This window comes from Miscanthus floridulus, chromosome 17 (assembly GCF_019320115.1).
Source record: "Miscanthus floridulus cultivar M001 chromosome 17, ASM1932011v1, whole genome shotgun sequence".
Taxonomy (NCBI): Eukaryota; Viridiplantae; Streptophyta; class Magnoliopsida; order Poales; family Poaceae; genus Miscanthus; species Miscanthus floridulus.
The window spans coordinates 79486649-79558737 of NC_089596.1; the positions used below are offsets into that span (position 1 = coordinate 79486649).

Sequence of the window (72089 nt, forward strand, 5' to 3'; positions counted from 1 at the left end):
GGCAGACTTAGTGTACATGAAAGGCTTGGTAAACACGCTGGATATTTTCCAAGGAATCAAGAGGAGCTTAAGGAGATGGCAAACGCAAGAGTTCCCGATGAAGAAATATTCAACAGGGACCCTAATATACGCCGTGTAGAATCAACTGGGACTTGTTATCAGCCGGTTTAGAAAACCAAGTTTCCTCGATGGTGCCCAGAGGGTCTGACAAAGACACAAAAAAGGAGGATGCAACGTGAGTATCAGGAGAATTTATACCGAGAGGAAAATTCCTCTAATGAGAGGTCCAGTCATCAGCAGTGGTAGGTAAAACACAAAATAAGGGTCCATCGGCAGATGTGAAAGCTCTAGTTTGGTTTTGGTTAATTGATGAAACCCTAAGTGCTAACCTAGTTTATCAAAGTGGTTATGAGATAGGTAGCACTACTCCAAGTGATGAAGCAATGACGAAGATCATGACAATGGTGATGGCATGGTGATGGTCAAATGCAACTTGGAAAAGAAGAAAGAGAAAAACAAAAGGCTCAAGGCAAAGGTATAAAATGTAGGAGCCATTTTGTTTTAGTGATCAAGACACTTAGTGAGTGTGATCACATTTAGGATAGATAGCCGTACTATTAAGAGGGGTGAAACTCGTATCGGAATGCGGTTATCAAAGTGCCACTAGATGCTTAAACTCATTGCATATGCATTTAGGATCTAGTGGAGTGCTAACACCCTTGAAAATATTTGTGAAAATATGCTAACATATGTGCGCAAGGTGTTTGCAGGGTTGAGATGGGTTTGGGTCCCGCTCTCCCTCCCGCCGAGCTTGCGAGGCGGGATTCGGCGCTTTTGGAAAAATGAAATGTCTATTTTCTATTGCGCCGGATGCAAAATTCTTGGTGGTTGGCACACTTGAGAAAGGGTGAAGAAGTTAGAGTTGAAATGGAGTTGGTCGAAATGATGCTGGCGTCGGTCTACTGACCGGACGCTGGGTCACTCAGCGACCGGACGCTGAAGGGCTGCGTCCGGTCGAGCTGTCAGACGACACAGTCGCTGGGGTTGAGCACCGGACGCTGGTCTGCGTCCGGTCAAGGTGGACCGGACGCGTCCGGTCGAAAAAACATGCCTCGGGGAGCTTACTGGAAACGACCGGACGCTGGGGCTTCAGCGTCCGGTCAGTTTTGACCGGAGCGTCCGGTCAGCTTTGTAGCCGTTGAAATCTGACGAACAGCGTTTGAAGCTGGTGACGCGCGGCGTCCATCGGGCGACCGGACGCTGAGGGCCAGCGTCCGGTCAGTATGACCGGAGCGTCCGGTCAGAGCGCGTATTGCCCAGTGAAGGGGTATAACGGCTCTATTTGATGGGGGCTCTATTTATAGCCCCATGGCCGGCTCAAGGGACAACTCTTGCACATTTTCATTGACATAGCAACCTTGTGAGCTTAGCCAAAGTCCCCCCACTCATCTCCATCATTGATCCATCATCATTGTGAGATTGGGAGAGAATCCAAGTGCATTGCTTGAGTGATTGCATCTAGAGGCACTTGGTATTCGTGTTGCGCTGCGGATTTCGCTTGTTTCTCTTGGTGGTTGCCACCGCCTAGACGGTTGGAGCAGCGGTGGAGGATCGGCACGAGTTGGTGATTGTTCGTGGCCATCTCCGGTGATTGTAAGGGGAGTTGTACCTTCCCCGGCGGAGTGCCGAAAGGTAACTCTAGTAAATTGCTCGTGTCATTGAGTTACCTCACTTGTGGGTCGGTTCTTGCGGTGTCAAATCGTGTGGACGAGGTTTGTGAAACACCTCTTAGCCGCCGAACCACCAAGTGTTGGTCGACACAACGGGGACGTAGCGTGTTGGCAAGCACGTGAACCTCGGGAGAAAATCGATTGTCTCTCTTCTTTGACATTCTCCCGGTGATTGGCTATATATTCATCTTGTGATTGGTTCATCCCCTACACGTCGGTATAATCACTCTACTCACTCATTTACATTCTTGCAAACTAGTTGATACAAGCTCTTTAGTGTAATTAGAATTGAGAGCTTGCTTTATTATTTACATTCATCTAGTTGAGCTCTTTAGAGTAGCAAGGTTGAGAGCTCTTAGTGAGTAATTACATAGCAAGTTTGTGTGCCTAAGTATTCATTGCAACTAGAATTGTTGGATAGGTGGCTTGCAACCCTTGTAGAGCTAGAGCAAGTTTGCATTACGCTATTTGTCATACTAATCAAATTGCTCTAGTTGATTTGTAGATTTTTAAATAGGCTATTCACCCCCCCTCTAGCCATATTAGGACCTTTCAAGATGTTAATATGGTATTCATGTTGCCGATAGAGTTTTTGGCACTATCTGATAATGAGAAAGAAGTTGTTCTCTCTGATCAAGTAGCTCAGTTGACACTAGATCCAATGATGGCTGTTTTTAAGAAACCTACCGATGACGAGAGACAGCATCTTAAGGCTTTGTTTGTGAAAGACAGAGTTGATGGGCAGCATGTATCTAAGATACTTATCGACGGAGGGGCTGCGATTAATATTATGCCTTATGTGATGTATCAGAAACTTGGTAAGGGAGATCAAGACTTGACCAAAACTGATATGATGCTGAAGGATTTTGAAGGTAATGTGTCACCGGCTAAAGGGGCAGTATGCGTTGAATTGACCATCGGCAGCAAAACCTTACCGACGATGTTCTTTGTCATTAATGGCAAGGGTGCATATAATCTGCTTCTAGGGAGGGATTGGATTCATGATAATTGTTGTGTTCCTGCTACAATGCATCAATGCCTTATACAGTGGATTGGGGATAAGATTGAGTTTGTCCCTGGTGATTCTTCTTATATCATCGCATTGGCAGAATCAGATACTTATAAGCGAACTAAATGCATATCAGGAGAAGTTTGGGAAAAAGAGTTTCTTAGAGTTGCTGATTATGAAATTCCACCAATCCAAGCAGTCGGTTCTGAAGAAGAGTTTTAATGGATAGGTTTGCCGATGATGAAAAATTAGGTCAAGGGTTCACATCGGTAGATGATTTAGTAGAAGTAGATATTGGTGATGGCGATAGGCCAAGACCTACTTTTATTAGTGCTAAGTTAGATTCCAAGTGTAAGCAGTAAATAACTGATTTGTTAAAAGAGTATAAAGATTATTTTGCTTGGGATTATACTGAGATGCCTGGATTAGACCGATCGATAGTTGAACATCGGTTACCTATCAAATCTGGATTTCGGCCACATCAGCAGCCAGCGCGCCGATGCAACCCTAATATACTTCCTGACATTAAGGCTGAAATAACTAAATTAATTGAGGCAAAGTTTATTCAACAGTGTCGATATGCAGAGTGGATCTCTAATGTGGTTCCTGTTTATAAGAAAAATGGAAAACTTCATGTTTGTATTGATTTTAGGAATCTTAACAAAGCCACACCGATGGATGGCTATCCAATGCCGATTACTGATTTGTTGATTGATGCTGCAGTCGGACATCAAATTATCAGCTTCATAGATGGTAATGCAGGTTACAATCAAATATTCATGGCTAAAGAAGATATTCTCAAGACTGTTTTCAGATGTCCAGGTCATGTAGGGTTGTTTGAGTGGATAGTCATGACATTTGGTTTGAAAAATGCCGGCGCTACTTATCAAAGAGCTATGAACTTTATTTTTCATGAATACATCGACACATTAGTGGAGATCTACATTGATGATGTAGTGATTAAGTCTGGAGATATCACAAAACATCTAGCCGATCTACGAAAGATACTGGAGTGCACAAGGAAGCATGGATTGAAGATGAATCCTAATAAATATGCATTTGGTGTATCGGCGGGTCAATTCTTGGGTTTTATGGTGCATCAGCGGGGCATCAAAATTAGTAGGAAGTCTATTGATGTAATTAACAAGGTGGTTGCTCCTGCCAATAAAACTGAATTACAATCTTTGATCGGTAAGATTAATTTTATTAGAAGATTCATATCTAATCTGTCGTGTAAGATCAAGGCTTTCAGTCCATTACTTAAATTGAAAGCCGATCAGGAATTTGTATGGGGAGCTGAGCAACAGTTAGCCCTAGATGAAATTAAGAAATATTTAACAAATCCTCCAGTGCTAGTTCCACCTCAACACGAGAAACCTTTTAGGTTGTATTTGTCAACTGATGATACCGTTATCGATTCAGCTCTTATTCAAGAATTTGAAGGGAAAGAACGTGTTATTTATTATTTGAGCAAAAGATTAGTGGATGCTGAGACAAGGTATTCGGCCATCGAAAAATTATGTCTGTGTTTATACTTTTCTTGTGTCAAATTAAGATATTATTTGTTATCTGCTGAATGTACGGTCATATGCAAAGACGACGTAGTCAAGTATATGCTATCGATGCCGATATTAAGTGGTAGAATCAGCAAGTGGATGTTAGCATTATCAGAATTTGAACTACGTTACGAATCGACTAAGGCAGTTAAGGGGCAAGTTATGGCTAATTTTGTCACTCAGCATTGTAATACAGTGGACTCTCTGGAGGTTCCTCCTTGGACACTTTTCTTCGATGGGTCCACATGTGGTGAAGGAGCAGGTATCGGCATTGTGTTGATTTCACCTCAAGGAAGGAAGTATGAGTTTTCATTGCCGATTGTTGCTACATCGACAAACAATCAGGCTGAATACCAAGCCTTGATAAAAGGGTTAGAATTGCTGAAGGAGATACGTGCCGATGCTATTGAAATCTTTGGTGATTCTATGCTAGTTATAAATCAATTGGCCGGGATTTATGAATGCCGAAGTGAAGTTTTAATTTCGTATTATGAAAGATATTTGCAATTGTTGAAAGGGTTTAGAGATTTTCGTCTTGAACATATTTCTCGACTGCATAATGAAGAGGCTAATCGACTAGCTCAGCATGCTTTAGGGTATCAGCCTATTCAGGAAGTGCTAACATCGGCAGTCGATACCGATGACTGGAAAAAGGAGATTGTCGATTATTTAAAGGATCCATATAAAAAGGTTGAAAGACGTATAAGGTTCCAAGCTACCAAGTATGTGCTCCTCGATGATGAATTATATTATCGAACTATAGATGGAGTTTTACTCAGATGTGATAGCAGTGATGAATCGAAAAGCTTGATGGGTGAAATTCATGAAGGAGTGTGTGGAGCGCATCAATCGGCTTTCAAGATGAAGTGGATGATCAGAAGGAATGGATACTATTGGCCAACTATTCTTGAAGATTGTTTTAAATATTTTAAAGGATGTCAGGGGTGTCAAAAGTTTGGTAATATTCAAAGAGCGTCTGCATCGGCTATGAACCCTATAATTAAACCTTGGCCCTTCCGGGGATGAGCTATCGATCTCATCGGTCAAATTTATTCACCATCGAGCATAGGACATAAATTTATTCTGGTTGCTACCAATTATTTCATAAAATGGGTTGAGGCAATTCCTTTAAAAAAGGTGACATCGGCTAATATGATCGATTTTGTGAAAGAGCATATTATTTACCGATTTAGTATTCCTCAAACTATCACTACCGATCAGGGTACTTGTTTACATCGGGAGAATTTGATGAGTTTGCTATAGGTATGGGAATTAAAGTTTTAAATTCTTCTCTATATTATGCTCAAGCTAATGGTCAGGCTGAGGCTTCTAACAAAGGGATCATCAAACTCATTAAAAATTAAAAAAAATCCTAAGAGGTGGCATACAGTATTAAATGAAGCCTTGTGGTCATATCGGATGTCATGTCATGGTGCAACCAAAGTAACGCCCTATCAGTTAGTATATGGACACGACGCAGTATTGCCTTGGGAAATTAAAACTGGCTCTAGGCGAATACGTTCTCAAAATCAGCTGACAGCCGATGATTATGATACTCTTATGAAGGATGAGTTGGAAGATGTGGCGGGTCATCGGTTAAGGGCTTTAGTTAGCATCGAAGAAAATAAGAAAAGAGTAGCCAGATGGTATGACAAAAAGGTGAAAGTAAAGGAGTTTGCTGATGGAGATCTGGTCTGGAAATTGATTTTATCGATTGGGACTAAAAGTTCAAAGTTTGGAAAGTGGTCTCCTAATTGGGAAGGTCCATATCGGATAAATTAGTCTGTTCCTGGTAACGCATATATTCTAGAAACCCTCGAAGGGGTTGTGTTTCCCAGAGCATTAAATGGAAAATATTTAAAGAAATATTACTCTAGTATCTGGATAGATGCATAAAAGTATAAGTGCCGATAACAGTCCTATCGGCTAGAATTATACAAGGATGTTAATGTCTCATAAAGTGCCGATGCAATAGACAAGGGTTACAAGTTTAACAAGGATTGGATAGCCAATATCGCACACAGGCGAATCTGATCGGCTTCCTTCATTTCTTTGATGTCTTCATCGACAGCACCCTCCACAGGCTTGAGTTTTTTCTTCATGGCCAAGGCTTTGCGAGCCTGGATGTCTCTTTCTTGCTGAAGGGCCTTGATGGCATTGGGTAGCTAGCTTTCTTCTTGTTGGGCATGAATTAAGGCTGCCTCGACTTCTTTCAATTCAGCCAATAGAGCCATCCTCTTTGCCGATAAATCTAAGATTTTCTGCTTAAGTTCAGCGCCTGAAGTCTGCAAGTTGCCGATGCCCTTGTGCTTCTCATCGGCAATCTGTTTTAGTTGCCGATGCCCTTGTGCTTCTCATCTGCAAGTTGCCGATGCCCTTGTGCTTCTTTGAGTTACCGAATCAATATCAAAACCAATTTTTACTCCTATTTGCATCTACTTACTTTTCGGCGACTTCATCAATTTATATATTTTTCCTTTTTACAAGTTCTCATTGATTCGGTGAGTTGCATCGCTTCAGTGCGACCTTTGACGATTCTCGAGTTCCGCGTGAGTACCTCTTGGCCGTGACTTCCGGGCGTATCGCTGTTGTCAGGACCAAAGTGCTCGTATCTTCATCCTTGTCGATTAACAGGTCAAATCGACTGGCACGCTTTGGATATCGATTCGGGTATTAGCCCTTTGTGTTTGCAGATCCACTTTTGCATCAACAAAAGTATAGTAGCAGAAGAAGCGGTGTTGTCGGCAAGCGCGCCCCTGCTGATGTCCCTCGCCGGCTTACTCCGGCGGCGGCGACGACGACGACGGCAAGTGCTGTCGGCGCCCTCCATGGCCCCATGCGCGGCCCCATCCAAGCTCGGTGGACCACCGTGTGGTGCTTGGGAGGTCGGAGGGTCACCACGAGCAGAGTGTCGTGGTAGGTTGGCACCCGTCGTCGCTGACTTCACAGGCCTGTGCCGCTTGCAGTCCCTGATGAAAGGTCCTAATGGCTAAAGGGGGGTGAATAGCCAAATAAAAAAATTCTACAACAACACTTAACCAAAAGGTTAGACAATTATGAGGTAAAGCAAGTATTGCGCTAGCCTACTCAAAATGCAAGCCACCTACCACAATTCTAGTTTAGATAGTGTCAATTCACATAAGAGCAATGACACTACCCTATATTAGTGTGCTCTCAAAGGCTAACTAAAGAGCCACACCAATCAAGCATGCAAGCTCTCACAACTAGCTACACTAAAGAGCTTGTCAACTAGTTTGCGGTAAAGTAAAGAGAATGATCAAGAGGGTTATACCGCCGTGTAGATGAATGAACCAATCAATCACGAAGATGAATAAAAATGATGACCAATCACCTCGGAATCAATGATGAACACAATGATTTTTACCGAGGTTCACTTGCTTACCGACAAGCTAGTCCTCGTTGTGGCGATTCACTCACTTAGAGGTTCACGTGCTAATTGGCTTCACACGCCAAACCCTCAATAGGGTGCCGCACAACCAACACAAGATGAGGATCACACAAGCCACGAGCAATCCACTAGAGTACCTTTTGGTGCTCCGTCGAGGAAAGGTCAAGAACCCCTCACAATCACCATGATCGGAGCCGGAGACAATCACCACCTCCGCTCGACGATCCTCGCTGCTCCAAGTCGTCTAGGTGGCGGCAACCACTAAGAGTAACAAGCGAAATCCACAGCGAAACATGAACACCAACTGTCTCTAGATGCAATCACTCAAGCAATGCACTTGGATCACTCCCAATCTCACTAAGATGATGAATCAATGATGTAGATGAGTGGGAGGACTTTGGCTAGGCTCATAAGGTTGCTATGTCAATGAAAATGGCCAAAGATATGAGCCACAGCCGGCCATGGGGCTTAAATAGAACCCCCCACGAAATAGAGCCGTTGTACCCCTTTACTAGATACTCTGTGCTCTGACCGGACCCTAGACCTAGCGTTCGGTCCACAGATGGACGCCACGCGTCATCAGCTTCAAACGCTGTTCATCAGATTCCAACGGTTATGACGCTGACTGGACGCTCCGGTAAAAATGACTGGACGCTGGAACCTCAGCGTCCGGTCGAGTACAGTAAGGGTCGAAACCTGGTTTTCCTCGACCGGACGCGTCCGGTCCACCTCGACCGGACACAACCCAGCGTTCGGTGGTAAACCCTAGCCACTGTACCGACAGTCAACGCGACCGGATGCAGGCAGTCAGCGTCCGGTCACTGGACCGACGCTGGCATCAGCTCTGTTCTCACTTCTATCTTCTTCACCCTTGCTCTAATGTGCTAACCACCAAGAATTTGCATCCGGCGCAATAGAAAATAGGCATTTCATTTTCCCGAAAGCGCCGAATCCCGCCGAGCTTGCGAGGCGGGAGGGAGAGAGGGACCCAAACCCATCTCAACTCTGCAAACACCTTGTGCACATGTGTTAGCATATTTTTACAAATATTATCAAGGGTGTTAGCACTCCACTAGATCCTAAATGCATATGCAATGAGTTAGAGCATCTAGTGACACTTTGATAACCGCATTCCGATACGAGTTTCACCCCTCTTAATAGTACGGCTATCAAACCAAAATGTGATCACACTCTCTAAGTGTCTTGATCATCAAAACAAAATAGCTCCTACAAGTTATACATTTGCCTTGAGCTTTTTGTTTTTCTCTTTCTTCTCTTCAAGTTTAAGCCCTTGATCATCTCCATGCTATCACCATTGTTATGTTATGATCTTCATTTGCTTCTCTACTTGAAGTGTGCTACCTATCTCATGATCACTTGATGAACTAGGTTAGCACTTAGGGTTTCATCAATTCACCAAAACCAAACTAGAGCTTTCACCTGGCGAGGTGGCGGTAGCCGTGGCAGCGCAGGCAACGTTGTGGCAACCGACAAGTTGCGACGTGGTGCGAGTAGGAGAGACAATTAAAGCATATGTCGCGAAGCTCTGCAGGGATCCTCCATGCCTGTGGGAGCTGCTTTTGGCGATGCTCAACTGAGGCAGTCACAGGTTGCGTCTCCGGCCGTGGGAGGATCTCCCGCCACCCATCAACGTTGGGGGCGGAGATCCATCCGCGGCGACCAAGGCGTTGGCGGGTAGGGATATGACCATCCAATGGCCGAGTAGGCAGGCCGTGCACTAGCTGGGGGTGCAGCCAGCTGCGTCTCCTCCATCTTCGCCCAGGTCCCTGCCGTCCAGCGTCCACCACGCCACGGCCTCGAGTCATGATCGGACGAGTCTGGGCGCATGGCGGGGACGCATCTACCGGCTTTGTCGGGCGACGAACGACGTCGAGGTAGGTTGTAGGGTTGTCGTCGTCGGACTCGTCGCCGCCGTCGTCCGCCCACCAGAGAAGCAACCCGTGTGGAACGGGGCCGCGTCCTGGGGAGAGAGGGGAGAGGCTGTGGGAGGCATGAGGTGCCGGCCGCCGGTAGGACGACGCGCACGGCGCCAGGCTCGCCCGCCCCCCCACTCCCAATCAGAGGCGACGTACTGCCGTTAGGCGCGGCTGGCGCCTCGGCTGCTATTGACCCAGGCGAGGTGGCCACAGCGGCGACAACCGGCACAGGCGACAACGGGGGGTGGTGGATCGCTGGTGGAGGACAGCGCCAGCCGCCGCGGCGTGCCGCTGACCTTAGAGGACGCGGACCCAGACGAGGGCCGCGCGGCTCGAGATGCGACCCCACAGGGGCTTCCCGACTCCGGCAGTGGCCGCAGCTGCTGCTGCGGGTGGGGCGCCGAGGTGGCTTCCATAGCCTTCTGCGTGACATGGCCGTCGTCCTCCTGGCCACTGGTGATCGCGGTGGAGCCCGCTAGAGGAATGGAGGGGCCGGTGACCGCAGCAAGCTGAGGTGGGGGAGGGGACTCCGTGGCGACCAGCTCCACGACGGCCGCTGCCGCCGCCAGTGGTGGGGAGGTACCAGGAGCGGAGGGAGGGGCGGAGGCGGCCCCGTGGTGGCCTGCGCCGGCACCGGCGAGGTCAGGGAGGGCCCGCATGGCTGGGAGATGGTGCCTCGCGGGGAGGGAGCAGTAGGGGATTGGGGGGGGGGGGGGGGCGGGAGGGGGAGCCGGCCGTCAGCCCGCACCGGCGCCGTCGCCGTTGCCGGCGAGGTCAGGGCGATTAGGTGGCGTTCGTTGTCCCCAGAGCCTCGTTTGCTGACAGGAGCAGCGTTGTCGTCCGGTCCGGGTAACCCACGGCAACCCACGTTGGATTCTTTTTTTGCTTCGATTCGATGAGGAAGGCCGCCGTGCTCTACGCTGCCAGCATCCATGTATTTTCTTTGGTGTCCGGTCACCGGCGCCGGCGCGGCGCGTTGGGCGTGGCTTGAACAGGGCTTTGTTTTCTCCCATGCCTACGCGTCACTGCTCGGTGCTCACTTGACTAGGATGATAGTTGCCGATCGATTTTCTCTGTATGAGACAACGACGGTCTCACTACTCGCGATGCCAAACAGTTCTCTATGGCGACGGTGAGCACAGCACACGCATTATTGTCTTCATTCATGCACCGAACAAATCGGACCAATCCTATTCGTGCGTATTGAGTGGACTATGAGTGTAGAAAGGGACACATGAACTCAATTTTCCCCGCTAATAAGGGCTGGGTCACCATCTTTGCACGTTGCCATCCTAGTATATGTAATTATGTTCCGGCCTACCTAATGTTGTGTATTATAGAGCTATACGCACTATCTATTTGTATCCTTATACCACGCACCCGTCTTAGTTTTGAGAACAAGGTAACAAATCCATGCAGTTTAAGACAGACAGTATGTATCAACCTACTCAGCACTCTTGTCCTACTATGATCAAAGGACGGACGTTTGAACTGTTCTCCAATGTAGTTAACTGTAAATTTGGCTATATATGCTTGTAACGTTAGGAATGGTAAATTCTTGGTGAAAATATTGGATTGTTTAGTATAGATGATGACTAAGCCAAATCGAGGTTGGGGCTACCATGGTCGATATTATTGTCTTTTTGTTCAATACATGGTTCTAAATAGTCTGCTATAGCTTTTCAGATGACATACTGCTATGGTATTGCTTGTTGTTCGGCCACTGCAGCTAAAGATGCTTTAGCTCCACTAGACACCACTATTTTGCCTCGCTGTGAAATTCTCTTAGTGTCGCTGACCCCCGACGAAGGAAAATATCCATTCTTTACTGTAGATGACTGTAATCTATAGCTTATCGATGTGTTATTTACTAAGTAACTGATGTAATGAGCCATTAAAACTATTGAGTTGTTCATTGTTGAATGTTGGATGACTACGAACCTAGATTATAGACACTGAGTATGTTATTTGATTGAATGACTTTTTTTGCGATTATTTGATTGAATGACTTAAATAATGGATATGTACACATGTTCTCCTAGAGCTTTGGTTATGTGTTTGAGTTCATGAACTTTTTCTAGTTTCTTGTTTCTGTGCATAGTTAGTTACTCCTTCTATTTCAAATTAAAAGTCTTTATTTTTTAAATACGTATCTTTTATATGCTAGATATAACGTATATTCATGTGCATAGCAAAAGCTAGGCACTTACAACAACTCTAGTGTGCCTCCAAACCGAACTGTAGGCTGAGGTGGATGTTTGATCAACGAACAAAATACATTGTAGGCATCACCATAGGATGTGAGAGCTCAAAATTAAATCTTATTTCTAGTTCGAACCATCAACAATAAAAAAAGTGAAGCGCAGCTCTTGAGTCTCTTGCACATGCAGCTGATTCAAGGCAATTGTTTATTTTTAATTGTTGCATAGGTCTCATCAACCTATGCTTACTCAGGAAGAATCAAACCATCAGCAATATTGATTTTCACCGGACCTCTCGTAGGGTCTATTTGGATCCTCTCCTCTAAATTTTAGAGCTCTAAAAATTTTAGAGCGCTTTAGCTTAGTTTTAAGATCTAAAGCTCTATTGTGAGATTAGCTAAAGTTTAGAGCTAACTTTAGACCACCTATTTGAGACTTTAGCTCTAAAATTTAAAGTAGAAGATTCAAACAAGCCCTTAGCCTCAGTTCGATGTGGAGGACTAGAGATGCTCTTAGAAAATCTAAAAGGAAAAAGTCTACTTAACCCCCCACCTATCATACTTGGTCTACTTCACCCCCAACTATGAAATCGTCTGTTTTACTCCCTGAACTATCTAAAACCGTCTGTTTTACCCCCTGGACGGTTTTTCAGCGGCGGTTTTGCTACATTAACAACGGTTTGCCACAGTAACGGTGGGTTTGCTACAGTACCCGTGCTTTTGAATTTCTTTTTTTTTTATTTATTTTCGGTGAATTTTTGAAAAATCATAGTAAATCATAGAAAAATCATAAAATGAAAAATCTAATTTTATTGGACTCCACATGAGTAGATCTACATAGTGAATATATAATACGGTATACTTTAATACAAAATTTTTACTGTAGCCTTAGATTAATTGGAAAATCTAATTTTGTCTGTAATTAATTGGAATAATTCATAGCTGCAGCTTCTATGGTCCAATTGTGGTGAAATTTTTATGGTACGCTAATTATTGTATGCTTGAACTATAGTAAAAATTTCGTACTCATTGGACTATGTATAACTTAGTTATAGATAAATTCCAATTAATTACAGACAAAATTGGATTTTCCAATTAATCTAAAGCTACAAAAAATTTTGTACTAAAGCATACCGTATTATATATTCACTGTGTAGATCTACTCATGTGGAGTCCAATAAAATTAGATTTTTCATTTTATGATTTTTCTATGATTTACTATGATTTTTCAAAAATTCACCGAAAATAAATAAAAAAGGAAATTCAAAACCACGGACACTGTAGCAAACCCACCGTTACTGTGGCAAACCCACTGTTACTGTAGCAAAACCGCCGCTGAAAACCGCCCGGGGGGGGGGGGGGTAAAACAAACAGTTTTAGAAAGTTCAGGGGGGTATAACAGACGGTTTCATAGTTGCGGGGTGAAGTAGACCAAGTGTGATAGGTGAGGGGGTTAAGTAGACTTTTTCCAAATCTAAAATGGCTTATAATTTAGAATAGAGTGAGTAAGTATTTTTCATGTGTTTCTATAAAACTGCTAATGAAATAGCTTCTGATGTATCCTGCTATGTTTTTTTTTATATTTTTGGAGGAGTCCATCGCTAAATAGCTCAGCTGCGTTTTGAAACCTTGGTTCAGTATGTGCATGTCTAAATTCCATGATCAGATCCAGTGGCGAAGCTAGAGCAAATTAGAGGATGATGTGTCTAACTTATAGATATGTAAACTTGAGTCGTAATCATGGTGAAAAATCGATCTACTCAATGGTACTTAATTTTTCCGTGTGCGTGCATCTGCACCCACAAGCTTGTATATAGCTTCGCCAAATCAGATCCAAATACTAGCATTGATCCAAGTGAGTGATTGGGACAAGTGTGAACAGAGACCAGACAATTAATCTTGATGAGCTACACATCACAGCCCATGAGCTTGGACAACTTGATGCTCCTTTTTCTGAGGATGAGGTGTGGAGAACTATCCGCCAACTGCCGAGCAATAAAGCGCCAGGACATGATGGATTTATAGGTAAGTTCTATCAAACTTGCTGGTCAATTATAAAGCAAGACATTATGAATGCAGTTTCTACCATTGGCAGTAGAAAATTTAGAAACCTGAAAACTCTTAATACAACTTATATTACCTTGCTGCCCAAAAGGGACTAGGCAAGGAATGTTAAGGATTTTCGTCCTATAAGCCTGGTGCATAGTTTTGCTAAATTGATCACAAAAATCCTTGCAAATAGGCTGAAGAATGCCAAATAGACTAAAGTCTGGTGCATAGTTTTTAATTTTCAAACAACCTTGTATGTTGACATGATTTATAACAAACATGTAGCTCTAAATGGGATTTATAACTTGTAGTTGACAATATTTTTATCTAAAATCATATAGAGTTCCAAATATTTATTTTTAATTTCTCGTATTTATTTATTTTTATTTATTTTCAAACCTTATTAGAAATTGACGTGGTCTACATCAAAGTTATAGATCTCAGTATAATCTAAAATTCTGTAGTTGAAAACTTTTTTTAAGATCATCTAGAGGCATAATGAAAACTTTTTAAATTGGGATCATTTAGGGGCCCAAATAGTTGTTTTAAGTTTTTTTATTACAAGATTCATTTTTTATTTTTCTCAAATTACCTCGTATGCTATTAAATATGTAGTACTCGAAGAGATTTAAAACTTTCTAGTTGAATTTTTTTCTATTTAAAATCATTTAGGAGTCTAAATATTCAATAAAAAATAGCATGACTAAAAAATGAAGACATGTCCACATGCCACATCAGCCAAAATCACAATCGAAACTATGAACTATTTTAGGGGTATCTTTTCCAGTTTCAAAAGTTAAGGGGGTCAATTATCCCATATTCGAGTTTAAGTGTTTTGTTCTAAAAATTTAGCAATAAATTTAGGGAGAAAAATCAGACTTTACCAAAAATAAAATCATCGGGAGCACATGTGGCCGTAGCCAATCATATATCACTGTCAAATACGGAGTAATACAGTAGGATGTGAAATGGAAATATTTTCCAAAAGGATCACAAGTAACAAAAGAGCACGTACCTTTTCCGAGGAATTATAGTGACGCAACAATGTCACCGCACAGCCGCGGTGCAACTTGAGAAAAAAAGGAGGAAAAATGACAAACACCCTGCCTCGTGAGATGAATTCCCAATACGTGTTGTTGTCAATGCCTCACATAGTCACATACTACAATGCATTCAAGTAATGACAAAACTAAATTCAATGGCCTAGTGTTCAGGCACCGCCCAATATTCATTACAAGTCATAATCATGGAAACTCCGTGAAAATGAACCACATTCTTGGCATCCTTTTTTTTTGTTTTTTTATACTCGATTATTTGGCGGCCATTTAAGAGCCAGGCGATGTTAGTTGAGCTACCGCCTGCCCCCTCCCCTCTCCCCCAAGGCCCCAACAACACCAGCATGGTCGGCTAGGGATGATGCTGACCTGGCAGAGGATGAGATGGGACCCATGCCGCTGACCAATGCTGTGCGAGTGTACAATTCCCTGCTCTCAAGTGTCGGATGTCTCAGGATAAGCAGCCCATGAGAGAGAGAGAGAGAAGAGAGAGAGAGAGAGAGAGAGAGAGAGAGATTTTTAGAAGGTCTTTTCTTGTGAACATGATTGTAGTGTAGCTGGTTAAGTTTTCTTTTAAATTTTAATAAAGAGATGGAGGTTACAGGCTATGAAAATTTGGTTGCTGCTGGTAAAGAAGTAGAACAGCACGGTACTTCACACAGAAGTTCAAGAGAATTCAGATGCAACGGGCAAGAATTCCAATCGCAACTTTTTTTTGAAAGATTTCCAACAAGCGCATCAAACTGTGCAATGTGCAAGGCAACTGTCGATGCGGGACCCATAGGATACACCGTAAGGAAGAGAGGAAATCTAGTTTAATTAGGATTCCTTCCATGTAATCCTAGTACTAATACTACTCTGTAATCCTACTAGGACTCTACATTGTAAACCAACTAGGACTCTGGTCTCCTGACTATATAAAGGAGGGCAGGGCTCCTTAAATGAGGGGTCTAGCAGAAGATAGATAACGTAACACAACACTTTTACAATCAATCCAACGCAAAGGCTAACGTTGACTGGACGTAGGGCTATTACTCGATCACGGTCGAGAGCCCAAACCAGGATAAATCGACTGTCTCTTGCGTTTACCGTCGAGTTCTGCATACGCCGAAGCCCGAACAAACTGCCCCAGGTACCCCCGTGGCAGGCTATCGGTGGTGAAACATCGACAGCTGGCGCGCCAGGTAGGGGCTTTCGGCGAATTTGCATCCGAGAGCTCGACGGACCTCGACAACATGATCTTCTCGACGGGATCAACCTTCATCTTCGGTTCATGTATCTGCGAGGCAAGCGACGATGGCAATCTCCAAAGTCGTCTCCTCGAAGATTCGGATCACCATGAAGACATTTCTATTTCGGCGACTACGACGGATCAACTCACTGGAAGATTCGCGCGGCTCAAGATGTCCGATCCAACTCAGATTTCACAAACTCAGGCTCCGCATCCGAGATGGAGTCTTTACCGAGTTCTTTCAAAAAACCAAGTTCTTTTCCGGTGGGGCTCCAGAACGCGGCCTCAGCCTATCAAGAATACAACTCGGAGTATACTCAAAGTTCTTTCAAGAAGTCAGATCCTTTTCCGTTTGGACTCCACAACATGGCAAAATCTTATCAGGCATGGCCCGAAGGATCCCTCGATCCGGTGCTTAGAATGCCACTAAAAGGAGCTCAGGAAGGTCTCGTACTAACTATAACATCTCAAGACTGCATCGTCCACTGACCAGGTTCTGTTTCTGAGAACAGCGGTACCCAACTAGTCGGCACGACTGAAAGGTCCTTGTTTGGTTTTGGTAATTGAGTGACAACTTAGGTGGACTAATTGTGTTTATGTGAGATACACAGGTGATTAGTCCACAGGTACATGTGTGTGAGCAACATATGCCATGAAGGTGAAAATGGCTTGAAAATGTTGCAAAGCTCACACATGTGATGATGAAGGAGCTTAAATGCACATGAGACATGACATTGAGTCATGTGATCAAGGTGGAGAAGATCAAGACAAGACTTGGCTTGATAGACCGATTGCAAGCGTGAAGGGCAAGTCGAAGGCTTTGGAGTGATGGACCGCGTGGCGGTGAAGCTTGAGCAAGACTTGGCGTCGATGGACGATAGCAACGGTGAAGAGCAAGTAAAGTCAAGATCGATGAACCAATATGATCATGTAATAATATGAAGTGGATCATATCATTGTTGATCGTGTTGGTGCATATGTTGCATCGACATTAGAGGAGATGAAATGAAATACGCAAAGCAAAGGTATAACCTAGGGCATTTCATTTCACCGGTCATAGGTGTGTAGAGAAGTTTATGACCGGGTTTAGGATAGATGGCCGTACTATCAAGAGGGCCAAACTTATTTGCATATCGGTCATCTAGTGCCACTCAAGTGATCTAACTTTGCATTATCGCTAGGATCGAGTGGCGTGGCAAGTTGAGTGGCTAACATCCTTTGGAAAATGATTGTGAAAATGCTAACACACATACACATGGTGGTGTACACTTGGTGGTGTTGGCACATTTACAAAGGAGGTAGTGTTTGCAGGGTTGAGATGGGTTTGGGATTCGGCGCTTTCGGGAAAATGGAATGCCTATTTTCTATTGCGTCGGATGCAAATTCTTGGTGGTTAGCACATTGGAGCAAGGGTGAAGAAGTTAGAAGTGAAAACAAGTTGATCGCGAAGATGCTGGCGTCGGTCAACTGATCGGACGCTGGATCTGAATGCACCGGACGCTGGCAGGCTGCGTCCGGTTAGGCTGACGTACAATGACGTAGAAGCTGGAGTGTGACCGAACGCTGGTTGCATCCGATCAAGTGTGACCGGACGCGTCTGGTCGAGGTTAGTACCTTATTGGAAACAACCGGATGCTGGGGGTTTAGCGTCCGGTTAGTTGAAAGCTGCTGCGTCCGGTCAAGTCAAGTGACCGTTGGAACTAGGACACGTGGCCGTCTGCGAGCGACCGGACGCTGAGGTCCAGCGTCCGGTCAACACGACCGGAGCGTCCGGTCGGCCCGACCATTGCCCGATAAAGGGGTAACGGCTAGTTTAGCCCTTGGGGCTATAAATAGAAGTGGCCTTCGGCCATGGCTGGTGTGGAGCATCTCAAGGGACTTAGTGTCCATGCTTGTGAGTGCTTGGGATCCATTCATCACACATATACTTGATAGTGATCATTCGATTGTGTGAGTGAGCGATTCTAGTGCGATTGCATCGTGAGGTTGCATCGAGTGGCACTAGGTGATCGAGTTGCAAGCCGGTGGTGCTTGTTACTCTTAGAGGTTGCCACCTCCTAGATGGCTTGGTGGTGGTCTCCGTCGAAGCACGCAAGAAGCTTATGCGGTGCTCCAGAGAAATGCTTGTGAGGGGCATTGTGCTCGCCCCGCGGGAGCCGCGAAGAGTAACTCTAGTAAAGCGTGTCATTGAGCTACCCTCACTCAAAGGGTAGGTTCTTGCGGCGCCCGACGTGCGGGCTTAGCGGGTGATGCTAATTAGCCGCTGAACCACCAAGTGAGCGGTCGACACAACAGGGACTAGCGTGTTGGCAAACACGTGAACCTCGGGAGAAAAATCATCGTGTCAACCTTGTTCTTCCTATTGGTTTGTATCCCCATTACACAAGCTTGCAATTACTTTTATACATATTAAGCTTGCGTAGTTGCTCTTGTAATTAGATAGCTTGTGTAGCTTGCTAATTACCTTCCTGCTTGTGTAGCATAGAAGTAGCTCCCTTGCGTGGCTAATTTAGTTTTAGTAACCTTGTTAGTCACATTGCTTAGTTTGTGTAACTAAGTATTTACGCTCTCTAATTAGGCATTAATTGCCTTATTATTGAGCATTGCTAGTGAGCTTAGTTAGCTTTGTGCTTTTGCTTACTAGCATGTGTAGGAGCTCCCTTGTTGCTTAAAGTACTAGTGGCATAGGTTTATGTAACCGTGCTCCTAAAATTGTTTAGGAGAGCTCTAACTAGCCCGGCACCTTTGTTGCATAATTGTTATCTTTGCAAGGTGCTAGTGAACATATATAGTGGGGTATAGTCTTGGCTAGACCGATAGTTTTAATTCCACATTTGTATCGGTTAGCCGACGTGTTTAAGTTTTAGAAAAGACTATTCACCCCCCTCTAGTCGCCATCTTGACCCTTCAACGATGACGACAACAATCCTACCCTACCAAGAAGGAGACTCGATCTGTGACCTTGAAGCCTCTACTAAAGTTATCAACAACTCCAACAGTGTGGAAACCAACGCCGATAACAGAACAATTCACGCACGAGAAGTATTCATGGTTCACCGTCCTCGATCACCATTGGTCCCCCCAGAAGCACCCGACATCAGGTCATCGGATGAATCTAAGTCCAACATATCACCCTTTATCCAGGGACACGATGGTGAGACCGAGAATCAGAGGCAAGCTAGAGAAAGAAGAAACAAATTGAAACAAGGACGCCAACGCCGTGCTAGGCAGCGCAAGGAAGCTTGGATCAAATATGAGTCAGATCTAGCTGAGTACGATAGAAAAAATCAGAACAAGAAGTCAAAGAAAGACGCGCGGCGAATACACCCTACAAAAGGATCCGAGAAGCACTAGAAGAACTCAGAGCGATTCACTTCCTAGTGAAAAACAAGAATAGCTCCGGGACCTCCTCCGGTCAGCAGCCCTAAGAACGCATGACGGAAGGACCCGCTCAAGACTACCTACCAGGTCAACATCTCATAGGAAGGAAGATCAAAATCAAAGAAAGTTCGTTTTCGAAAGACTTGGATCAAGTGGAAGTCACAATAAAGAAAGTAGAAGGGACCATAGTCAAAACTACCGAGTCAAACAACCAAGAAAGATCAAAAGCAAAGTACCCATTCAGACAGCCCCGCAGAACTACTCTTACCAAGACAACAGTTGGCTAGAAGGAGGTGCTGAATCAGAATACACAGAAGCCGGAACACACGATATATTCCCCTGTTTTGCAAACAGACTTGCTTCAATATGACTACCTCACAAGTTCAAGCCGTCCAACCACTCTAAATATGATGGCAAGACCGAACCAAGGCAGTGGCTTAGGATTTACTCGTAGTCGATTGAACTAGCCAGAGGAGACGACGATATCAAGACCTTATTCTTTCCCATGGCCCTAGAAACCATGTCCCTCCAATGGTTCAACAAATTAAATCCAGGGTCAATCAGAAATTGGGAGGACTTGCAAAGAGTTTTCTGTGAAAATTTCGCGGGTATCATTACGCACCCTATCATCCACATAGAATTAAAAGGACTCAAGCAGAAAGGAGGCGAAAGTCTCAGAAATTACTATCGATGATTTGGCGAACTACGTGCTCAAGTACATGACATCACCGAACGAGAAGTAATCGAAGCTTTCTCTCACGAAATCATGGCTAGGTGGCAATTTCAGGACTTCTACAAAGAAAACCCGAGAAACAATGAAGAATTCAGACGCACATTAGAAAAGATGATTACTATAGAGGAGAAGACACGAGAAAGGTTCCCGGATAGAAACAATCAAGACAACCCGGACAAGCAAAATCATCGAAACATGACCCAAACCAAAAAGCAAAATGGCTGAAACAAGCCAGTTGTCTGACTACTCATCATAGTTTCCAACTACTTTGGCTGCGGTGACCAACTACTCGATAGCTCATGTCCAAGTACTCGCAAGCTGATGCTCAGGGGCTACAACCTCTGGGGTCTCCTGAGCGCAAAATGTTAGGATCGCACGCTGATTCTACCACGCGGCCATCAATCAAGTTGATTTACCTGGGTTGCTGAGGCCTTAATCCGTGAAGCCTACTCGCCAGAAAAGGAACCATTTTCTGGACCACGTCATCAAATAAGGAGCTTGCCCACCGCTGGCTGCCTTACTTGGCCACTACTTCATTGGGTGAGACACATGCCCCGCGCTGTCTTACTCGGTTGCTGCTCTACAAGTCGCCAGGACGTCCGACTACTCGGTCGCGGTGATCGACTACTCGGTTGGGGTGATCAACTACTCGACAGCTAAGGTCGACCTTGTTGCGGTGATTTGTAAATTCTAAGGTGGAGGTGATACGGGGTCTCCGATGAGGGGACTGCCCACCTGAAGCCTTTTGACGGATTATCTAGGTTGTCTTGCTCGGATCGGATCATGGTCGAACAAGAAGATTTTGCCTCAGTAAGATGAGCACGAATATGAGGATGCACGTGCATATTTATATGTACTTTCATTACTCAAGCGAAACAAAGGAAGAGGCATGACATGCAGCAGCATGCAAGAAGACATCAAGCACGCAAGCTAATTATGGAAAGTACTCGGTGGCGCAGCTGTGTTGACTTGCAACGGTATATGGATAGCTTGCTGCAGTTCGCGGGTTACTTGCATACACCCTTGAGAATGTCTACAAGATCCTACATATCCTCAGAAGAGGTTTTCAGTTCTCTGAACAACTCAGATTCAAGACCCTCCAACTTTTTATTCCAAATAGCAAGAAGCTCGGGGGCTACACTCAGTGAGTGCACTTTTTTCTTCGAAAAAGCGCACGTCACCAAGAAGACTTCTTCAAGACAGACCACTTCAAGGCCTCATGACAAAAAGAACCCGGATCGATCTATATCCGAGTTCTTTTTTATAAAGAACCCGGGTATATGCTCGGAGCCCTTCGACGAAGAATCAGAGCAATTTCAAGACAAGACCCTCCAGCTCCTTGTTCCAAACAACAAGAGGCTCGGGGGCTGCATGATGTGAGTACTTTTTCTTTAAAAAAGCACACACCACTCGAAGATCCCAAGAAGCGCTACATGGTTTCACTCAAGAAAGCACTCGGGCGACGCTTGTTCCTGCTCGGCAAGACCTGGAGGAACAAAACAAGGCTTCCAGAGTTCAACCATAAAGTGCTCGGGGGCTTGTCGATGCGGGACCCATGGGATACACCGCAAGGAAGAGAGAAAATCTAGTTTGATTAGGATTCCTCCCATGTAATCCTAGTAGTAATACTACCCTGTAATCCTACTATGACTCTACATTATAAACCAACTAGGACTCTGGCCTCCTGACTATATAAAGAAGAGCAGGACTCCTTAGATGAGGGGTCCAGCAGAAGACAGATAACGTAACACAACACTTTTACAATCAATCCAACGCAAAGGCTAACGTCGACTGGACGTAGGGCTATTACTCGATCACGGTCGAAGGCCCGAACCAGGATAAATCAACTGTCTCTTGCGTTTACCGTCGAGTTCTGCATACGCCGAAGCCCGAACAAACTACCCCGGGTACCCTCGTGGTAGGCTATCGGTGGTGAAACATCAACAACAACGAGACACAAAATGATAGCGCGTCTATGATTTTTTTATTTTACTCTAATTTTATGGCATTTAATTCAATACATAATAACTAATAATTGAGAAATGTTTTCTAAACGGAATAATCATGAGAAAAAGAAGAAATAGAAGAGAAGAAGCCAAAAGAGTGCGGTTCCAAAGAGGAAAGAGTGCACTCTTGGCAGACAACTCGAAGCCATTTTGGCCCATCTCAAGCCTTGCTGGGCTATTTGAGCCCAACAAAAACCCAGCATCAATAGTCTCTGGGCCAGGCCGTGCGAGAACGATTTCTCCTTTTCTTTCTTCTCATGAAAAAAAAAAATCAGCGAGAATCTCCGCGCAGGATCAAGCGTTCAGATCTCTGCCCGCGTTGGTTCAGCCCAGTGACGAAGCGTGCGTGCGTCCAGAAAGCATGTCTGAGTAGTGCGCGAGCATGGGCGGCGGAGGGCGGAGGGGTCCGCGGGGCCTGCCGCCGGCGAGGTCGAGGGTGCTGGGGAAGCTAGGACCCTCCTTCGGCTTCGGCGCCGGCTGCGGCTTCGGTGTTGGCGTCGGACTCATCGGCGGTAGTTACTCCTCCCTTGAACCCTGCACTCATTCTTGCTGCTATGGAACCGTCCAGAATCAGTCGACATGTAGCTGTTTGTGATGCGGAGTATCTCCATCTGGGACTCGTGGCACTCAACTCCTTGCGGTTTAGGCCGATCGATTGTTCGTTGTGGAAAAAAGGCCGATCGATTGATGAGTGATGACCAATCCTGATTGGAGAGGGCTGGAATGATTGGAGAGGGCTGGAATTGGGGATAGCTTATCATTTTCTGAACTTCATATGACTGTTACTCGGTGATACGTTAATGAAATGCAAATGGCACCAATGCCAAAATAAATGGTACTTCCAATGACTGTTACTCGGTGTTTATAATAAAAGGAAAAAAATAATTAAATCTGAGATATTCTGCACCTAATTGTCGTAAATGGATTATTGGTAAAGTAACTTCCGCAGCGCAGTCAGTGGATTTACCTTACTTTATGTTTAGATTCAGGATGTTTGTTGTATGGTGTTGCCCTTTCTTAATTGATGGTGAATTATTTACAATATGTATTTCATTGCTTGATGCGTCCAATGATGATGTAAAAGACTCTGAACTTTCAGTTAACTCCTATTTCTCGTATTACCAATGTGACTGAACAGGTGCAGGAGTTGGTTCTGGATTCCCTGGATTAACCTTGGGTTTTGGAGTTGGTGCGGGCTGTGGTATAGGGATTGGCTTTGGTTATGGTTTCGGAAAAGGAGTCGCTTATGATGAGAATGGGAGATATTCAAACATTGGGAGATCGAATCAGAGATCTAAGGGCATTCCATCTGAGTAAGATATAACTTCATGCAAAATACCTGATGTATCTGTGAAAACCAGGTTCTTTGAGCTGAGTAAATATTTTATTGTGTAATTTCTCCAATTACTCTGATGACATAAGGCATCACCAGCATATAGGAAATTAATTAACTGTTTCCATACCTTGGGTACATTTTCGTTATGCCTATTTCAGAATTATTCAGACCTTAAAAAAGCTAACTATTTAGATTATAGATTCAAAATAGTAATGTCTAGAAACCCTGCATATAATTTATGTGAATGCAATGTACCCTTGCAAACTTGGTAAGACTAATAAGTTACTCAAAACGACTTTTTTTTTTATCGAAAGATGATGTAGGGTTTAAGTCCAAAAATATGACATTAGTACTGTTGGTCAATGGTCTCTTGTCCAATTGAAGTACATTTTTCTTCCACAACGTTTTGATTTGGTCCCAGCAAGGTTATCAAGTCGTCCGGTTAATCACGATTAGTCGGGCTTATTGGTGCATGGTGATCGGTTATGCACTGCGATTAGTTGTGACTAGTCGGGTTAATTAGTGCCATGGCGACTAGGGTTCCCAGATATCTTTGCACGGTTACAAGAAAAAATATCTAATAGATTTGTGACATTTTTCAGAGACCAGATCGATATCCTGGTTGATGAACTGATCGAGAACGCAAAGAAACTAATCAAAGCAACATCAAAGGAGATCGATAAGTGGAGGCGAGCTTAATCCAATTGGCACCAGGATCTGCTGATGTTTATATGCTCAGGACATTGCGGTAGCATAAACCTCATTGAAACATACTATTGCTTGTGTGTAATTTGAGTTGATTCTTTGTAGGAGTCTGTACCTCGTGTGAAATGTTGTCCATATTTTACTTGTAGCAAATGCTAGGTTTGCCCAGCGTGTGCTAGGATATGATTGAATGCGATCACAGAGTTGACCATTACATTCTGAACAATATGCTGGATCGCTGTTTCAGATCCTTGAGTTGTTATAGCATGCCCATGGCCATTTTGTAATCGTGTAACTGTTGCCTTAATTGGTCGCGGACTCTACACTCCGTAGCTTACTCCAGTATGCCACTCACTCCAGTCCCAGACTCCCAGCTATTGAATAAAGTACTAAAGTGTAACCTTAATGGCTTAATCTTTATGTATTCTTGTTTAACAAGACTCAATGATTATTATTCAACATAATTCTGGGTCAAGTGAAGTGGGAGCTTATTAAGTTTTCTGTCAAATCTCTCCCACTTTTGTGCCGAAAAGATTCTCCATGATAAATAATTTAAACTCCATTCAGCAGTCCTTAAGAGACAAGTCATGTAGCTTTGATGATTAAGAATGGGAGCTCCATGGGAGAGGGTACTGTCTTGCTGCTAGTGCTGAGTGCTACACTGCTACTGCTATGTCGACTGAAGTAGGATAGAATTGTAGAAAGTGCTGTGGCCTGAACAATGCAGTTGAAATATATTTGTACTTCAGATTTCGAGTACAACCAAATCGAAAATCTAGACATTGAGACAATCGATCTAGGTATTTCAAAGTTCATAGCCCACACACCGAACATAGGAATTTCACAGGAAACAACCGTTTCAAAAATTTCACAGGAAACAATGCAGTTCACACCAAACAACAAGCCCTTGAAGCGACTAATATCTTCACATCGACTGTCCATTCCAACGATGTCCACTAAAGCGCATAGCCGCCTATCATGACACGTCCGGATCCAGCCCTGTTGATTCCTTCTATGTACCAGCAATAATCTCCAGCGATGGAACATATTCATACCATTGATCACCTCTAGCACTGCATTTTCAGAAATAAGATCACCGCCCTGTCTTTGCACGCTTCATCCCCGTGGAATTGAAGGGGGACACATTGGGACTAAGATGGGGGCTTGGGCTTTCCTCCCTTAGAGTGCCATTAAGTATAGCCAATTCTCTTAGCTGTTGTTTCTTGTAATAGTCCATGGACTCATCCTGATGAGGACAGCAGTCAGGGAAACATGTAATTCCAGGTTAGAAGCAAAACAAATGTTCATAGCGAGTAGGAACAGACAAGAAGTAAAATAACAGACCACTGGTTTCAGAAGATCCTCCAATATGACCACTGCTTGGTTTACTCGGGCATCAACGATATCTGCCGGGAACTCAGCTTCCACAAGAACATGCAATGGATCATTTAAGTGCTCATAGCCAGGCTTGTCTCTGAGTTTGTCTTCCTATTTTAGAAAAGAAAAGGTTTTGTTTTTTAGAACCTCTCCGTTATAATTTTATGGTAAGGACTTTAAAATATTGTTAAACACAACAATAATGCTCACAGAAAAATGATTTATAGTAGTAACTACAATAACTATTTGTATACAAACAAACAACTGCCCCATAATTATTATTTTGGTAAGAGATCTAAGCACAGGGCTGTAAGTCAGACACAAAAGTTACACCTGACAAACTGAAATCAGGATAAAATTCAGTTAGGAGGCTTCATCACTGTAAATATGAATTGATTTCTGTGATGATCGCAACTAAACAGAGCATTCCAAAGATGTCCTAGGAATATCAATATTTTGAAACTTTCAAATTAACAATTTAAAACGATAGTGCAATTATGGCCAGTATCCACTATACAGTGTATAACACAAGAATATACATGGAATGTATCTAATAAACAAAACATTATACTACTAGTGCATAAAACTCAGGAATCATAATAGAAATATGCTAGAAGGTTTGGTTCTTCCACTCTGTTTCCTGGCTAACATACTGCAAAGTTCAAAATTATACATCTTGACAAGTCATGGATTGCAGCGTACGACACTTCGATAGCAAAAACAGTGGAGATCGAAACTTTATACATCAAATAGTGCCTATTATCTGTTTAACAGTTTTCTGTCGTTTTACTTTAAAACATAATTGATGCCTCATTGTGAATACTACAATTCAATCAAAACCATCCTTAGTTTACTAGTAAAGGAATACAGACGATTTAGATTATACAAGTCAGATTCTGGTGGGCATTTTGAAGAGCAAATGTTAAGTACTATGGTGAAATACAAGTGCTCCTAAAAGGTTCCAAGCCTTTCAATAAGTATAGGCAACTACAACATCGCAGTTCTAATCTGTGTTTATTTACCTTAACAGAGTCTTTCACTGAACCCCGTCCACGAATATAAACTCTACATTGGGTTGTAGCTTCAACTCTTTTCAAGGAGTTCCCTCGTGGCCCCAACAAACGACCAACAAAGTTGTACTAATAATAGCAAGATATTATGAATAATTTGGATTTGTAGTAGCACATAATAATGTAAGATATGAAGGTTGCAAATATCTAAAAGTAAGTTGCACATACGTTGGGATACTTGTCAACAGGAACATCCATCCTAACAACCTTTTTCACAGTAGGGCTCCTAACAGCTCCAGGAGTCCCATTCCAGTTCGTGGATGGCGATTGGAGTACACCACGATACTGAGAAAAAATGGCACTTCAATTTAATAAGCATGTAAAATGAGGCAGTTCAGGCATGTAAAATGAATAGGCAAAACAAGTATGAATTCGGACAACCTCTGTTTGCATTCCTGACCATCCCTCTAGATCCATTGGTTGACCATTCAATGGGTGACCAGCTAACCTTAATGGGCTTGGGCTGCCATGATCGATTCTCTCAGGTTCAACAAAATTTGGGTTAAGTGGCAAAGAAGATGCTCGCAAAATTTCTGCATTGATGAAAACAAACCGTTAACCATTATGGGATGAAATCAAATATATCTTATTTGAAACACTACCATATAATAGAAGATGCTAGTAATGTCTATTTCAAGATCAGAGAGAAAGGGAGACCACCCAGGCAAGATTTTCAGATATGTCTAAAGCAGGAACTGAAACTACTGCAAGAAGCTAGAATACAGAAATCACCACACTCAGCAGTCAACAGCATAATGGCTTACATAATAAAGATTCTAAAGTAACAACGGTCCGTTTCACAAAATAGGTAACGATTGAAGTGTTCTAACTAAACTATATAATTGAAGAATTTTACAATTATCAATTTCTTTTGTATAAGCTCCTGTAATTTAAAACGCTGGTGAAATATTCATACATTTGCATAAATGGTATCCATTAGGGATTTGTAATTAATTTACGGTTGGCCAAAAACCATAATGTGTAGGACAAGTAAATGTTGTACATCCTTGGTGTGAATTAAATCAGTAGCAAAGTTAGCACAAACGAGTCCACAACACAAACTAACAAAAGGATGGACAGGATTTTACAAGAAGATTAGCAGATTATGTCGACAGCAAGGATAGCTAAAAATAGCAACTAGCTAAATCATACTCTTATAGCAGCTTGTATGCAAAACTATTAAGAAGTGCATATAAGAGTAACAATAGCACATACACAGAAACCAAAAGGCAAAGGACGCCAACCTTGGTTCAGAAGTCTGTTACAAAAAGGAAGAACTTGCATGAATGGGGCTAATTTCTGCCTCTCGGCAAGTAATTCAGCAAGATATCTGCCAAAGTGCCAAACAAAACAATTTCATTAGCCCGATCAATCTTGTAGCTATGATGGTACTAAAATAACAACGATGATCACCCCATGCATTTAAAATAGAAAATCAGAAAACAGGAGTGCCGAATGATCAGTACAACAAGCCGCAGAACAGTAAGAATTATCGATCGAGCTTAAAAAAACACTCTAATAATGAGTTGGATGTCCTTCGTCGGCCAATGGAAGACACAATGCCGATTTATTCCTACAAGCCGTCTAACAACCAGCAACACATGCACACATGGGGTATGCCCCTGTATTCCATGGAATACCCATGATTTTTATGACAAACACAAATATATGTATACATGTATAATGATACAGCATGTTAGTTTGTTGAATGTTGCAAATATGTAGCCCATAAGCTCAGTAGAACAACTAGTAGCAGCAGCCCACGAACTCAGAATGACAGAAACCCCATCGACTGTATTCCCGTCCCTGTCTCCTACTCCCGTCCGTCGCTCGCATCGACTGGAAGGGCGGCAGCTGCACTGGCAGGCGGCGGCACAGCGGCACGGCAGGTCGGCTCTCCCCCTCAGCCCTTCAGCCCTCGCCCGGTCGCCCCCTCGCCCCTTTGGCCTTCGACAATCGGGCCTCGACAAAACCAACGCGGCAGCGCCTTGCGCCCGACACTCCTATGGCAGCGGCGGCGGTCAGTGGTGTTTGCAGGCTCCCCCTCGGCTCCGGCATCTGGACCTCCCCATGGGCACCTCTCTCATCTCGGGCTTGAAGCAATAGCAAGGCGAACACAAAAGATCCCAGATCCATTCTCTTGATTCTTCAGAGTAAGAATTGAAGGTTACATTTTCTATATTTTTTTTGTTGCATTGTGTTCTTTTTTTTAAAGGAATGTTGCATTGTGTTCTTGTAACGTAGATAAAGAACTTAGAGTTTGATTATTACCATGGGCGACACTAAGTACGGTTCACTAGGCCTGGTGCCTTATTATCGAGGTAAAAAAATATTTTATCTAGCATATATTTTAAGAAAATTATATATGCTATTTGAGTTGTGCAGCAGGATTAATTTTGTACTGGTTTTGTTGCATATATACATTGAAATTTTTTTATGCGTGAAATACCCAGCACTGAAATCCTGGCTCCGCCACTTCATGCACAAATCCGTCATTAACACGCGACCCCAAAAATCTTCGACTTGGCAGATAACTATGGCAGCAGGACAGCATTGATCGACGCCGAAATCACACCAAGGCGGTCGTGATCAAGCTCGCGCATATCTCGCACGGCAGTAACAAAAACTCGCATTTGAATGCTTTAGCAAAGGGGGTCAGCGAGAACAACAAAAACCAAAACCCAGCAGGCGGCAGATATGTCAGATGGGATGCAAAAAACCAAGAACAGGAGGCACTGCACATACCTCTCCCTGTCTGAGGAAGAATACATCATGGAATTGTGGCGATGAGGGGAGGAATGAACACCGGATGGAGAGTACTGGAAGAAAGGGGGCGGTGGGATCCTCTCATCCATGTCCCCCAACAACAAGGACACCAAGAATTCAAAAGAAAACAGCAAGATTGAATCTTCAGGCCAAGAACTAGGGGGCAAGATTGAACTGAACACAGGGTGCCAAGAGCCGCCCAAGAAAGAATCAAGAAACCAAGAAGAGAATACAGCTTGTAGCTATCAGAGCAAATGAATGGGGGTGGATGCCTGCGGCCTGCCTATACGGAATCCAAGGAATCTAAAAGGACAGAAAGGTGCCAATAACCAAGGAGCAAGTATAGGGATGGGTGGGATTTTATATATATGTGTGCATAAAAAAAAGGGAAGGTAATTGCTGGTGTTTTTTTGTCAATCAATGATCAGAGGCAGAGAGCCCAGGCTGTTCAGGGGTTGGCAGAGCAGAGCTCCGCTGTGGCCGCCTGCTGTTGTTCTTGCTCCTTCGCTCTTCCTCCTCTGCAGTAGAAGCAACAGCAGGCCGCCCTGTGCGACAGGGAGGAAGCGAGGGGGTGGGGTGGGTGGGAGGAAGCGAGACAGTCGGAACTCCACGAGAAGAGAGGAGGGGGGCAGGAACAGACAAACCCAGGAGAAGCGACAGCCAGCCTTGGATGCCCGCTCGCTCGCTGACGTGTGAATGTCTCGCACCGGTTGGTCCAGCTCAGACGATGTTCCTTTTTTTTACAAGTATATACCCATCCAGCTCACACGATTGAGCTCCGCCTCCGCTTGCTTCTAGAGATCGTTACTCCTTTTTTTCACCTTTTAGTTTTTTAATTATTATAATTTTCTAGACCATCACTCCTTTTTCAACCTTTTTAGTTTGTTATTGTAATCTCCTTATTTTTATAAATTTGGCAGAGGAAAAATAGTTGTAGTTATGAGCTTAGATCATCTCGAAGAGTCTGTTTTAGATCTTTTCTAGTTTACCAGAATAGAAATTTTGACGACTCTCCAATAATCTCTTCAATTGAATATCTAAATATAGGCATTCCTCTATTTCGAATTTCCCGCTAGCCAAAAATAGAGAGGGAGAATGGCTCTCTAGACTACGTACGAGATATAGAAAAATTGTTGGAGAATACATAGATATATGAAAACGATTTTTACTCGGTTGAACTTAGAGAGTAGATTTTAAAAAGGTTTTTAGAGATGCTCTTATCAACAACTGACACAAAGTGGCTGGAGATAATAAAAAAAAACTCCATCTTCAAAGCTCCTTTGCCCGTGCATAAAAGGCCTTTAGCACTGTAGAAATGCTACAGCATTTTACCTTATATATCAAGAAACAAATTGCATTTCATTAGTTGTTTTAAGGTTATTAAGAAAAACTGGTCGTAATCACACATGTTCTATAGTTTTGATAGCTAGTTTCAAGGAACTATGTTTTTTTAATATTGTTTCTTCAATTTTATGTCATGAGTGCAGAACTGCGCATTTGTTTTTTTGTGCCTGCTCCTCTTTTTCTTACTAGCCACTTGGAAATTCCGTAAACATTTGTACGCCACAAGTTGTCTCAATGATGTGTGGGCCCAAACCACATTATCTGTGGCACATTGGTCGGAATGGAATGAAGAATTCCCCTTCAAAGAACTCCACCTTTTGTTGACTATAGTTCTAGAAATAAAAATGCAGACTTTTTCTTGTTGGAAAGAAGCGTATAAAACCACACTCACTTAAACACTCAATACATTTCAACTAAAAAGATAAGTTTTTTTTCTGAAAATGTTGCCTCTAAGAATTATGGAGTAATATCTATAGCATGGTGGTGCACTAATTGTGCTTATGTTAATTTAGGCTAAGTGGCTCCTGTCTCTAAGAAATCTTATGCACTGTAATATGAAAATATTTTTTCTCTCTCTTTCTAAAATGAATTGAAAATCCATAAGTCATAGAACTATGGGTTCACTATGATCCACATGAAACAACTACAACACCACAACTCTAGAACAATAATAATCTAACAACAGTTGCAGTGTGCGTGAAAATCGAACCGTCATCGCCAAAGTGAACCATACACTCATGCACACTAGATAATCTTGTTGGAGCCCAAATCAGACTTTCAAGTATGATTAGTGTTTGGATCCTAGATTATTATCTTCAAATAGTGATAATATTCAAATAGTTGGGTTTGGGTAGATAGTTGGATTCTATAATCTCATTTTAGAAACCAAATGTTTGGTTCTTATTCTCATTTTTCTTGGGAGATCCAAACAAGGTTGAAAGGAGCATACAAAACCATCTTTTCGGAAAAAAAAACACGATCATGAGTGGGATTTTAAAAACTCTAAAAAAGTCTTCAGCAATATGATGGTTTTCAAATCACAATGGTTTGTTCAACTAAATACATCATAACTTTTCAAACCAACATAATTTGCAAAATCACAATATTTCTCTAAAATTATAAAATTACATCGCGTCCATCCTAGAATAAGCATCCGAAAGGGAGTTGGATATCATGAGGCAAACCCTGGGTGAGATCTTAAAACTAAAAAAGATAGTTTTAGCAATATGTGGTTTTCAAATTACAAGGTTTTTTCACCCAAACATATCACAACATTTTGCAAAATCACATTGTTTCTCTGAAAGTGCAATCAAGCCATAATTGTGGATTTTTGTGGTAATGATCACGCAATTAGAGATTTATCAAGATGACAAGCAGGGAATTTATATTCGAGGATGCACATGAAACGGAGGAGCCCCCAATTACAAATGTAGATGGCTTCAAACTCAAAGGAGATTTAAATTCTTTTATATTATGAATTTAAGTATAGGAAAAGCCGTACTATAATGAAGGACGCAATGCTTAAACTAATATGTGCTACCAAGTGCTCAAACTACCACATACATTCTCAGATTCACAGCCAAGACAGTCTACACTTCACTATTACCCTTGATGTCTTGCATGGTGCAGCAACTGCCACACTTGAAGAGAGACACTACCGCAGTGTGGCGCTGCCGTACTTGAGTCACGGCACAAGGAAGTTAGCGCCCATGCTGACTTCTCCGGATGACTCGAGATGTATTAAAAGGTCTCGCCCGACCTCTTGGGTGTGGGCTCCGTCTCGCATGATCTTTAGGCCGTGGGCTCCGTCTCGCCCGACCCCAAGGACGCGGGCTCTATCTCGCCAGACCTCGAGGTCACAGGCTCCGTCTTGGCTGGCCCCGAGGCCACGGGCTCCGTCTCGCCCGACCCCTTGGGTGCGGTGACCGTTGGGGGATGTGGGGTATATATACCTTTCCCCTTCCTCCCCAATGGCTATCTGTCTCTTCTTCCTCACTTCAGCACGCCCAAAGCAGAGCAGGAGCTCTCTCTCTCTCCCTCCATTGTTGACCTCAAGCCCTCAACCAAATTCATTGATTTCCCCATCAATCCTTGAGGAAAAAGAGTCCTAAACTCAATTAGAGAGCGTCTCCATTGATTCTCCAACTCTAAAGAGCACTTGGTTCATGTTTTGGCCAGCGGTTGTCTTTGTTACTCTTGGAGTTTGGCCCCTAGCTGGCTAGAGCATCACCCGTGGAGTTTGCCAACTTATGTGGCAACCCCGGGAGGTTTGTAACCATCTCTTGAAGCTAGTAAACTCACCCTTCATCTCAAGAGTTAAGTCTCTTGACTTGAGAACGAGGAAGGGTTGGAAAGACCTAAGCCTTAATGGCTAACCTTAACAACATGGAGGTAGGCAAGCCTTGGTGGCGAGCCGAACCATAGGATAAATCATTGTATCACTTGTGCTTGTTTTACATTACTTGCATAATATATTGTGGTAGAGGTGATTACTAGGGTTTCTAGTCGATCTACTTGTGTGTGGTGTTCCTACCACTTCTAGCTCTTAATCTATGATTGTCATACCTATAGTAAGTAAGGAAATTTCTCTGATCTAAATTTTGGTTCATGGATTTTGAACTATGATTCAAAGTTGTCTGTAAGTGCGGCAGTGTCGCTGTTTTGGCTCGACAATACTGTAGTCCGGCAGTGCAGCCCTCCAGAGCGATAGTGTCGCTGGGTGAATTTGATAAAAGTTTGAGTATTTGTTTTGACATGCCTATTCATCCCCTCCCTCTAGGCCAACCAGAGATCCTACAAGTGGTATCGGAGCAGGTTACCTCATATACGCTTCACCACATGAGGTATGGAGTCCGGAGGAGGGACTAGTGGTGCGAAGCAGGTGGATGTCGACATGGACAGCAATGAGCTGAGCGCATCGACAGCAAGCAACACCATGCTACCACATCTTGAGGCTACCGATGCCAAAGGAGCTCTCAATGAGAATGAGCGGAGAAGAAGGAAGGAAGGAAGAAAGCTAAAAAGAGAAACAGGAGAGAAGAAGGAGGAGGAGCGGTTAGAAGATAAGAAGCAAATAAAAGAAGAAAGAAAGCTCAAAAGAGAAGCAAGAAGAAAAAGAAGAGAAGCAGGAAGAAGGAAGAAGAAGAGAAGGCAACAAATGCATCATCAAGTGACACATCAAGTAGTTCCGAAGATGGAGATGATGATGAGTCCTACCAAGTGTCGAAGGGGGACAAGAAGGAGAAGAAAGGAAAGGACAAAGCCGACAACAACAAATATGCCACCGTATCCTTTAACTATTCTTCTATGCCTATGACTAACCATGATTGGAGGTCTTTCATCAATGTGTACGCGGGCAAGTTACCTCATTTCAATGGGACTAACTTTACCTAGTGGAAGCACTTGATGAGAGCCTATCTTATAGGTCTTCACCTCAACATTTGGAAGATTGTTTGCAATGGATTTGAGCCACCGGTTGATCCCAAGAACCCAACACTAGAAGAGACGAGAATCATTCACCTCAATGGTCAAGTCACAAGTGTGTTGCTTAGTGCCTTGGATGGTGATGAGTATAATAGAGTGATTGGAGTTGATGTTGCCAAGCAAATATGGGACACTTTGCACCTAGCACATGAAGGGGTTGACAAAGTGAGAAAGGCAACAATTGACTTGTTGATGTCAAAGCTCAACCAGTTTGTAATCTTGGATGGAGAGGGGCCACAAGAGATGTTTGATAGATTAATAACAATGGTAGGCAAGATTAGAGGCTATGGTTGTGATGAGCTAGATGATCACAAAGTTGTTAAGATTATATTGGAGGCTTATTCACCTAAAAATGAGATCGTAGTAACTCTAATTAGAGACAAGAAGTTTGAGTACTTCACACCAAATGATGTACTTGAAAGGATCTTGACCTTTGACATGCAAAGAGAAGAAGCAAATGAGAGGAAAAAACTTGAAGAATTGCAAGCAAAGCTAGAGGACATCAAGATCAAAGATGTAGCTCTTAAGGCCAACAAATCAAGTAAGCAAGGCTCTACAAGCAAGTCCAAGATCAACCAACAAGCTTCAACTAGCAAGCCCAAAGCAAGCAAACAAGTTCAAAAAAAAGTAGAGACCACATCATCTTCAAGTGAAAGTGAAAATAATGATGATCAATATGAGAAAGTTGATGATGTTGCTCTCTTTATGAAGAGGTATCACAAGGGGTTAAAGAAGCAAGGCTACAAGGTAGTGAAGAGAAGCTTTCCAAACAAGAAAAAGAGAACATGCTACAATTGTGGAAGCACCGATCACTTCATTGCCAAGTGTCCATATGAGATCAAGGACAATAAATACAAGAAGGACAAGAAAGAGGAGAAGGCCGACCGTAGAAAGAGCAAGAAGTACATATTTCATATCTTTTATAAGCTCTAATTGGGTTATCATCAATCACCAAAAAGGGGGAGATTAAAAGTGCAATCAAACTCTAATTGTGGGTTTTGATGATAATGACCATACAATTAGAGAACTAATGAGATTTATTGAGATGACAAGTAGAGAATTTATATTCGAGGATGCTACACGAAACGGAGGAGTCCCCAATTACAAATGTAGATGGCTTTAAACTCAAAGAAGGTTTAAATTCTTTTATATTCTGAATTTGAGTATAGAAAAAGCCGTACTATAAAGGGGGACACAATGCTTAAGCTAATATGTGCTACCAAGTGCTCAAACTACCACATGCATCCTCAAATTCATAGCTAAGACAGTCTATACTTTACTATTACCCTTGCTGTCTTGCATGGTGCGGCACTGTCGTACTTGAAGATAGGCACTGCCGCACTTGAGTCGCGTCACAAGAAAGTTAGCGCCCACGCTGACTTCTCCGGATGGCTCGGGATGTATTAAAAGGTCTCACGGCGACCCCTTGGATGTGGGCTCCGTCTCGCCCGACCTCTAGGCCATGGGCTCCGCCTCATCCGACTCCAAGGACACGGGCTCCGTCTCACCCGACCTCGAGGCCACGGGCTCTGTCAAGCCCGACCCCGAGGCCACGAGCTCCGTCTTGCCTGACCCCTTGGGTGCAGTGATCGTTGGAAGATGGGGGGTATATATACCTTTATCCTTCCTCCCCAACGGCTATCTGCCTCTTCTTCCTCACTTCAGCACGTCCAAAAGAGAGCAGGAGCTCTCTCTCTCTCCATTGTTGACCTCAAGCCCTAACTAAATCCATTGATTTTCCATCAATCCTTGAGAGAAAAGAGTTCTAAACTTGATTAGAGAGCAACTCTATTGATTCCCCAACTCTAAAGAGCACTTGGTTCACGTTTTGGCCGGTGGTTGTGTTTGTTACTCTTGGAGCTTGGCTCCTAGCCGATTAGAGTGTCGCCCGTGGAGCTTGCCAACTTGTGTGGCAACCCCGGGAGGTTTGTAGCCATATCTTGAAGCTAGTAAACTCACATTTCATCTCAAGATTTAAGTCTCTTGACTTGAGAACGAGGAAGGGTTGGAAAGACCTAAGTCTTAGTGGCTAACCTCAACAACGTGGAGATAGGCAAGTCTTGGTGGCGAACCAAACCACTGGATAATTCATTGTGTCTCTTGTGCTTGTTTTACATTACTTGCATGCCATATTGTGGTTGAGGTGATTACTAGGGTTTCTAGTCGATCTACTTATGTGTGGTGTTCCTACCACTTCTAGCTCTTGATTTGTGATTGTCATACCTACAATAAGCTAGGAAATTTCTCCGATCTAAGTTTTCGTTCATGGATTTTGAACTGTGATTCGAAGTTGTCTGCAGGTGCGGTAATGCCTCTGTTCTGGCCCAGCAGTACCGCAGTTTGGCAGTGCCGCCCTCCAGAGCGGCAGTACCGCTTGGTGAATTTGATAAAAGTTTAAGTGTTTATTTTGACAGGTCTATTCACCCCCCTCTAAGCCAACAAGAGATGCTACATTCTCTAACTTTTTTTTGAACTAACCAGCAGGAGCGATGCAATATCATGAGGATTGCTAGACCATAAACAAAGCTAAGGTAAAGAAAAATCCTATTAGGTAGTGTTTAGTTCCCAAAATTTTTCAAGATTCCCCGTCACATTGAATCTTTGGACGCATGCATGAAGCATTAAATATAAATAAAAAATAAAACTAATTACACAGTTTAGACAAAATTCACGAGACGAATCTTTTAAGCCTAATTAGACTATGATTGGACACTAATTGCTAAATAACAACAAAAGTGCTACGGGACCATTTCCCAAAATTTTTCGCCAACTAAACAAGGCCTTAATAACAGGCATTACATTGAAAGATACAAATCATGAGGCAAACCCAGGTGAGTGGCGACCAATAAGAAACAAATAATGGACCGCATCTCCTAAAACAACACCCTTTTGAGTGATTTTTTTTTAAAGGAAATAGTTCGTTTGAGCTTTTGCGACCGTACACAGCTAAGTTTTATAAACTTGTCTAGCTAAATAGCTGATCATATAGACAGGATCAAATGAACTTAAGCAAAAGGATAAAATTATAGAAAGGGGTTGTCTGGATCACAGTCTCACAGACAACATCTGACAGGCAAGTGATCCTGCTTCAGGCGTATGAAATCCAACGTTGAAGAACCTTGCCTAAGCCAGGCACCTCGGCGACACCACCATCCAAACAACCCCAAAGTCTCTTATTGCTTCTCCATCCATTTTTGGCTAAATGTACACAACAATGATCTCCAGCGCTCTGTGCATCGTTCAGATGGTAGCATACCTCGAATTGAATTTCTAGCTAGATGAGTTCCGAGCGTAGCTTATTTGGCACGCTCGCAGTGGTACAAGCGGTCGGTCCTGGGTTCGATTTTCGGAAACAACCTAGGGGTCTCACCTTAGGGATTTATATCCCATCTTTGTATTAGCCTCTCTCTCTCTCTCGTGGAGCCATAAAAGGATTGCAACGTATCCGTCGCCTACGGAGCCATAATGGTCCTGATGATCTATAAAAGGACACGTCTTCTGATCTGTGTATAGTTGTAGGTCTAATTGTGTATGTATGGTGTAAGTATGATGTGTGTGGGTAGCGTGGACAGGCATTCGTGTATGAACATGATTCTACTGTATCCAGATGACAGGCTTCAAAAAAAATTTCTAACTAGATCACCACAAATCTCACTTTCATATATGTTTACTTCAAAAAGAAATGCACGCACAGAACATTGGCATATGTGAACCACCTCATTAGTGTACTGTGTAAGATAATAAAATGGGGAACTAACAGTTCAACCTTCACATCTAAATATTCTCAAAATTATTATTAATGCGGTCGCCATTGATTTCGATAGGATGATGATTGATGTCACAGAAAGGGACGTTCCATTACGGCAGCAGATCGTATACACAGTATATACCCTCTTTATTTCCGTATTAAAAATGAAGAAAAATAAATGGAGATAGAGCGTATGAACCCGTAGTTTAGTACGGCGAGTGAGCCATCAACATTGTCCCACGTTGCGGGAGAAGAATCAAATGCCGTGTGCATTTGTGGACCAGTTGGTCGGACCAAATTTTAAAACATCATGCAGCCTTCAGCTCTAGTGCTGACCACTTCTACTGACTTATCTACTAAGGCTCACCTAGTCAGCATTTTTTTTTAATTCATTTGCTATTTGAAAAACCAAAGAAGACACATTTGATTACCATTTAATTGTCGATCATGCACACAATTTACATCAATCAAATCAACTTGTAATTTCAGATCTCAGTAGGTCATCTTTTAATCAACTTCATCATTATGCAACCTGTGAAGACCCCGCCATCCTGCTGAACGCTTTCACGGTCGGTCGAGAATGGGCCAAGGAAGTCGCGGCATCTGGCATATGCTTACAGATAGACACAATTTTCCAGATGTGTACACGTCAGCACGGTCCACGTGGATCATGCCGGCTCTTGAGTCTTGACAGGTGGGCCCGCCGACCAACAAGTCACGCTCGAAGACCCACCAGTCCACCACCCACCTGCCTGTTCGAACCGAGCCCGAAACGTGCACGGTGCACCTACGAGCGCCGTACTACGTGCGAGCGGCCACGGTCCGGCACGCGCCGAGCTTCGACAGGCCGCCGCCCATTTTGAACGTGCACCATCTTGACGCGACGACGCGCCGCACATTTTCAATTAAATTTATTTATTTGCAAAAGTTGGAGATATCGCCAGGTGAATGGTTGAATTTCGTTTCCTTGACAGTGCACCGAAAAGAATAATGGCTTTTTATATGAGCTTGAATGAAAATAAAATTTACATAGAGATATATAGCTCGAAGAATCTATAACTTTGCAATTTATAACTTTTCACTTTAAACACTATCTTGGTACCAAAATAATCGATATGATGTTCAGATCTACAAATATAGATATGAAACTTGTATCGGTTATTTCAACACTAATAGGACTTGAAATGAAAAAGTTATAGATCTCATCAAGAACTACAACTTTATTTAAATTTTATTTTTATATCAGATGATATAAAATGGTAATGATTATTTTAGAGATATGCTATGTATAGAACTGAATAAATAGTTCCCGATTTATCCACTCGTTAGTACATATCTCTAAAAATTATATTTTTCTGATGGCCCCGGATAAAGATAAAGTTTATATAGAATTAATTTCTTGAGGAAATGTACAACTTTGTAGTTCACAGATACAAATATTTGTGATGAAAACCTGAAATAATTAATACAAGTTTCAGTCCTGTATTTGTAGATCTGGGCATTGTGGTTATTTTAGCATCAAGATAGTTTTAAATAGAAAACTTGTAGACTGTAAGTTGTAGATCTCGTCAATTATATATATATTTTTTTATTAATGGGAGTTGTGATTTTTTAAGATACGCTACCTGAAAAAAGAAATTATGTCATTCAATTGGCAGTAAGAAAATTTCTATCGGTTCCTTGGCGATATCTTAAGGTATGTTTGATTAGTAGAGATCCACTCCCTGTTTAGCTCTAATTTCATGATTCTTTGGTGGAGAGCAAATGCAAAGTGATTTTGGTGGGGATTGAACGTGTAGTGGTTGTTTTAGCTCTTAGTTTGCAGCGTAAATAGAGAAGTAATTCTTGCAAGATTCTCATCAAATTCTACTTGTATTTACCCATTTCACGATTTTAAAGTAGAGTATGGGGTTGCGAGCGCTTCAAAACGGTCCATTAGTTTCATCCTATCAGTCAGAAATAATATGCAATTTTTTTGTTAATAGTTATTTTCGCAAAAAAAAAAGAATTTATCTTATATCTTTTTGCGTAAAGAATTTATCTTCCATACGTTGTCTAACACATCTCTCTAACATATGGGCCCATCTTGTGTCTGAACACTAACCAATCCTCTGTCATATCCCCTCTCCGAATAGCTCTACCACCGGCACTCAATTCACAAGCTCTTGCCCGCCTACTCTCATGAGAGTGTGGTAGAGAAACATGCTGGCAGGCACAGGTAGAAGCGATGCAAATAGTGTAGGGATGAGGATGTGGTGGTGAGAGTCAATGCCTTCTTGGACGGGTAATGGGGGAAGGAGGGGTTGAAGGTGGTCGAGCAGTAGTTGGTATGGTGGTGGCCGACTTCTTTGCACAATGGAGTGTGTCTAAGGAGGCAAAGAATCAGCATGTTCGGTAGGCTGTAAACAATCGTGGATCATTTACTGCTGGCTGGTTTGGTGTGGGAGAAAAGTACTGTTCTAGCTTATAATCCACGATCGTATACTAACTTATAATCCACGATCGTATACGAGTAAGCGAACATGCTGAATGTCAACAAGGACCATGTGCTTATGGTCACAGGCATCTTCTTGGGCGGATTGCTTGGAGGGGTGGTGGAGGCGACCGGTGTAGTTGTTAGGGCAGGGATGACAGACTTTTGTGCGCAACGAACTGTGTAGGCAGGATGCAGAGCAACACAAGGCAGAGAGCACCTACGGGCAGCGTGACAACAGACACGGGCAACACCAACGTGTAGTGGAGAAAGCCCTAGATTTTAGGCTCACCGCTCGTGTTGAAGGTACCGCATAGTGAGGCTGCCATCATGGGCAGCAGTGGAAACAAATCTAATGTGCATATTCTTCAGCACGAATAACTTGATAGGTACTATAGGTTTCTAGAGCGATGGCTCGGCAAGAAAATAAGATCTACAAGGACTTCGGCCTAAACAAAGAATGGTCCAACGCTAACCGGCCAATGGGCCTAACTAATTAAATGTAAACTGAACTAGACTAACAATGCCAATCACTATCTGAAGATGATGGTGTAGGTTCTTATCAACATCGAATACTTGTGAATCAAGAAGTTTTAGGTATAATTGGTCGCATCAGGATTCAGGAATTAGAATATGGAACCGCAGAAAATAGGACATCTACTTACAAGAACAAGACGGGAAAACTAATTCCAGAATGTTCTCCAAACCTTGATACTTCCTCCTTAAACCTATTCTCAAGCATCCTGCACGCAGAGATGTTCATCATATATAGAGCTAAAGTACAATAGACCTTTCTTGTGGAGGCCTGTCAAGTTTAAATACAACAAATTCTTTACATTAACATGAAAATGCTTTGAAGGCAAGCCAGCAAAACCTGTGGACAATTAAAAAAAACATTTTAAAAAAATAGGCACAGGGGAAAAATGCTTCCATACTGTAAATATGGTACCAACAGAAATCACCTTGTCAGCCAAGATACTCTTGCTGTACATTGAAGATTATCAATCTCTAAGACCAAGCTCAACCTCAATGTCATCATCCTCTTCAAATAGCTTTAGCAGACGTGCATGTTGTTCCTCCCTTTTCTTCTTCTGCCAATACTTGAAAATGAAAAATGACAACAGAATGACAGCCCCCACTCCTAGGAGGACAAACAAAACTGTTTTGCCAGTATGGCCCTTTGGCTGAGCTTCAGCTTTCTTATCATCGTTGGATGTTTGAGGATCACCAGCTAGCACTGCAAAACATTGAAGGCAGTTAGTTGTCTGAAATTGAAAGTCTGTAGAATAGACACCTATATTTTGTTAGTCTGCACTTGCACAGATTTTAACAGAAGGGAAATGAAGCAACATAACGACAACAAAGAAAGGGATGTCACATCACATCCAAAAATGGTATAGCATATCAGAAACATGAACATTTGTCAGTAGTCAAAAGGCAAATGTATCATTATCAGATCTTAAATGAAGAGCTATTGCTTCCTGACCAATGGACCTAGCATTGCAGTTTCCAACTGCACCAACCATGCCTCACTACCCAGTCATGTGCAGAACTTACAGAGTACTGGCAGCAAAACCAATTTTAGATGGTACCCAGAGGCCATACATAAAACACTAGCTGGCTAGGTAGAAATCCTAGTATCACCAGGCCATCCATGGACAGCTTGAATAAATTATCAGAAAGTTGACAGAAGTATAGAACCAAACCCATTTATCATGTGCTTAAAAGGAATACTGTGAATACTTTGTTACTTCAAATAACAGATTGATTGCTTATAAAGCGTCATGCAAAACAGCAAGAACTTTCTCACTCACACCACATTCACTCAATTGTAAATTGTTTATTGGGCTTTTGTAGTATACATAACCACAGCCCTGGCCAGTTAACCCTAGTTAATTTTATCTTAACCTTTTGAAGTTTAATTAATCTAACCAAAGAAGATTTTGGTATTTCATTTGGCTGAAGGAACAAAAATCAGGGGGCAGTAGATAGGATTGTAAAACTCCCTGAGACCCCCCATCAAGTTCTTTTTTCCATAAGGAGCAAACCCGAATCTCATCACTTCTTTGTTCTTTTTTCCAGATTCAAGGTTCTAGTAAGTAATATCATCAGAGGTTTGTGTTGTTAAGATGCCCATCCAAAAACAAAAAAAAATTAAGATACGCCACTTGCATTTTCACCTCATTTTTTCTAGGACAAAATGATTTTTTTTGTGCTAAGGGGGATCTCTATATTTAACTTTCATAACTTTATCTCAGAGAAGGACCAACCATGTAGCTTTAGCTTTACCACTCTAGATTAGAATACCTTTAAGCTGAGTAGTTGACATGTGTGAAATCTATCATGGATGAAATATGACAATGGCATTGCCTAAAGGAAGTCAGAACAAGGTAACACATAGCCAATGATGTAGCTCCTAATCCTAAGACAAAAGAATGACCAGTTCCTTACTGCACGCTATAGTACAAATGATGACTGGGTGATCTTTCAATCAATCCTATAAAGCATGGACTTAGCCTTTTAACAGATATAATACATTTTCTACTCCTACTAGGCTAACATGCCACAAAACTGTCTGAACTACAGGCAATATCTTTGCTCAGTAATGTACAGACGCGCTGCAATTTTGTTCAGGGTCAGAAACATGCAGCAGCAAAGACAAACTTGAATCTACGGAGGGAGGTTTTAGGGTAAAGTATTATTCCTTCTACATTTTGAATCCCAAGAGAATTTCAAATTTCCAATGAAGAGATGTCATTCTTGCAGCACAAACAGTACAATGATTCGAACAAACTATTGTAAAGATATTAGCGGGTACAGGTGCTCGTCATACATACATAATAACTTCACAAACTCCCACCGGAGACGGCAAATCCCTCCCTCGCTAACCACCCAATAATTGTCAACGAAAGTGCCGTCTCCAATTCAATTAGACTCGCAAAACACAGCAGGGAATCGGAATATATTGAAGGCGAATAATCGTGGTTGCGATTCCCCAATCCCCACCACCCCTCCTTGAACTAGATCTCGCTATAACCCTCTCCCGCAACGGCCCCGAATCCCACGGCCAACAAGCAGATCGAGAGCGCGAACCTGCGGTGAGCTGGGCGCAGATCCCGGAGGCAGCGAGGAGAAACAGGGCGACCGGGGCCGGTCTGGATCCGCCCCTCATCTCCGCCCGTCACGTCCGGCCGGGGCGCGCCGCTCCCTCCTTTCCCTCGGCTCGCTGCGGTCGGGTGGTGGTGGTGGCCTGGTGGTGGGTGGTGCGCTTGCCTGCTTGGGCGCGGTGGTGGTGCTGGCGCTGCTGGTGCGGTGGTGGCGCGGTTGCCGTGCCGGTTTGGCCTTGGGCGTTTGTAGTAGTAGACCGTGGCGACGGGTCGGACGCGGCCGGGTTTGGTTCGCATCGAAGGCTCCGCTTGGCTGCTGGTGGATGGTCCTTTTCGGCGGCGTTGTGTCGTTGCTGGGTGGGCCGCGGTGGAGATTCGGTGCGACCGATGACGCGTCTGAGGTTTCGTTGCGCGAAACAGCCTAATCCACTTGTGACTTGTCCCAGCTTGTCGTCAAAACAACAGTGCACGCAAAAGAACGCATTGTTACGCTAGCTATGAGCCTATGACCCATGATGAGTCTATAAAACGAGTCTGGTAAATGTCCATGCAAATCGTTGCGAAAAATACTTGCTAAGCGATTGACAGTAACAACCGCTTCCGCTACGTTTTGGCGTAATTCCACTAAAACAATGACGCAAAACCATAATCGCCTCCACTTGTACCCCTTGTTTCTCTGCTTACCATGTCTTCTCCTTACATCTTGTATTTGATAGCTTCTAGATACGAAATATGCCCCAAGCTAACATAACCTAGGCAGCTATGACCCAGCCCATGGAATAACCATTCGCTTTGCAGTTCCAGCAACTTCAACGTTGTGTTGCTATAAGCTTTGTCCCTACACCCGCAAGGAGTTACTATCGTAAAAGGGCTAATTATCGTGGGTTTCTCCTTAACTTGCTGAAAATATTCTAAACTCTAACCCTAACCATAAGTTGGCCAGAAAAAACCGAATGCTAGGCTCCTCTAAAAATGTTGCCAAGAAACATTGATGTTTCCCCCACCCCTAGCGCGCCTAGTCCTAAGGGGTTGTTAGTTTTAGCTTTTTGTAAGCTTTTGCTGGTCAAAAACAGAAACAAATAGCCTAACTGTTGAGTTGGTTTTTAAAAAACTGAAGAATTGGTTTACGAGGAAATGAACTTCAATAAAAACGAAATTCTAAGAAACTGTTCTAGCTTTGGTATGCTAAGAAACTAAAAAAAATGTTTAATAAAAAGTTAACAGCAAAAATCTAACAACAAAAAGCTAGCTTTTCTGAGCCAAAAGCTTTAAAACTATGGCTCAGACAAATAGAAAAACATACTAGAAGAAACGACCGGTTAGAAACAAAATAGTTTAGAACTTTAGTTGACCTCAATGCCCACAATAGCTTAGATAAGAGAGTGATACGTTGGAGTGAGCATCCGAGCACGACCTGCCCACGTTTGACAGACGAGGGTTGGTAGGAGGGTTGACCGGGTTGCCTTCGATCCTATATGCTATAGGTAACATTCATGGAACTTTCTAGATAAATGGTGAGCATGCATGATTCATAGTTACCATGATTGATGAATGTATGGAATACTCTAGATATAGATATTCTGCATGATGATAATTATCTAGGAAGCAGATAAGCATGAGGGTGATTATAGAAATCTAAGAAAAGTGCAGAAGGTTACCACCATAAAACCCCATAAACAACTATAAATTTGAGTGTTCATGCTATACCATCATACATACCAAGCCACCACAGTGAATTCCAAGTCACCACATGTGCATGAGTCTTATGTAGTAGCTAATAAAGTTGTTAAAAGATTTTTTGTGACATTATTTTTTTTGAAGTGTAAATTAGTCATTATTAGAGTTGGACATAATTATAAAAAATTTCAAATTACATTGGTTATCGTTACATAGTGTAGGTATATAAAAATAGATTACTAGGTTATTATTTTTATTCCATTTCCAGTCATTAAAGTTCAATTTCCTAGGAAACATCTTGTGAAGTGTGCACATTAACCTGTCGGTACACATGACAATGCTACAAGTTGAATAAATCACACAAGATCATGAAACAAAGACGAAGGTAGATGTGTACTGAGTCAAAATTTAAAAGGATAGAGAATTCTAATGTTATTAGAGTTACAAGTGTTAGGGATATACACAGTGTTAGCGTACGTGACTATGTTCATGTTGTGGAAAAATATAGCGTGTTTCATAATTTAGTTCAAAGGGAAAATTGGATCCACCATGCCACGCTGCCGCCATCTTCGCGATTGTTGAGATGACAAAGCGCCGGTGCGACGGCGGCGGAGGGTACCATGAGTGCGCTTGGGTACTCCCCTCACTCCTCGTCCCCGTCCATCCATACTCTCGACCTGATACTTTGAATGATATTTCAAGTTTGAACGATTTTGCAATTTCATTTTAGTCAAAGCAAGTGTAGCCTACTTATTTTTGTAATTCCAGACCATAATCAGTTATAAAACATGTTAAGTCTCTATAATTTTAGACCTCAAAGATGAAATTGCCAGGCAAAACAATGTTCTTATATACATGCTATTGTAACCAAAATTTATTATACATCTACATGCCACGAGAACTTAGGTCACGTTGGGATCGCTCACCTAATTTATCAAACAAAAAAAATCTCAACTGAATTAATTGCCTTCCAAGCTTTACATCATTGACTGGCCTCCAATCATCAGGTTATCAAGTAATGGAATCCACACATCAGAGGTTTAGTCAAAAGCAACAATGTTCAGGCGAAGTGTTGTATCATGGCATCACTTGAGTGATATTAGATCATGTGGGACATCAACATAGTGTAGTAGAACAGGCCTAGAGATGCTGACTTTGAGTAGCATGTCCATCTGCCGCTCTATCTCTCAAATTTGCTCTATTTTCAGGCCATACCAGTTGTCGATCCATGCGAAGCACAACCAATGGCATGCCAAGAATAGTGCCCACTCCCCATGCGTGCTCAAAGCATATGTTGCATTAAGTATGAACTTCTGATCCTCTGCCAAAAGAGGGGGAAAACACTAAACTTCTGAAAATTGTGACACTATGCTAGAACTGACGAACTTATGAAGTGTCCAAGTCCAGAAAATGGCAATCTAATAGCAAGGTATGTCAAGCATCCTCTGTGATTCAATATTTGATCCTTTCATCTAGGCTCCATATAGGAGCATCCATGATCACCAGCTTGTTTATGGTCATCACAAGACATCTTAAATTCATGATTAACTAAAAGTAACATCAGACATTTAATTTGCTTGATACATATGAAACTGATACTTATGTACAGCAAAATACAAGGCAACATCCGTTTGGCTTCTGTAGTGACCGCTATGGTTCTGCTTCAATTACTCTCTAAGAGCATCAGCAGTGTATGGAACCAGCCTCGGTTCTATAGCCTGATGTGACTTCAGCTGATAAATTGGCCACAATGTATAGAACCACACTTGATCCTATAAGTGGGACCCACGTAAATAAAATATCCATCCCTTTGTCTGCAGGAGCACCAACGGCAAGAGAGAGAAGACGATGGGTGATTGCGAAGGAGCGGGTTCGATGCAAAGGACCGGGGTCTCCATCGAATCAGCTTCACAGTGTATCGTACCTGGTTCCATCATCTCATTTATTGTATCGATCCAACTTCGAACCGCACACTGCGGATGCTCTAATGTTTCATTTATGGCTACCTGGTGTCCTATAGGTCAGCAGCAAGCTCAGCTGAACACACCGAATAAGTACATAAACAAATACTATGCCTTACTCCAGTATCGAGATGAAAATTCAAAAGTGTTACAACAATCTTTATTAGAGTCTATCTTTGTAGGGAGGTAAATGAAATTGGTCAGCCATGATGTATATGATATTATACCTCTCATCCTACATATTTGATGAAATAAATAAGAAGCTCAAAGCTTGTAAAGACATACCTTCCAGAAAGCACTAGTGTCCACTTCTCCGAACAGGTGTGCTCCTCAACCGCTTTCCCTGCTATGCACAGGCAAATCCAGATGTGTTACCAAAAGAATTCTAATCTTATATAAGTATCCTCAAGTTGGTAGGTTAATGCTATTCTCAATCTTGGATGTGCTTGCGGGAAACGGAAAAGGTAGTGCATAGTTGAAAGGTTCAAGAGCTTATGCTAATCTTGGGTCTAGAGAAAAATTCTTCTGAGCCCCCAGGTTTGATATGCTAATCTTATGTCAGACCTGGTCATTTTGCCGTTCGATTAGCCCTATGTTTGTGTTTGTTTTTATCAGTGAGCTGGCATACTCATCTGCAATTTACTTCCTTTTTTTGTGAACGTGCAATTTACTTCCTTTTGCAAACAGTTTACAACTAAACACATATGCTATTATTTACCCCCGTTCTTGCTTTCTTCTTCCTATAGAAGTGCATGGTTGAGACTCATCAAACCACCTCCTGGCCCAAACATGCACATAATTTAATGACACAACCACACATGTTTGTACATGCAATGCAATACAATATAAACGGGGGTGGGAGCTACAAGTTTCAGTTTCTTCTCCCTCTTGTTGCCTCCCTGTTGTAATCTCTACTTCCATGGAACTCTTTCCTTGTACCTTGATTTTAGCTTGACTCCGCGGACAAGAATAAGGGCCTGTTTGGATAGCACCTAGATTACTATAATCTAGATTATGCATATGATTATTATGATCAGGATTTATGAAATATAATAATCAAAGGAGTCTCTAGATTATGGTTGGTTAAAGCAAGAAATTCTTATCTTATCCTTAAGCTTAGCAAGTTGGAGGCAAGTTAGACTTTCAACATCCATGATCGCCTAAAATCTAGTCTTACCTAGATTATGAGATTATGATAATAAAATGTTTTTATTATAATAATCCATCATATAATCAATTCATTATTATAATTAGAGTATCCAAATAGGGCTAAATATCTCATTAAAATCTTGTAGCTCCCGTAGCAACGCATGAACGTTCACCTAGTAATATATGACATGTCCTTATACAATTATGGTGAACTACAAAAAAAACCTAGGTGGCAACATCTCACTACCGGAGAACGCAAACGGCTACCATATGCGAAGATACGCATCCCGTGATGTGAGGTTACCTAAACAATTAGGTCTAACCAAAAAACAACACAAAACAAAACAAATCGACGGATCAACCACCAAATACCACAATGCATAATGGATCAACATCTTTCTCCGAAGAATCTAAGCCGTAACATTCTCCGAAGAATCTAATGCACACAGCATAACAGCATAACTATCCCATGTTATTTGTTATTTGGGATCTTCTTGAATACATAATTTTTTTTCCACCTTCCTCTTCAACGTTGGCTCCTCTCCGTGCTATCTCTCTAATACTATTATTTGACACCCTCTCATATTATAGGACACCACTCAAACAATGACACAAAACCATAATCGCCTCCATGTACCTCTTGTTTCTCTCCTTACCCTGTATTCTCCTCACATCTTGTATTTGATAGCTTCTGGACATGAAATATGCCCCAAGCTAACATAACCTAGGCCGCTATGACCCTGCCCAAGGAATAACCATCTGCTTTGCATGCCAGCAACTTCCCCATTGCGTTGCTATAAGCTTTGTCCCTACACCCTCAAGGAGCTACTATCATAAAAGGGCTAGTTATCATGAGTTTCACCTTAACTTGTTGAAAACCTAAACTCTAACCCTAACAATAAGTTAGCTAGATAAAAACCTAAGCTCCACTAAAAATGTTCCCAATAATCATAGTTGTTTCCCCTACCCCATAGCCTAGTCCTAAGGGGTTGTTTGTTTTAGATTTTTGTTAGCTTTTGCCTGTTAAAAGCTCAAACAAATAGCCTAACTGTTGAATCAATTTTTAAAAATCTAAAAAATTGGTTTACGAGGAAATGAACTTATACAAAAACTAGATTCTAAGAAACTTTCTGGCTTTGGTATGCTAAGAAGCTAAAATTTTGTTTAAGAAAAAGATAATAGCAAACATCTAACAACAAAAAGCTAGCTTTTCTGAGCCAAAAGCTTCAAAACTATAGTTCAAACAAACCAAAAAACATACCGGGAGAATGGACACGGATATGGTGTGACCGCCGTGCAAAGTGTATTGCGTGACCCCAACCACGCTAGCATGACCATCTATGCCCTGACATTATTGCATGTGCTAGATCGAACCCACTCCCCTCCTCCGCTCTCTTTCCATTGGCGATCGATGCATACAAGCTGACCCAAGCAAAAAAAAGCAAAATATATTCTTTGAATTGCTATAACTTTTGAATGACGTATCTGTTTTCAGTTCCATCTACACCAGTGTGTTCTACGTGATGAGGTGAACAAAACTAGACTCCACTTGCATATGTTTCAAAGAATTTTATTTTTGTAGCAATTTATGTGAATACATGCTAGGAGATTTATCAAATGAGTTACTACCATGTAATACTAAAGTTGTTACATAGTATGCATAAGCTGGGTAACAAAAAATATCAAAGGTGTTGCTACCACGTAATACTATAGTTGTACAACTTGGGGTGGGGGGGGGGGCAAATTATTAAAATAAGCATTGCATAAGCTACCGACTTGGGGGCAAGTTATTATACAACATATTACAAAAGCTAGGAAACATGACTTGCTGCTAACTAGGGGCCTTTACTAAAAAACGAGGGTAGCGGCACAACAAGACAAGCTGCAATCCAAGGGCAAATTATTAGAACAAGCATTGAATAAAGCTGCCAACTTGGGAGGGGAAGTTATTTTGCAACCAATTGCAGGAGCTAGAAAACATGACTAACTACCAACTTGAGGGCATTTATTAAGATAAGATGCAACCTGAGGAACACATTATTAGAACCGCATTGCATAAAGCTACCAACTGGGGGAAGTTATTATACAACCTATTCCAGGAGTAGGGAAACAAGAGTAGTTCCATGAAAGAAGACAAGTTGCAACCTGAGGGGTAAATTATTGGAACAAGTATTGCATAAGTTGCCAACCAAGGTGGCAAGTTATTGTACAACCCATCACAGTGGTCGGAAAACATGACTAGCTACTAACTAGGGTAAAATAATAAAAACACCATTATAGGATATAACATCAAAAGCTTGAATTTTCATATGGTTTATGTAACTAGCACGTGACAACTTTCCTCTCAGCAAGCTGCATGACCATACAACAACTTCTAAGGATCCAAAGGCAAGTGACAACAACATCAAAAGCTTTGTTTTGCATTGACTAAGAGTAGAAAGACCATAAGTGTTTGAACTACATGATAGATTTTGCTTGTCTTCGTAGTCCTATGTTGCTTTAGGTCAATACAAACAAACTAACTAGAGTCAATACTGACAACATCAAAAGAGAACCTTCACATACACGAAGGTACAACAAAAAGAAACTAAAACATTGTCCATGATAAGTTGCTACAATATCACGCACTGATGCACATGTATTTAGACCAGTAGATTCTTAATCAATTGATATTTTCACTTCTTTTCCATCATACAAGGACCATGGACAATGATTGGTGAAGAGATGAAGACACTGCAAGTTTTATCCTTTTGCCTAGTACAAAAAATGAAAAAGAAACTAGAAACTAAAGTAGACACAGTGAAAAACAAAAAACTAAAACATAAAACTAAAACTGAAAATGACAATAAGAAAATTGAACTAAAATTGACAATTTTAGTTCCTGAAGACTAAAGTAGACACAATGAAAAACAAAAAATGAAACATAATATTGAAATTGGAATTGACAACCAGATAATTAGACTGAAATTGACAAATAAAATTGAAAACTAAAGTGGACAAAATAAAAAAGGAAAAATGAAACATAAAAATGAAACTAAAATTGACAACCCAAAAATTGAACTCTCCGAGACTAAAGTAGACACAATGAAAAACAAATAAACGAAACATAATACTAAAACCGAAACTGCCAACCAGATAATTAAACTAAATTTGACAAATAGAAACTAGAGATTAAAGCAGACTCTTGATGGTCACTAAACACCCAATTTGACCATCAACATTCCACCCAAACCAAGGTAAAACAACACCACATGTGCCATATTATGTTTATAATTCACCTAGTTCCACTTGTACTTGGAAAATTTATTTGTATGCAGGAAAAATCACAAAAATGGACAAAAGATGTGCATAGGAGGCAATGTGACGTGACAGGGGGCAGTGAGCCCACATGCCACGTTGGCCGACGCCATGTGGCGTTGCCCGACGCCTCACCTGGCCTGCCACGTCACCGATCCATGTGATTGCCAGGTGTCAACTCTAGGAAGCCTCTCTACACTTGATCCTACATCGGTTTGATCCAAAGGTGGACGTTGAGCTCCCACGGATCGCCGGGTCCACTATCATTGACTCAGAGGGGCCAAACCGACCTCCAAACTGCCATTCTGACCATGGCAACTGACCTACTTGCCATACAACTGCCTTTAAGGGCCAACCATCATCGTTGGATGGCAAGGTGGTGGGATGGATGGTCAGTCGATGCCCCTTGGCGTTGTTCGACGGCCAAGTCACCCCAAACCGCCTCATCTTCGCCTACAAGTACCCCCATGCCCTCTACACACTATTGAAAGGTCCTTGTTTGGTTTTGGTAATTGAGTGACAACTTAGGTGGACTAATTGTGTTTATGTGAGATACACAGGTGATTAGTCCACAGGTATATGTGTATGAGCAACATATGCCATGGAGGTGAAAATGGCTTGGAGATGTTGCAAAGCTCACACATGTGATGATGAAGGAGCTTAGATGCACATGAGACATGACATTGAGTCATGTGATCAAGGTGGAGAAGATCAAGACAAGACTTGGCTTGATGGACTGGTTGCAAGCGTGAAGGGCAAGTCGAAGGCTTTGGAGTGATGGACCACGTGGCGGTGAAGCTTGAGCAAGACTTGGCCGATAGACGATGGCAACGGTGAAGAGCAAGTAGAGTCAAGATCGATGAACCAATATGATCATATGATGATATGAAGTGGATCATATCATTGTTGATCATGTTGGTGCATGTGTTGCATCGACGTTGGAGGAGATGAAATGGAATGCGCAAGGCAAAGGTATAACCTAGGGCATTTCATTTCACCGATCATAGGTGTGTAGAGAAGTTTATGACCGGGTTTAGGATAGATGGCCGTACTATCAAGAGGGGCAAACTTGTTTGCATATCGGTCATCTAGTGCCACTCGAGTGATCTAACTTTGCATCATCACTAGGATCGAGTGGCGTGGCAAGTTGAGTGTCTAATATCCTTTGGGAAATGATTGTGAAAATGCTAACACACATACACATGGTGGTGTACACTTGGTGGTGTTGGCACATTTACAAAGGAGGTGGTGTTTGCAGGGGTGAGTTGGGTTTGGGTCCCTCTCTGGATTCGGCGCTTTTGGGAAAATGAAATGCCTATTTTCTATTGCGCCGGATGCAAAATTCTTGGTGGTTGGCTCATTGGAGCAATGGTGAAGAAGTTAGAAGTGAAAACGAGTTGATCGCGAAGACGCTGGCGTCGGTCAACTAACCGGACGCTAAGTCTGAAAGCACCGGACGCTGGCAGGCTGCGTCCGGTCAGGCTGATGTACGATGACATAGAAGTTGGAGTGTGATCGGACATTGGCTGCGTCCGATCAAGTGTGACCGAACGCGTCCGGTCGAGGTCGGTACCTTACTAGAAACGACCGGACGCTGGGGGTTCAGTGTCCGGTTAGTTGTAGCTGCTGCGTCTGGTCAAGTCTAGTGACCATTGGAACCAGGACACATGGCCGTCTGCGAGCGACCGGACGCTGAGGTCCAGCATCCGGTCAACACGACCGGAGCATCCGGTTGGCCCGACCGTTGCCCAGTGAAGGGGTAACGACTAGTTTAGCCCTTGGGGCTATAAATAGAAGTGGCCTTCGGCCATGGCTGGTGTGGAGCACCTTGGGGGACTTTGTGTCCATGCTTGAGAGTGCTTAGGAGCCCTCCATCTCACACATACTTGATTGTGATCATCCGATTGTGTGAGTGAGCGATTCTAGTGCGATTGCATCGTGAGGTTGCATCGAGTGGCACTAGGTGATCGAGTTGCAAGCCGGTGGTGCTTGTTACTCTTGGAGGTTGCCACCTCCTAGACGGCTTGGTGGTGGTCTCCATCAAAGCGCGCAAGAAGCTTGTGCGGCACTCCGGAGAAGTGCTTGTGAGGGGCACTTGTGCTCGCCCCGCGGGAGTCGCGAAGAGCAACTTTAGTAAAGCGTGTCATTGAGCTACCCTCACTTCTGGGGTAGGTTCTTGTGGCACCCGACGTGCGGGCTTAGCGGGTGATGCTAATTAGCCGCTGAACCACCATGTGAGCGGTCGACACAACGGGGACTAGCGTGTTGGCAAACACGTGAACCTCAGGAGAAAAATCATCGTGTCAACCTTGTTCTTCCCATTGGTTTGCATCCTCATTACACAAGCTTGAAATTACTTTTATACATATTAAGCTTGTATAGTTGCTCTTGTAATTAGATAGCTTGTGTAGCTTGCTAATTACCTTCTTGCTTGTGTAGCATAGAAGTAGCTCCCTTGCGTGGCTAATTTGGTTTTAGTAACCTTGTTAGTCACATTGCTTAGTTTGTGTAGCTAAGTATTTGTGCTCTCTAATTAGGCATTGGTTGCCTTGTTATTGAGCATTGCTAGTGAGCATCGTTAGCTTTGTGCTCTTGCTTACTAGCAGGTGTAGGAGCTCCCTTGTTGCTTAAAGTACTAGTGGCATAGGTTTGTGTAACCTTGCTCCTAGAATTGGTTAGGTGAGCTCTAACTAGCCCGGCACCTTTGTTGCATAATTGTTATCTTTGCATGGTGCTAGTGAACATATATAATGGGGTATAGTCTTGGCTAGACCGATAGTTTTAATTCTGCATTTGTATCGGTTAGCCGACGTGATTAAGTTTTAGAAAAGACTATTCACCCCCCTCTAGTCCGCCATCTCGACCCTTCAACTATAAAAGGGGCTATGGTGCTCGGTGGAGATCATCACTCAGTAGCTCTCAAGCATTCCAAGTGTTCCAAGCTCTCAGAAGCTCTCTAGAGTAGTAGCTTAGAAGTAGTAGTGTCGGGTATCAGTATTAGGGATACCCAAAGAAGGGATCTGAGGACCACGAACGACGACTCACCTAGATAATCAAGGATGTATTTCAGTCTCAACTGACCCCAAAGGAATGGTCTCCATCTGACCTAACCCTAAGGGCACAGGCCCTATGTCGCCCGACCCCGAGGGTACAATAATCGTCCCCCCCCGACCCTGAGGGCATGGGCTCTATCTTGCCCGACCCCTCGGGCACGGGCCCCATGTTGCCCGACCCTAAGGGAACAGGAGCTGTGTCGCCCGACCCTAAGGGCATGAGCTCCATCCTGCCTGACCCCTAGGGTGCGAGCTCCATCTCGCTCGATAGGGACCCATACCGCCTCCAACCACTATGGCTTAGAAGGTACGACCCCGGGTCAAACTTCTAACACCGAGCGAGAAGCAGGCATGTCTCGATGTGACCTATGGCCATGTCAGGCCATGCCCAGGGGTTCACATCACCAATAGTGATGGGTGCATGATCGCTGTGCTACCTATTCACCGTACGGCCACTGACCGTCACATTGGTTTGCCACACTGTCCATCGGGATGGGATGGGATGCCATGACCAGCTGATGACATCGGGGGCATGGCACTAGTGGTGAATAGGAGCCCAATGTGGAGCCATCCCTATCACCATCTACAGCATCAGCAGGACCCACATGAAGGAGAAAAAGGACCCAGCAGCTCTGGAGGGCTTCTTCTCTCTCGCTTTTCTCCTTCTTTCTCTCTGTAACCTACGTCTTCCCCTTCACCTATAAAAGGGGAAGCAGGATGCCCTAGGAACAGGGGGATGGAGAATAAGCACACAGCTAAACAAACTCTCAGCACTCTTGAATCCTTCCACTAGAGACTTGGGACCTTCTCTCTCTCTCACCTGTTTGTAACCCCTACTACAAACTAAGTGCCGGTAACACAAGCAGCAGTAGACTGAACGTAGGGACATTTTGCTTGAACCCATATAAATTCTTATGTCCTCCGAGCACACCATCTAAGCCAGACGCGTAGATACAAATTTACTAGCCGGTGATCCAAAACACCGACAATTAGCGTGCTAGATAGGGGTTTTTGCGTGTCTCGACATCCTCATCAGGCCTTAGATGGCTGGTCATAGCGTCAGTTGGGTCCTAGGCACACACGTGCGCTTTGGGAACTTGGACTTCATTGTCACGATAGAGGGAGAGTTAGCGTAGGCTCCTACAGTCGTCTAGCCTCTCCACTCCACCGGCCTCAACACGATCGTCAAGGCGCTTGAGAAGCTATAGCTGCACACGCCAGAGGCCCATGTCACCAGGAGCGACCGGCTCCTTGGCTTCGATTACAGGAGGCTAGAGCACTAGCTCGACGCCTTCCTAGGACCCTGACCATCTTGGGAGGACCTACATTGCCTCACCTTCTTATTCACCAATGTCATGACACTGCTTGCTAGGGGGAACCACTCTCCCTGAATACCTCATCTAGAGCCCCCTGATAGTATTCTTGTTCGGTCTGCGCAATGCTGCAAGGACCATTGGCCACCTCGTGGCGCAGTGCATGCACCCATCCTCAACGAATGACAAGTTCATGGGGATGACCGAATACATCATGGAATCTTTCCATGACCTTCTCGTAGGATATTCAGAGCCACCCTCTGACTATGACTCTAGCAGGGGGAGCCACCATCCCTCATGAGAATGTTTTATGGTGGGTACCCCTGAGGGATGCATCGAAAGCGTCCACGAGGGAGGGGCTACCCCACCAAATGACCTTGACGACGAGGTCAAGGGAGATGTAGGGCCTCGCCTCGCCTATGGGTGGAGCAGCTAAGGGCATGACATAGGGAACTCGAGGATGTACGACTCTAGCTAGAGTAGGAGCATGCAGAGTTTGAGCAAGAGATCGAGCACCATAGAGATGATGGGCGTGCGCATGCCATGGCCCATGATGTGACACGAAGGATCATCAAGGACAATGGAGCCCTCCCACACTTTACCTGGGCAAGCCAAAATATCACTACCGTGGTGGCCTTGCTCTGAGGGTTTCTGAAGCCTACGACACCCGAGGATCATCAGGCCCATCATGAGATCCGCATGCTACTCGAGCGCGTGGCGGTGCAGCAGGTGTAAAGCTCACTGTCTCAGCAATGCATGCTCGATGCCAGTTAGCGCACACCCTTGGGATGACATGTCAGGGATGTGTCTATCCACCAGGTGCTAGGCTCCACTGGGTGGCATGCTATAGCCTAGTGCATGAGCATCTCGGCCTCTACCGTGACGCACGTAACACCCTGGATGCCCATAGGCATAGATGAAGCGATGAGAGAGAGGAAGCCAACCATGGTTATCACCCTCATCGTGATGGACGCTATGACAGTGGCGAGGATCGGCCTGAGCCCCGACCTACTGAGACCTCAGGCCTTTGGCCGACACATCCTCAATGCCGCCTTCCCACCATGGTACCGACCATCGAGCAACATCTCAAAATACTCTAGGGAAACAAACCCTGGACTGTGGCTTGAGGACTACCAGCTTGCTTGCCAAGCTAGTGGAGTAGATAATGACAATTTGATTATCCGCAACCTTCCATTGTTCCTGGCCGATTCGGTGCGAACATGGTTGGAGCACCTTCCGCCCAACCAGATTCTAGGTTAGGCGGACCTAAAGGAGATTTTCGTGGGAAACTTCTAGGGCACCTAAGCGCCTCCTAGAAACCCATGGGATCTTAAAAACTACCGACAAAAGTCTAGGGAAACTCTGTGAGTACATCCAGTGCTTTTCCTGGTAGTGCAACGAACTACCCGACATCGTAGACATCGATGTTATAGGAGCCTTCCTATCCGAGACCACCTACGAGTCCTTGGTTCACAAGCTGGTACATAAGGGCCCATGAACCACCAAGGAGCTCCTCGACATCACCACCAGCCATGCCTTAGGTGAGGAGGTGATCAGAGCGATTTTCGACCACCCCAAGGGCAAGGCGAAGCAGGACGAGGACGCCAGCGAAGGCGCCTCCAACCGCCCCAACAAGAAGAAGAACAAGCAGCAGCGTGAGGGCTCATGTAACACCCTAGGTGTTAGGCTTGCACTTTTGCACTTGCATTTCATGAGCACAAGCATCATCTAAGCATTCATGAACATGAGCATATGAAATTTCATCTCATTCTTATACTTTTTCACATGAAATGTTGATTCATATATATATGCTAATGCCTACATATGCTAGGATTTATATATGACCAATGTATAAAATGTTTGTGGGACCTTAGGAGTACCTTAAACATGTTTAGAATGTCACATGGAACAACTTTGGTATTCATGACTTGGAACAATTTGGTCTCTAAGTCATGGTTATAGTATAATTTACCATTTTCAAGTTGTATGTTTGACCTAAGTTCAACTATAGCATAGAGTGTTTGCATGGCAGTGCACCCTTCAGAAAAGTTATAGTACTTGACTAGAGTAACAACTTTTATTTTTGGGTCAAGAGCTAATTCAGTGCCTAACATGGTCAAATAGAGCTCACAAGAATCAACAAAGTACTATTTTCACACTTAAAATTTTCTCTAACTCTAAGAACTGATTTATAGTTTCATGTGCCATACTTTGAAGCTTTACAATTTGAAAACTAGCTTGAATTAGACTAAGCTCATTTAAGCAAAGTTGGAGTTTACATGTAGCTCTACAACTTTTATTAATGGAGTTTTTGCTAACTCACCATAGATTAGGAGTACTAATGGCTTGAACATGCGCTGTCAGATGGCCTGATGTCGGGTTTGAACCAGGCATCGCGCGTCGTCAGTGGCCGACCACGCTAGGCCACGGTTGCCATGTGGTGGCCGTACGTCGGCAATGGCTGAGCTGGTCGGGCCAACGTGCAGACAAGAGGTCTATGGTTGGTCATGGCAGTAGCATCACCCTGCTCTGCTCTACCACCTCGAACCACCAATTTGACCTCTCGAGTCAAGGTTAGGCCGTATTTCCAGTCGCCGTGCCCGTCATGGCCGCGGTGCGCCACCGAGCGCGAGCTCGCCATGGCTAGCTGGAATGCGTGCACCTCCGCTTTTTCTCTCCCTCCTTTGGTCTTCGCCATAGGTCCTAGGATCTTAACCCATCGTCCTTTTTAGATGCTACTGCTAGGTTACACCGAAACGCACCACCGCTCCCGTGCGCGGCCGCCATGGCCGCCATGACATGCAAGCTCGCCATTGTCGAGCTGACCCATCACCTCCATCCTCTCTCGCACGCCTTAGGTTGAGCAACCATAGACATAGTAGGTGGCATGACGGAGACCTGCCTCTCACCGCCATTTAGCCGGAACACCAAGAGCACCACCATGCTCTGTGCGCTGCGCGCAGTGGCATGCATGCGGTCAGAGCTCACCGGCGCCACCCCTAACCCTAACCTGCATCATTTAGCTTTGCTAGGTCACCATGTAGATGTAGTGAGCCTTGCCTGAGCTTACCATGGCCAGAGCTCATCGGAGCACTACCGCGCAGCTCCACCATCTGCCATGGCCACCGTCGAGCCTACTTCAGCGAACGTCCGAGCCAACCAAGTACACCCATCGATGCGGGATGTCGAGGCGAAGCCGTCGGTGGTGACCTCACCGCTAGTGACCTCACCGGCGACGAGCAGTGGCCGGTCAATCACTGTGCTCTACTCTGTGTGACTGATGCATGGGACCAGTTGGCTCGGGGTCCCGCTGTTAGCCTCTGGGTACCTTGGAGTCGGGTGTGTCTAGCATTTAGGTTTAGTTTGATTTTTGATTTCTTTCACAGATTTAAACACCAACTTCAAAAATTCATATCTAGAGCTAGGAGTGTCCAAATTGAGTGAACCAAATTTTGTTGGTTTCCTCATGAAGTGAGTATTTGATAAAAATATGAAATTCACTGTTTCTAGTATTTTTATGGGAGAATAAAATAGAGCTATATAACTGCTTTTTAAATATTTTGAATCTTGTAAAACACATAATTTGAGCTAGGAATGTGATAAAAATGATATTCTAATTTTGATGGTCTTGTGTTGACATGCTATAGCTAGGAAAAATACTAAACTTGTAGTAGTCATACTTTTAATATGGTCTTCCTATTTAACCTTAAATAATTGCTAGTTTGTAGTGAAAATAAATGTGATAAAAATACATAACTAATGATCATGCAAATTTTTACACAGTGTTATGGTACTAGGATGCATGTAAGAAAAATATGAAATCTGTTGTTTGATACTTTTCACTAGACTAAACTATTTTTGCTAAAATAAGCCTATGCAACTTATCATTTTTGTAGAGATGGCTATACTTATCTAAATAGCATGAAATTTGTATAGTAGAGTTCTTGGAGCATTAGTAGGCTACTATAATTTTATTAGAATTTATTGTGCACTTTTGATATATTTTCCTTATTTCACCTTAGTATCCAAATAAATTAATAAACGCATTTAAATAATTTACTTGGGCTTGACCATCATGTTTTCTAAAATTTATATGATTCCTATGAACTGTTGGAACCATTGGTTATGCCCAAATTTGATTGCTTGTATGCAGTGAAATATTAATTGCTCTATAATTCAATTTTTGTGACTATTTGGACAATTTCTGGTGGGAAGTAAATTGCATGAGTAAAATGGTGTTTGCTATGAATATTGTCAATAACAAAGTTGTAGATAACTTACTTATCTTGCTCGTGTCAAATTTTGATATCAATAGGCTAAATGGTTTGAGAGTTATAGCTGTTAGAAGTTGATCTCCAGAAATGCTTATTCTCTAGAAAGTTTTGGATAGACCTGAGAAGTTTACCTATTTTGACTATGATAATGGTTGAATCACCTTTTGGTGATTAAAGGAAGGTTATAGGAAGTTTTATAATGTTTCTAGAAAATCTAGGATCATAGTGTTTAGTTGAGTAGAACTCCAGATATAACCAAATTAAGTAGTTGTTGTTTACAGTAGGAAATGACTAAGTCAAGTATAGTTGTTTGTCTTATGTGATGCTTATGTTGATGCTTAGGCTAATTGAGATTAGTTGTTAGCTGCAGGTTCTAGGCCTCTTAGGGATGATGAACAACTTTACCTTAGATTGCTAGAACTTGGTGAGTGCATGTTTCATGTATTATAGAAAAGATATGCACCTACTTAGTAAAAAATCAACTAGAAGAAAGTTATACATCCACTTGGTCAACAAGTGTTAAACTTATCATACACCTTGCGGATAACCATGCTCATGCATGCACAATTTATCATATCATCTCATCTCTTATGCATTCATGGTACTTATTTGTGCATATGCATGCAATAGGTTCCCCAAAAGGAGTGACACTTCTCGAGTTCGAACCCGAGCATCAGGAGGAGCAGCAGGTAGCCTAGGAGTAGGAAGTTCAGGCGGAAGGAGGAGTCAACATAGAAGATCTCCCTGAGTGTTCTGACCACCAAACTTCCTTGTTCTTGAAAGGCAAGCCCTAGAGCATTATAAGCCTCCTATGTTTTTATAAATATCACTTGCGTCCTTTATGTTTGATACATTTGGTTATAAGAGTTGATTGGAACCACTTGTTGCATGTATTATCCTTGTCTAGATAAATATATCTTGAATCCTTGATAGGTCTAGAATCGAATATATGCTTAGCCTTGCTTAGTCCCGTAGAAGTCAGGTGATTTCCTATCACCTGAAACATATAGGTAGATAATTGATCACAGTTGGCTATAATTGCTATCATGAAAATAACCATGTGTTGATGAATAAAAAGGAGGCCGGGCGAGATTGTGATAAAGAAGCACAAGGCATGGAGGTCTTGGTGCCTATTTATCCCCATCTATGTCGATTAAGGACCGATTCGTTGTACTTCCTCATGTCATGTTGAACACATGGCTAGCACTTAGTTGGCTAGATAAGTCATTTCGACAATAAAGCCAAGTAGCTCAATTCAAGCCGAGCCTCAGTAAGTGAAAGGGTGCACATTGGAGGTAGTAAGGATGTGTGGAGAGCCAATGGTGTAAGTCCAAGGGTGGGTTCGAGTCCCAATCTTCCTGGTAGATTGGTAGAATCTCTGAGGGTGCAGCACTAATCGAACCCATGAAGTATGGGTTTGTGTTAAGAATAATTCCCTAGCTAGGTAGGAATTGATTCGAATCGCCATCTCTTCTGAATAGTGAGAACTTGACTGAGTAGCGGCAACGTAGAGTAACTTAATGGATACTAGATGATTATGATGATGCTCGAATTATTCTTATAACCAGATATGGTTACTAATGCTTGTTAGTTTAATCAAGTGATTGCTTTAGTGAAGGTGCTAATCTAGAGATGCTTAATTGAATAGGTATTCAAATTGATGCTAGAGATACTAAATATCTAAGTTATGTTACTCAAGCTTTTTTGCAAAATGTTGTCAAGCTAACTCCACCGATAAAGTCTTGCATACTCCTTGGTGTCATATTATTTCTAGTTTATGATGGGTAAGTCTAGCTGAGTACATTCTCGTACTCAGGGTTTATTCCCTCTTGTTGCAGATGACATGATGTACCATTGGTACTTTAAGAACTGCCTTCATCCTACCATGGATGAGGACTAAACCATGGGGCATGGTACTCCTAAGTTATCCCCTCTATTCTGCTTTTGCTGGAATGACCGTAGCATTGGCATGTATTTGAACTACATGTGATGTTGATGTTAAACTACTTTGCTTCCGCTATTTAAACTTGGTTTGTAATAACTATGTGAACTCCGATGTATGTGAGAAAATTATGAAATATTTGTGAACTGTGATGTAATATGTGACTGGTTATGTTGAATCATGTACGATCTTGGTTTGTATGTTGGTTTGTTTGAGATCCCTCATGATTTCACTAGAGTACCGAGTTTATATGGGCTCAAGTATGATGGTTTGATCTCTCAGGCGATTGCTATTGTACTTGTGCTCTTATAAATTGGACGGTTCTATTACAGCTGGTATTGGAGCAAGGTTCAACACTAAACTAGTCATATGGGTATTTAAAATAAAGGTTCTGTTTTATAAAATCAGTTTGACAACTTATAGCTATATATAGGTGTGTTAAAAATTTGAATTTTTAAATTTAGAGTAAGCCCAGTTAAGGACTATCAGGTAGCTAATTAAGTACTAACATGGGTTTTTTTTACTTTCGTTGTCCATACAACATGCTATTGTTTGGATGCCATTCACTTGAGTGGTAATGTATGGATTGAATGCCTCTACGCCAAGGTAAGAAGGTAAGTTGATAAGTGGCATGACCGCAAGATGTGAGCGTGCGGTCGGGGAGAGCTATACGACTATATATGCATGCTTGCATGTGTGTATGGTACATATTTAATTGTGGGTAATAAATTGTCATTGGGTAGCTTTGATATGGAAGTATATGTATGGGCATACATATATGGAAGTATTTAGTTGCAACCTAGAGCCCAGAATTACATTTTTGCATATATAAGTGTTGAGTTGGGCTATAATAAAATTCTTGTGTAGGTACACTAATAGCGAATCGTGTAGCCCGATTAGTTACGTATATTGAGAGAACGTATGTATGCCACCATGTATGTGGCTAGAATTTTAAAATTTTCCTAAGATTTGTGAGGACATACGGAACGTGCATGCATCATGTTCACTTTTGCATTTATATTGTTGCATCCCTCCCTTAATTATAATTGCTTACCCCATTCATTGAATTTCTTCTCATGTATGATATTCTCTCACAAGAGTTGCACACTTTGCTACAGATGGTAGCACCAGGAGCCTTGCCTCATAGTGACATGTTCCTGGCTATGTTTGGCACTCCTACCTTGTTGTGGAGGGTGCTAAACTCAGTTGGGTACGCTGAGCCACCCCGCTACTTCTGGAGGGAAGTGGCAGCTGAGGGGTGGCTGTGGTATGATGTGCAGATTACCTTTCTAACCCATGCAAACAATCCATAGTGGCAGGGTTGGAGTATTGAATCAGATGGGCTGTCTCCTTAGGAAGGTGCCCAAGTGGTAGCTTTGGAGGCACTGAGTGAGATTTGTTAGGAGTTTGGTGACGAGCTTGTCAATGGTCCAGCCAAAACCTTTCTCTGGGTGTATCCATCGATGACTGCTTGGATGCAGCCAGGCGGCAATGCACTGGTAAGAGACCATGATGAGCGAGCAGAGAGCTCTAGTGCTGCTATGAGTGCTATGTTCACTGTCCTGAAGATGTTCTACTCCCGCCAAGACAAGTACGTCAACTGCATGCTAGAGCTCCAATGAGCATAGGCCACACAACGCCAGCTGCGAAGGCATGTGCATAGGCATCGAAGGGCAGCTAAAGAGGCTCAGCGGGAAACTAATAATGCTATTATAGATTTAGAAGCTCACCGGGTTCAATTGGTGAATGCTATTGCAGAAAGAGATGCAGCTAGGGCTAAGTTATAGGACATCCATGCTGAGAGGGACGAGATCATTTGCCTTGCTGAAACTAGGGAGGTAGCTAGAATCTAGACTGTCTTTCGGGCTACTAGGTAGGCAATGGAGTTTGATCATAGAGAGCATGAACTCATATGCTAGATTGAGGAGCTATAGCTAGATGTTCATCGTCTCAACAACATGGTGAACCCAATTCTTCCTCTAGCTCTAGCGGTGGAAGAAGATCCCAATGTGTTGATTGTTGAGGACAATGGCATGGAGGTGGACGCTGAGGATGAGCCTGAAGATGAGGAAATCGAGCCTTTTGAGGATGACTAGGGTGATGGTGTGTCTGACATTGACAGCGACCACCCCGAGGAGTAGCTTAGCTTTAGTATCTAACTAGATGCGTTAGCTCTCTATCTTTGATCATTTATGTAATGAACTCATAATTTAGTTCAATCTCATGGTGTACCCTTTGATGTACTCTTAAAACCTTGCATGTAATCCATGTTGTGGTTGCACTTTTAATGAATGCCCGTTGTGTTGGCAAGCAATTTGGCATATACGGAATGCATTGTGAATGGTGTTAAGTAATATAATTGGTGATGTATGGTTGTGGGAATGAATTATTATGCCTCTGTTTTATTGTATGAATATTTATTCTCTCTAGTAAATTCAGTTTGACATAATTATATAATTCCTCTACAATTTTTCTGGCAACATCAATAATTACTTGTGGTTGCAAATCTATAGATGACGCACACTCGTAGGGGAGCTGGTGGAGATGATGTAGGTGGTAGTGGTGCTCGTGGCAATGGCAATGAGGACCTCCCACCACCACCGCATCCTACACTAGTGGAGATGATGGCCCAACTCATGGAGACCCTACGTTCCATGGGAGAAGTGCTGTGTGGTCTCGCGCATAATGCTGGCCATGGACGAGGAAGGGACCAATACCAAGGACCTAAACCTAACTAGTTCAGCACTTTTAAGGACTTTCTTGACACCAAGCCTCCTATTTTTAAGGAAGCAGAGGAGCCATTGAAGACAGATGAATGGCTGAATACAATTGAGCAAAAGCTCCATCTCTTAAGGCTCACAGAGCACTTGAAAATAGAATATGTGTCGCACCAACTGCAGGGGCATGCAGGCATTTGGTGGAGTCATCATCGATCCACTTTGCCTGAGGATGCTCAAATTACCTGGAACCAGTGTAAGGCTACATTTAGGGGACATTTTATTCCCCCAGGTCTTATGAGTATGAAACATATAGAATTCATGAGGCTGACGTAGGGTACCAAGAGTATAACTGAGTATCTACATGCCTTTAACAATTTGTCAAGGTACGCCATAGAGTTTGTGGATACTGATGCAAAGAAGATCGCTAGTTTTAAAAGAGGGCTTAGTCCAAAGCTGATGAAGACACTAGCTAACAACAAATGTGCTACTTTCAATGAGTTTGTTAGTGATGCTTTAACTTAAGAGAATCAGAACAACATCTATTCAGCATCTAAGAGTCATAAGAGAGCTTATGAAGTAGGTGCATCTTAGCCAAAAGCTCCTATTGCTGCGAGACCTTAGTTTTGCCCACCCGCTCCAAAGTATAGACCACCTTAGAAGAAGGTACAGACTAGTCAAAACCAGAAAGTGTATCACAAGGCTTTTTCTGTTGCCCTACCAAAGGGTAGCATAGGACAAGGAAGCTCCAATGTTCCACCTAGCAGTATGCCATGCTAGAACTACAACAAGACTAGCCATTGGTCAAGGAATTGCCCCTATCCCAAGAACAACAACAACTAGAAGCAGGGTAATCCAAATGGACATCAGGGACACGTGTAGTGTACCACCCTAGAAGAGATCCCTTTAGGTGAAGTTGTTACCGTGGGTACATTTCTTGTGAACCAACACCCCACAATTGTTTTATTTGATTATGGAGCTTCACATTCATTTATGAGTCAAATATTTGCATCCAAGCATGATCAAAGAGTAGTTACTATAGATAAAGGTGGTTATTGCATAAGTACAGCCGAAAATAATGTCTCTACCAACTAGATAGTCAGAGATGTGCACATCTCAATAAGCAACCGAGAGTATACCTCAAATCTTGTAGTATTGCTAGGGTTGGGGATAGATGTAATATTGGGTATGAAATGGATGAGTGGCCATGGAGTTCTCATTGACACTTCGACTAGAACCATCATGTTGAGAGAACCCTAAAGTAACGATGCTTTCTTAGTGCCACTTCCTAGAAATCTTGATCTCCAAAACTTCGCCGGTGCTATTCAGACCACAACCCTCCTTGATATTCCAATGGTATGTGAGTTTCTAGATGTGTTTCTAGATGAATTGCCTAGGTTGCCACTCGATAGTGATGTTGAGTTTAAGATTGAGTTATTGCTGGGTACAGTACCCATCTCTTGGAGGTTGTATAGAATGCCACCAAATGAGCTAACTAAGCTTAAGGTTCAATTACAAGGGCTTTTGGAGAAAGGTCTCATTCAACCTAGCTCATCTCCATGGGGTTGTCCTGCCTTATTTGTGAAGAAGAAAGACAAATCCTTATGGATGTGTGTGGACTACCGACCACTTAATACCATAATGGTTAAGAACAAGTATCCTTTGTCTCGAATTGATATCTTGTTTGATAAATTGTCAAGGGCTAAGGTGTTCTTCAAAATTAATTTGAGATCTGGTTACCATCAGATTAAAATCAGATCGGAAGACATACCTAAAACTGCCTTTTCCACTAGGTATGGCCTGTATGAGTATTTGGTCATGTCCTTTGGGCTAACAATTGCTCATGCATATTTCATGTATCTAATGAATTCGGTGTTCATGCCCGAGCTGGATAAGTTCATGGTTGTGTTCATCGATGACATTCTGATCTATTCAGAAAATGAGGAGGATCACGTAGAACACTAGAGAATTGTGCTAACTAGACTAAGAGAACATAAGCTGTATGCTAAGTTTAGCAAGTGTGAGTTTTGGCTTTGAAAGGTACCTTTTCTAGGGCACGTGCTGTTAGAAAATGGGATCTCTATAGACCCCTCTAAGGTGCAAGATGTCATGGATTGGAAGGCCCCGACTTCAGTCCACGAAGTTCGAAGTTTTCTTGGTTTAGCAGGTTACTACCATCAGTTCATTCTAAACTTCTCAAAAATTGCTAAGCCAATGACAAGACTGCTTTAGAAAGATGAGAAGTTTGTATGGACTCTAGAGTGTGAAGCTATTTTTCACACTTTATGGACTTTGTTGACTTTGGCTCCTATTTTGGCCCAACCTGATATCGAGAAACCTTTTGATATGTTTTGTGATGCATCAGATTGGTTTGGGATGTGTACTTATGCAGGAAGGCCGAGTCATTACTTATGCCTCATGTCAGCTGAAGAAGCATGAAGCCAATTACCCAACTCATGACTTAGAATTAGCAGCAGTTGTCCATGCATTGAAGATTTGGCAGCGCTATTTGCTTGGCAATGTGTCATGTCTACACAGATCATAAGAGTCTTAAGTATATCTTCACTCAACCTAAATTGAATATGAGACAAAGAAGATGGCTAGAATTGATCAAATATTACAATTTAGAAGTACAGTATCATCCTGGCAAAGTGAATGTTGTTGCAGATGCTTTGAGCCGAAAGTCTCATTGCAATTCCCTATTAGAAGATGGCTTCAATTTGTTACATCCCGCTGTGCTGCACAATATAATGACTAGTTGTTCTCTTGAGAGCAAGATCATCGAGCTTCAGAAGACCGATCCAGGTGTGTTCCACATCAAAAGAAAGATGAAAGAGCAGGAGACTAAACATTTTAGGATAGATGAGAAACGGTATTATATGGTTTAAAGATAGACTAGTAGTGTTGAAGGATAAGGAACTTAGAAACCAGATCTTAGGAGAGGCTCACTCTTCTAAACTATCCATTCATTCTGGTAGTAGCAAAATGTATCAAGACTTGAAGAACCGTTTTTGGTGGTCCAAAATGAAGGAGATTACAGCTTATGTTGCTAAATGTGATATTGTTGCCGAGTTAAGGCTGTTCATTTGAAACCTGCTAGACTGCTTCAACCACTGTCCATTCTAGGTTGGAAGTGGGAAAAAGTTAGCATGGATTTTATTGTTGGACTTCCCCCTACTCATAAGAATTATGATTCCATATGGGTGATTGTGGATCGCCTAACTAAGTCTGCGCATTTCATTCCAGTCAGAACCAACTATCGACCGCATGAGTATGTTGAGTTGTATATATACCACATAGTACATCTACGTGGCATGCCAAGAACCATTGTGTCTGACAGAGGGCCTCAGTTCACTGCTAGTTTTTGGGATCATTTGCACAAGATGTTAGGCACCAACTTGGTCAGAAGTTCTGCCTATCACGCTCAGACCTCCAGGCAAACAGAACGTGTAAATCAAATATTGGAAGACATATTGAGAGCTTGTGTCATCTCTTCAAAAGGTTCATGGGAAAAATGGTTACCTTTAGTCGAGTTTTCCTACAACAATAGTTATCAAGAGAGTATTAAGATGGCTCCTTTTGAAGCTTTGTATGGCCATAAATGTAGAACTCCTTTGAATTGGGTTGAACCCAGAGTAAGGAGATACTATGGTATTGATTTTATCAAAGAGGCTGAAGAGCAGGTGCATATAATTCAACAACATTTAGAAACCGCTCAATCAAGGCAGAAGAGTTATGCGGACAAGAGAAGAAGACATATTGAGTTTAAAGTAGGTGATTATGTATACGTGAAAGTGTCGCCAATGAAAAGGGTACAATGGTTTGGGGTAAAAAGAAAGCTTGCACCCAGATATGTAGGTCCATATCTAATCATTGAGAAAAATGGAAGAGTAGCCTACAAGATCCAGTTACCTCTAGAAATGAGGGCTATCTTCAACATTTTTCATGTATCCCAATTAAAGAAATGTTTATGTGTTCTAGAAGAAAGAGTGGAGGTCAGAGATATCAAGTTAGAATCAGATCTAGCCTATGAAGAGAAGCCGGTGCAAATTATAGATAGCATGGATAGAGTAACTCAAAACCATGTGTTCAAGTTTCACAAAGTGACATGGAATAATCATAGTGAGCAAGATGCTACGTAGGAAAGGGAACATTATTTATGTGAGGTTTATCACTCCTTTTACAAAAAGTGGTAGGTCTTTCGAATATCGGGGCAAGATTTCTACAAGGAGGAGGGGCTGTAACACCCTAGGTGTTAGGCTTGCACTTTTGCACTTGCATTTCATGAGCACAAGCATCATCCAAGCATTCATGAACATGAGCATATGAAATTTCATCTCATTCTTATACTTTGTCACATGAAATGTTGATTCGTATATATATGCTAATGTGTACATATGCTAGGATTTACATATGACTAATGTATAAAATGTTTGTGGGACCTTAGGAGTACCTTAGACATGTTTAGAATGTCACATGGAACAACTTTGGTATTCTTGACTTGGACCAATTTGGTCTCTAAGTCATGGTTATAGTATAATTTACCATTTTCAAGTTGTATATTTGACCTAAGTTCAACTATAACATAGAGTGTTTGCATGGCAGTGCACCCTTAAGAAAAGTTGTAGTACTTGACTAGAGTAACAACTTTATTTTTGGGTCAAGAGCTAATTCAGTGCCTAACATGGTCCAATAGAGCTCACAAGAATCAACAAAGTACTATTTTCACACTTAGAATTTTCTCTAAGTCTAAGAACTGATTTACAGTTTCATGTGCCATACTTGGAAGCTTTATAATTTGAAAACTAGCTTGGATTAGACCAAGCTCATTTAAGCAAAGTTGGAGTTTACATGTAGCTCTACAACTTTTATTAATTGAGTTTTTGCTAACTCACCATAGATTAGGAGTACTAATGGCTTGAACATGCGCTGTCAAATGGCCTAATGTCGGGTTTGAACCGGGTGCCGCGCGCCATCAGTGGCCGACCGCACCAGGCCATGGCAGCCATGTGGTGGTCGTACATCGGCGATGGTCGAGCTAGTTAGGCCAACGTGCGGACAAGAGGGCCACATCCCTGTTGCTCCACTCCCACTCACACACTCCTCTCTCTCGCCCGCGCACGTAGAGCCAGCAGCAGCGCCACCGTCGCCATCGCCGCCGTGACTTCGCTGGGCTCTCGCGTAGCTGTCATTGCTCCAATGTCCAATTGCTCATGCAAGTAGCATCACCCTGCTCCACTCTACCACCTCAAACCACTAATTTGACCTCTCAAGTCAAGGTTAGGCCATATTTCCAGTCACCGTGCCCGCCATGGCCGCGGTGCGTCGTCGAGCGCAAGCTCGCCGTAGCCAGCCAGAACGCGTGCACCTCTGCTCCTTCTCTCCCTCCTCTAGTCTTCACCATAGGTCCTAGGATCTAAACCCATAGTCCTTTTTAGATGCTACCGCCAGGTTACACCTGAACGCACCATCGCTCCCACGCACGGCTGCCATGGCTTCCTTGACATGCAAGCTCACCGTTGCCGAGCTGATCCATCACTTCCATCCTCTCTCGCACACCTTAGGTTGAGCAACCATAGACCTAGTAGGTGGCATGACGAAGACCTGCCTCTCGTCGCCGTCCAGCTAGAACACCGAGAGCACCACCGTGCTCTATGCGCCGCCGCAGCGGCATGCATGCGGTCAGAGCTCACCGACGCCACCTCGAACCCTAACCTGCTTCCTTTAGCTTTGCTAGGTCACCATGTATATGTAGTGAGCCTCACCTGAGCTTACCATGGCTAGAGCTCATTGGAGCGCTACCATGCAGCTTTGCCGTCTGCCATGGCCACCGTCGAGCCTACTTCGACAAACCGCCGAGCCAACCAAGTACACCCATCGATGCGGGACATCGAGGTGAAGCCGTTTGTGGTGACCTCGCCGACGACGAGCAGTGGCCGGTCAATCACCGTGCTCTACTCTATGTGACTAACGCATGGGACCAGTTGAGTCGGGGTCCCGTTGTCAGCCTATGGGTACCCTAGAGTCGGGTGTCTAGCATTTAGGTTTAGTTTGATTTTTGATTTCTTTCATAGATTTAAACACCAACGTCAAAAATTCATATCTAGAGCTAGGTGTGTCCAAATTGAGTGAACCAAATTTTTTTGGTTTCCTAATGAAGTGTCGTATTTGATAAAAATATGAAATTCATTGTTTATGGTATTTTTCTAGGAGAATAAAATAGAGCTAAATAACTGCTTTTTGAATGTTTTCAATCTTGTAAAATACATAACTTGAGTTGGGAAAAATATGAAATTTGTTGTTTGACACTTTTCACTAGGCTAAATTATTTTTGCTAAAATAAGCCTATGCAACTTGTCATTTCTTTAGAGATGGCTATACTTATTCAAATGGCATGAAATTTGTATAGTAGACTTCTTGGAGCATCAGTAGCCTATTGTAATTTTATCAGAATTTATGGTGCACGTTTGATATATTTTCCTTATTTCACCTTAGTATCCAAATAAATTAATAAATGCATTTAAATAATTTACTTGGGCTTGACCATCATGTTTTCTATAATGTATATGATTCCTATGAACTGTTGGTACCATTGGTTATGCCCAAATTTGATTGCTTGTATGCAGTGAAATATTAATTGCTCTATAATTCAATTTTTGTGACTGTTTAGACAGTTTTGGTTGTGAAGTAAATTACATGGGTAAAACGATGTTTGCTGTGAATATTATCAATAACAAAGTTGTAGATAACTTACTTATCTTGCTTGTGTCAAATGTTGATATCAATAGGCTAAATGGTTTGAGAGTTATAGCTGTTAGAAGTTGATCTCCAAAAATACTTATTCTCTAGAAATTTTTGGACAGACCTAAGAAGTTTACCTATTTTGACTATGATAATGGTTGAATCACCTTTTGGTGATTAAAGGAGGGTTATAGGAAGTTTTATAATATTTCTAGAAATTCCAAGATTATAGTGTTTGGTTGAGTAGAACTCCAGATATA

The 72089-nt window shown here is 42.8% G+C and overlaps 3 protein-coding genes and 1 pseudogene across 4 annotated transcripts; 1 reads left to right on the top strand and 3 right to left on the bottom strand.

Annotated features, from left to right (window-relative positions):
* Positions 1–9802: 9802 nt before the first annotated feature.
* Positions 9803–10300, bottom strand: LOC136515838 (uncharacterized). Its single transcript, XM_066509321.1, has one exon. The coding sequence runs from the start codon at positions 10298–10300 to the stop codon at positions 9803–9805; it is 498 nt and encodes a 165-aa protein (XP_066365418.1).
* A 12342-nt stretch (positions 10301–22642) lies between these two features.
* Positions 22643–24954, top strand: LOC136516929 (uncharacterized). The gene is made up of 3 exons (XM_066510434.1): positions 22643–22808; positions 23435–23609; positions 24235–24954. The coding sequence occupies exons 1-3, from the start codon at positions 22679–22681 to the stop codon at positions 24329–24331; spliced, it is 402 nt and encodes a 133-aa protein (XP_066366531.1). The 5' UTR covers positions 22643–22678; the 3' UTR covers positions 24332–24954.
* Positions 24955–25047: 93 nt separating this feature from the next.
* On the bottom strand, positions 25048–30147 carry LOC136516928 (KH domain-containing protein At1g09660/At1g09670-like). 2 transcript variants are annotated; one of them, XM_066510432.1, is made up of 7 exons: positions 29530–30146; positions 28029–28114; positions 27166–27317; positions 26953–27069; positions 26737–26853; positions 25682–25825; positions 25048–25583 (listed from the first exon to the last, which is right to left on the bottom strand). In XM_066510432.1, exons 1-7 carry the CDS (start codon positions 29637–29639, stop codon positions 25431–25433), a joined length of 879 nt encoding a protein of 292 aa, XP_066366529.1. In that variant the 5' UTR covers positions 29640–30146; the 3' UTR covers positions 25048–25430. The 2 variants fall into 2 exon arrangements, with proteins under 2 accessions (XP_066366529.1, XP_066366530.1); XM_066510433.1 differs by lacking the exon at positions 26737–26853 and having other exon boundaries at positions 29530–30147.
* Positions 30148–41293: 11146 nt separating this feature from the next.
* Positions 41294–44002, bottom strand: LOC136517661 (uncharacterized; annotated as a pseudogene).
* Between the last annotated feature and the right edge of the window lie 28087 nt (positions 44003–72089).

Excerpts from the sequence above, each read along its gene's own strand:
- LOC136516928 (XM_066510432.1), bottom strand. The coding sequence starts at position 29,639 with ATGGATGAGAGGATCCCACCGCCCCCTTTCTTCCAGTACTCTCCATCC. Across the intron at positions 26,854-26,952 it reads CTGTTGACAAGTATCCCAAC|TACAACTTTGTTGGTCGTTT; the intron begins GTATGTGCAACT and ends TGCTATTATTAG. Across the intron at positions 25,584-25,681 it reads AGGATCTTCTGAAACCAGTG|GATGAGTCCATGGACTATTA; the intron begins GTCTGTTATTTT and ends TGTCCTCATCAG.
- LOC136515838 (XM_066509321.1), bottom strand. The coding sequence starts at position 10,300 with ATGCGGGCCCTCCCTGACCTCGCCGGTGCCGGCGCAGGCCACCACGGG.
- LOC136516929 (XM_066510434.1), top strand. The coding sequence starts at position 22,679 with ATGGGCGGCGGAGGGCGGAGGGGTCCGCGGGGCCTGCCGCCGGCGAGG. Across the intron at positions 22,809-23,434 it reads TGGCGTCGGACTCATCGGCG|GTGCAGGAGTTGGTTCTGGA; the intron begins GTAGTTACTCCT and ends GTGACTGAACAG. Across the intron at positions 23,610-24,234 it reads TCTAAGGGCATTCCATCTGA|AGACCAGATCGATATCCTGG; the intron begins GTAAGATATAAC and ends GACATTTTTCAG.